Genomic DNA, 72,089 nt, shown 5'->3' with positions numbered 1-72,089 from the left:
CAAAACCTGACAATATTTAATGTGGTAAAAACATTAACTGGTTTTTGAGGAACCATATATTTTATTGAGGAATTATTATAATAGAAGAAAAGAGACCTCAGTAAAGGTTTGGTCTCAGTTCCTAGTACAACAAAAACAAGTGGGAATTTATGGCTATGGAGCAGGCTGTAGTTTCTGTGGGTGGAAAATTATTAAAAAGAGACCTCAAAGGTGGGGGAGAATTCTTGCTAAACTGACCTAATAGGATTCTTGCTGCAGGCAGGCAAGAACATATCAAGGATGGAGAAGAGGAATTAGATCAGATATCAGGCATAATCAGATATCAAGGCTGGAAGAGTCTCCCTAAACTCTTAGCAGTATTCTTGCTAAAACTGTGCTCTGCAGGTTCAGTAGAGAAGAGGGCCAAGGTTGAAGCTTATTTGGAAAGTGGGATAAGAAGAGTCTGACTAAATTTTGGTCAAGGGAAGAGTCTTTGTCAATTCAAAGATGGAAAAATTATTTGATTAACCAGTAAACTCATGAGCACGCAAAATATAACCATTTACCACCACAATTATTCTATTTACATCTTCTTAAAGGAAGTAAATATTTTTCTTAAAGTAGGAAAAATGAAAACATTTACTAAGATGATTTGAACACTATAAAGGTGTGAATAAAGTGACACAAACACATCACACACACACACACACACACACACACACACACATAACACATTCTCCATGACTACTGCCCTCAGCATTAGAAACAGTAATGGCTTCCTGCTGTAGCTAGTCCTGGATACTTAACCATTCCTTGTTGGTCTTCTATAATACCACTTGCACTGTTGGAAATTAAATTTCCTCATTTATTCCATTTGAATATGGTACTTTTTCTTGGTGTGACCCTGAAATATTTGTGCACAGAAAAGCCCCAGGAAAGAGCACCTCAAAATGATTTCTGGGATTAGCTGGCTCACATATTTAAGGAGTACCTGTATAACTTCCTTATCGCAGGAATACTGGACTCTGATCATAGAAGCGTTCTTCTACAAGTTCATGGAAAATGCTTCTTATGAAAAAAACTATACATGGGCTTCAAATTCTTTTTGCACCAAAATAAATTCATACTAACTTGTGATAACATGTCTAAAAGGAATCTAGTTTGAGGTACTAGGAAGGACAAGACATCAGTTTGAAAAGAGCCCGTATCCGAGCAACATGATTTCTTCTAAAATTGAAGCAAGAACAAACATCAAATTTATGGTAAAGCTTGGGCAGAAAAATGATGAAATCATTGATGCTTTACAGAAAGTTTGTGGAGACAATTCCCTGAAGAAATTATCAGTTTAAAACTGTATAACTCATTTTAGAAAGGGATGACTATGTTCTATGTTGGAAGACAGTTTGCAGGAGCAGAGCATTCACATCAATTTTTGAAGAAAAAAATTAATCTTGTTATACCCTAATTGAAAAGGACCACTGATTAACAGCACAAACAATAGCCAACTCCATAGACATTTCAATTGGTTTAACTTACACAATTCTGACTGAAAAAGGTGAGGAAACTTTTTACTCGACAGCTGCCAAAACTGTTGCATCCAGATCAACAGCAGAGAAGAGCAGAGCTTTCAGTGGAAATTTAAAACAAGTGGGAAGAATATCCTGAAGCATTTCTTTGAAGAATTATAATAGGACATGAAGCATGGCTTTACCAGTATGATCCTGAAAACAAAGCACAATCAAAGCAGTGGCTACCAAGAAGTGTAAGTGGTCCAGTCAAAACAAAAGTGGACCAGTAAGAGCAAAGATAATGGCCACAGTTTTTTTGGGATTCTCAAGGAATTTTTCTTTTTGACTTTCTAAAGGGCCAAAGAACAGTAACATTTGCTTATTATGAGAGTGTTTTGAGAAAGTTAGCCAAAGCTTTAGCAGAAAAACACCCAGGAAAGCTTTACTAGAGAGTTCTTCTCCACCAAAACAAAGCTCCTCCTGCTTATTTCTCTCATCAAACAAAGGCAATTTTGTGAGAGTTTGATGGGAAATCATTAGGCATCTACACTGAAGTCCTGATTTGGCTTCTTCTAACTTCTTTTTGTTTCCTAATCTTAAAAAAATCCTTACATGAAACTACTACTTCTTCTTTTCACAATGTAAAAAAGCTTCATTGACATGGTTCAATTTCATAGGACCCTCAGTTCTGTAGAGATGGACTAAATGGCTCATATCATTGCTTACAAAAGTGTCTTGTACTTGATGGAGCTTATGGTGAGAAAGTTTATATTTTTATCTTTTAATTCCGTTTTTTTCCCACAAACTTTTGGAAGTCCTCCTTGTATGTAGAATAAATGTAGACTATTATTATTCAAGTTTTCACTTGTGTTTGTATAGAATGAAATGTAGGTCAAGGCAAGGAACTGTAATCTCCATTACAACTAAATGTCACTGCCACTTGATCTCCCAATACCTTACCCTTTTTGCTGGTGGAACTACTCCTTCATCCAAGTCTGAATAAACCAGCCTTTCCTTGCAGTAAAAAAAAAAAAAAAAAAAAAAAGACATTTATTTTTGGTTGGCTTTATCTGGACCAGTTGCCCTTAGGACTATAACAAGAATTAGGTCCCACTACAACTTATATAGAGAAGTACAAAGCCTGCTCTGAAAATACAAAGTTTAAACTAAAAGAGTTATAGTATTTTCTAAGTATTTGCTGGGGTCTGAGGAAAAGGCATATGAGTAAATTCAATGGTTAGGCTGAAAAAGACTAACGAGACAAAAATCAGATATCAATATGGTATGTTACATGGGATTTAGGCATTAATAATTGATTTGAGTGCCTGGATAAGTGCTAACAGCCTGCTAGGTTGGTTAATGCAATCCTGTACTCAGTGAAGATGTTCCAGTATAAATGTCCATCAAAGGTCATCCATTTTTGAGGAGGCACTTAAATATCATACGGATTAGAAATCTTCCAGCAAACCTGAGGCATGTGATTAAAGTTAAGTTGTTATCAGCTTAAAATAGACTAGTATAACTTGATGGTAAACACAAAGCAGAACCTATAGTTGATTTGCAAAAGATACAGAGAGTGGAATCAAAACATACCACTACAAAAAACATCAAATCACAAAGGCAGGCAGCAAGGGACAAATAAAAGGAACAAAGGCTCCACAAATAGCCATAAAACCATTAAGTAACTGTCAATAGTAAATTCTTATTTATCAATAATTACTTTAGATGTAAATAGTCAAAGTTTGGCAATAAAAAGACAGAATGACTAATATTAAACCAATTCAGTAAAGTTGCATGTATAAAATCAACATACAAAAATTGGTAGCATTTCTATACACTAACAGCAGATTCAATGCAATTTCTATCAACATTTCAATGGCATTTTAAACGGAAATTTTAAAAAATTCTCAATTTTGTATGGAACCACAAAAGACCCCAAATAGCCAAAGCAATCTTGAGAAAGAAAAATAAAGTTGGAGGCATCACACTACCTGATTTCAAATTATGTTGCAAAGTTATATTAATCAAAACTGTATCATATTGACATAAAACAGATATATAGATCAATGGAATAGAATAGAAAGCCAAGAGATAAACCCCAGCATATATATCTAATTTTTAACATGGGCACTGAGAAGACACAATGGGGGAATGAAAGTCTTTTCAATACATGGCACAGGAAAACTGGATATCTACATGCAAAATAATGAAACTGGACTCTTTATACTTTTTCAACATAGCTAAAGCAGAACTATGATTCTCAGAATTCCCCTCCATGTATGTTTCCATGTCAGGGCTTACCGCAAGAAAAGTTTGTGTAAGATTTGGAAGGTGGAAGTGAAGCAGTAGTTACTTTTGATATGAGGTTGGTGTGGGGAAGGTACTGCTGCAGCTCACACATATTGTTATTGGTATGCTGGTTCACCTTGTGATGTGGAACAGCAACTCTGCCTGCAGTTCCTCTACTTCCCACTGGATCTCTCCCTTTAGATCCTCTGAGTCCTGAACCAGGTGCAAGTACATCAGAGTTGGAAGCACTGAAAGAGACACAGTTCTAATTTGTCCTTGGCCGCCTCTACTTTGTGTCCATTTTCCCTTCCATAGTACTGGCTCTACTGGCTTTAGGCCCAGCATGAGATTCAACGGCAACAGACGTACGTAGATTGCTTGATGGCTTCCACAATTGTGTAAGGTCTAATGCCTATAATAAATTTCTTGTTCTGTATCATTTATAGTGGTTCTACTTTTCTGATCAACCCCTGAGTGATACACTCTCAACAGATCACAACAACACAATCATTATTGGGCATATAGAATACCTTATTGATCACCATGATATTGACACAACATTGCATATGACCAGGGGATACATTTTACAGCAAATGAAGTGTAAGAATAAGCTTACACACATTGAACTCACTAGTCTACTGACATGCACCATCAATTACAAGCATCTGATTTGATAAATTGGTGGAATGGCCTGCTTCTGCTAAGATGTGGTTACAATGCTAGTTGGGAACCACATTTCATGATGATGAGGTGCTCTTCAACAGGATGCAGGAGAAGCCTATGAGAAGCTACTAAAGCAGGCTGTACTACTGTTCACAGCTCCTGTTGGGTCATGCTCTTCTGCAGCCTTGGCTTTGATTTGTGATTCTTGAAACCCCTCCCTCATTAGACCCCCATAGCCCTAGGGATTGTAAGAACTCACTGCCCTTACTAGCCCTGGGTTCCTTTACCATTTCTTCCTGGTTCTTATAACCCTGCCCAAATTCTTGTATATAATTCTTTCAATCAATTATTGTCAATCACCCATTTTAGTGTGATATATTTTCTTATCTTGACCTTGATTAATTTTCTACAATAGCTGTAAAACTGTAAAAGAAAGTAGAGTCATATGGATTTACAGAAGTAAATGCACATAATTGTCAACCATAAAAAAGGTCTGGAAGAATACATACTACATGATAGTTACTCTTAGAGAGGAGGGCAGGAGCCTTGGATTTAGGGTCATTATTAAAAGGTCTTTGTCTTTGTTTGTGATGGTCTAGTTTTTAAAATGAGAACAAATTCATGTACTCTCTATGCAATTAAAAATTGTTAAAAATTAAAAATATCAGTTGAAGATCTTTGCTGATATCAAGTCATTCTGTAATACTTCAAACTGGATTTCAAATTTTCAGAGTATCATTTGCTTATAATTAAGATTTAAGGAAATCTAATATATTAGATATATATTTTTTTCCAACTAAAACAAAACAGATAATTACATTGTTTGAAATTTCGGTTTCAGACTGCTCTGGGGGTTAAGGATAAGGTACCTCTGAGCTGCCTGATTATATGCCTGTTCTATAAAACATATTCTTTTGGACTTCATGGACACTTGTAAGGGAGCCTGTGGGTCATAGATATAAATGACTTTTGGAGAAATGATCAAGTGGTTTCCTTTTCCCTGCTTTGCTGCTCTGAAGAGAGTCTCTCTTGGGAGGCAGTTTCAACCCAGAAGTTAGTCTTAAGAATTCAGTTATTTGCATGTTTTTTCAAACTAATTTTTAACTTCTTAGCTCTAAAATTCATGATCATCGAACCATTCTACCATTATTTATGTTCCCCTTTTAGTCATTGCCTATGGTTCTATTTTGAAACTATTTTTTCTTTCTTTCTTTCTTTTTTTTTTACATTTTTGCTTTGGCCTAATTTTATTCTTTAGATGTTAGTTTTATTCAGTTAAACCAATATTTATAGAGTTCCTAATATGTTCCAGAAAATGTAAAAGACATTATAGATATAGAGAAAAATAAGGCACATCCTGACTCTTGAGGAACTTCCATTCTGCAGGACATAGAGAAATAGTTTCAATGTCACCAGGTAAGTGTAGTGATAGAGTTATGCATATGATGGTAGGGGAGGACAAAGAGGAGCAGAGGGCACAGCAGTGGTTTTCAACAGTTGTACATCAGAGTTACCTAAGACACTTTTAAAAATTAATGAGATTCTTGGCCAGCCTCCCAGAGAGTCTGATTCAATTGGTTTAGTTGGATACATTGTTACTATTATTATTTTACAGTTGAGACTCTATTTTCCTTTCTATTTTTCTTCTTTTTATAAAAAAAGTAAATCGTTAAATTTTTTAAATTTTTAACTTTTAAAAATGAAATTATAGATGCATAATTGAACATATTTATGGGGTACATGTGGTACAGTGATACAAGCATATAATGTGTAATGATCAAATCGGAGTAGTCAAGATATCCATCTCCTTAAATATTTATCATTTATTTGTGGTAGGAACATTCTAATTCCACTCTTCTAATTATTTTGAAATTTATAACAAATTATTAGTCACCCTATTGTGCTACCAAAAACTAGATCTTAATCCTTCCATGTAACTGTATTTTTGTACTCATTAACCATCCTCGCTTTCTCTCCTGCATACCATTACCATTCTCAGCTTAGAGTAATCATCATTCCACTCTCTAGCTTCATGAGATCTACTCTTTAAGCTTCCATCTATGAATGAGAACCTGTGATGTTTGTCTTTTTGCACCTGGCTTATTTCACTTAACATAATGTCCTCCGGGTCCATTCGTGTTGTTTCAAAGGACAGGATTTTACTTTTTTTGTGGCCAAATAAAATTCCATTGTGTATATGTAACACATTTTCTTTATTTATCCATTGATGGGCACTTAGGTTGATTCTACATCTTGGCCATTGTGAGTAGTGCTGCAATAAACATGGGAGTGCAGATTATCTTCAATATGTGGCTTTCTTTTCTTGTAAATAGACACCCAGCAGTGGGACTGCTGGATCATATAGTAATTTTACTTTTAGTTTTTTGAGAAACCTCTATATTATTATCCATCATGATTGTACTAATTTACAATCCCACTAACAGTGTATGAGGGTTCCCCTTTCTCCATATCTTTACCGGCATCCATTATTGCTTGTCTTTTGGATAAGAGCCATTTTAACTGGGGTGAGAGTATATCTCATTGTAGTTTTAATTTACATTTCTCTGATAATTAGTAATGTTGAGCATTTTTCATATACTTGTTTCCCATTTATGTCTTCTGAGAAATGTCTATTGAAATATTTTACCCATTTTTAATCAGATATTTTTTGCGATTGAATTATTTGAGCTCCCTATATATTATGGTTATTAATCACTTGTCAGATGGGTAGTTTGCAAATATTTTCTCTGATTCTGTGGATTATCTCTGCACTTTGTTGACTTTTTCCTGTACTGTGCAGAAGTTTTTTAGCTTGATGTGATCTCATTTGTCCAGCTTTGGTTGCCTGTGCTTTTGAGGTCTTGCACAACAAATCTTTGTCTAGATCAACGTCCTGAAATGTTTCCCCAATGTATCTTCTAGTGGTTTCACAGTTGCAGGTGTACACACTATTTTTAAAAACTCTCTGATTATCGTATCACTCTGCACTTCAAATTCCTTAGTGCTAAACCACCACAGTTTCTCAAACATGCCAAATCTCATTCTGCATGCTGTTAGTTCTTCCCAAAATTAACCTCTCCTCCCCTCATTCCTCCCTCTAACTCTTAAGCCTCTACTCAAATGCTACTTTCCCTGGGAAGTCTGCCTAGATTCTCACAGGTAAATTTAGGGATTCTTTCCTTTGCATTCCCACCCAATGCACTGAACATGCCTTTAGTAGCGCTATTATCCATATTGGATTAAAACTCTTTGTTTGCATGTACGTGTCTCCTGAGCTACAAGCTCCTTGGGGAGGGAATGGTACATGGGTCATAGTTAAGAATGGAAAGAATGAATAAAGTCCATGTCTAGGTCCCAGCTTTCAAGGAACTTACAATTTAATGGACTTAAAAAAATGGCTTTTAAGATCACACCACTGCGCTCCAGCCTGGATGACAGCGAGACTCCGTCTAAAAAAGAAAAAAAAAAAAGTTTTTGTTTTCATTTTGGAGGTTGTACATTGTGTGCCCCTTTTTTAAAATGTGAAAGAGATTCAAGTAATTTCTCTTGCCTATTCTGAATCATGTGTGCTTAAGCTGATTGAAATTTATAGTGAAATCCACATAATTTTGATTAAATGTGTTCATACTCCCTAGGCATTTGACATTATTTTGTTTTTTAATTTTAATTTTTGTGGCTATATAGTATGTGTATATTATATTTATGAGTTACATGAGATATTCTGATACAGGCATGAAACGCATAATAATCACATCAGGGCAAATGGGGTATCTGTCCTCTCAAGCATTTATTTATCCTTTGAGTTACAAACAATTCAATTAAACTCTTTTAGTTATTTTTAAACGTAAAATTAAATTATTTTTTACTACAATCACCATGCTGTGCTAGCAAATACTAGGTCTTATTCATGCTTTCTAACTATTTTTTGTACCCATTAACCATGTCCACTTTCCCTCAAATCCCCACTACCCTTCACAGCCTCTGGTAACCATCCTTCTACTTTCTATGTCCATGAGTCTAGTTGTTTAGATTTTTGGCTTTCACAAATACATGAGAACATGTGAAGTTTGTCTTTCTGTGCCTGGCTTATTTCACTTAATATATGACCTCCAGTTCCAGCCATGTTGTTGCAAATGACAGGGTCTCATTCTTTTTCATGACTGAATAATACCCCATTGTGTATATGTATCACATTTCCTTTATCCATTCATCTACTAAAAGACATTTAGGTTGCTTCCAAATCTTGGCTACTGTGAATGGTGCTGCAATAAACATGGGAATGCAGATATCTTTTTGATATACTATCTCTTTCATTTTTGGGTATATACCCAGCAGTGGAAATATATGGTAGCTGGATCATATTTTAGCTCTATTTTTAGTTTTCTGAGGAACCTCCAAACTGTTCTCCATAGTGGTTGTACTAATTTACATTTCCACCAACAATGTGTCAGGGTTCCCTTTTCTCCACATCTTCGTCAGCATTCGTCAATTTCCTGACTTTCAGATAAAAGCAATTTTAAATGGGGTGAGATGATACCTCATTATAGTTTTGATTTGCTTTTCTCTGACAATCAGTGATGATGAGCAGCTTTTCATATATCAGTTTGCCATTCATATGTCTTCTTTTGAGAAATGTCTATTGAGATGTTGTAGCCATTTTTTAAATTGGATTATTAGATTTACTTTTTGTCTTCTATAGAGTTTTTGAGTTCTTTATATGTTCTGGTTATTAATCTCTTGTCAGATGAGTAGTTTGCAAGTATTTTCTCCAATTCTGAGTTGTCTCTTTACTTTGTTGACTGTTTCCTTCACTATGCAGAAGGCTTTTAGGTTGATATGATCCCATTTGTCCATTTTTGCTTTGGTTGTCTGTGCTTTTAAGGTCTTGCTCAAGAAATCTTTACCTACTTCAATGTCCTGGAGAGCTTATCCATTTTTTTTTTTTTAGCAGTTTCACAGTTTGAGGTCTTAGATTTAAGTTTTTAGTTCATTTGATTTAATTTTTGTATATGGTGAGATATAGGGGTTTACCATCATTTTTCTGCATATGAATATCCAATTTTCGCAGCACCACTTATTGAAGAAACTGTCCCATTGCCAATGTATTCTTGGCACCTTTGTCAAAAATGAGTTCACTGTAGATGTATAAATTTATTTTTGGGTTCTCTATTCTGTTCCACTGGTCTATGTGTCTGTTTTTATGCCAGTACTGTGCGGTTTGGGTTACTATAGCTCTGTAGCATAATTTGAAGTCAGGTAATGTGATTCCTCCAGTTTTGTTCTTTTTGCTTAGGATAACATTGACTATTCTGGGTCTTTTGTAGTTCCATATACATTTTAAGATTTTTTTTTTCTATTTCTGTGAAGAATGTCACTGGTATTTTGATCTGGATTGCACTGAATCTGTAGATTGCTTTTGGTAGTATAAACATTTTAACAATATTCTTCCAATCCATAAACATGAAAAATATTTATTTTTGGGGTCCTCTTGCATTTCTTGCATCAATGTTTTCTAGTTTTAATTGTAGAGATCTTTCATTTATTTGGTTAATACCTAAGTATTTTATTTGTAGCTACTATAAATGAGATTACATTCTGCATTTATTCTTCAGATTGTTCACTGTTAGCATGTAGAAATACTACTGATTTTTGGAGGTTAATTTTGTATCCTACACCTTTATTAAATTTGTTTATCAGTCCTAATAGTTTTGTGGTGGAGTCTTTAGCTTTTTCCTAATAGAAGATCATATCATCTGAAAACAAGCATAATTTGACTTACTCCTTTCTGACATGGATGGCCTTTCTTTCTTTCTCTTGTCTGACTGCTCTGTCTAGGACTTCCAGTACTATTAATATGTCAAATAAAGTGGTGAACATGAGCATCCTTGTCATGTTCCAGACCTTAGAGAAAAAATGTTCAGTTTTTCCCCATTCAGTATGATACTATCTGTGGGCCAGTCATATATGGCTTTTATTATGTTGAGGTATGTTCCTTGTATACCCAGTTTTTATCATGAAGGGACATTGAACTGTACCAAATGCTTTTTCAGTATCAAATGAAATAATCATGATTTTGTCCTTCATTCTGTTGGTATGGTGTATTATATTGATTTGCATATGTTAAACCATCCTTGCATCCCAGGGATAAATCACTTGATCATGATGAATCATCTTTTTCATGTGTTGTTGAATTTGGTTTGCTAGTATTTTTAAAGGATTTTGCATCAATATTCATCAGCAATATTGGGCTATAGTTTTCTCTTCTTCCTGGGTCTTTCTCTAGCTTTGGCATCAGGGTAATACTGGCCTTGAAGAAGGAATTTGGAAGTATTCCCTCTTTCTCCATTTTTAAAACAATGATTTGCGTAGGATTGGTATTAGTTATTCTTTAAATGTTTGGTAGATTTTGAAAGTGAAGCCATTGGGTCCCAGGCGTTTTTAGTCCATTTAAATTTAATGTTATTATTGATAAGTAAGGATTTACTGCTGCCCTTTTACAATTTGTGTTCTGGTTGTTTTGTGGCCTTCCTTGTTTCCATCTTCCTTTTGGTGAAGGTCATTTTCTCTGGTGGTGTGATTTAATTTCTTGCTTTTAATTTTTTGTGTCTCTGTTGTATGTTTTCTGATATGAGATTTCCATCAGACAGTAAACCCTATCTTATAACCCATTATTTTAAGTTGATAACAACTTAATACTGCTTGTATAAACAAACACACAAACTAAAATGCAAAAAGAAAACTAATAAAACTCTGACTTTCATCCTCCCAGTTTTCAACTTTTTGTTGTTGCTATTTATATATCTCTCTCTTTAAAGTAAACACAGGGTTTTGCCATGTTGGCCAGGTTGGACTTGAACTCCTGGCCTCAAGTGATCCATCTGCTTTGTCCTCTGAAAGTGCTGGGATTACAGGTGTGAGCCACGGCACCTGGCCTGTTTCTGTTTATTTCTTATTGTACAGTCTATGTCTTGAAGAGTTGTTGTACTTATTATTTTTGATTGGTTCATCTTTTAGTCTTCCTACTTGAGTAGTTTACACACTACATAGTGTTATACTATTATGTGTTTCAGTAATATTTTAGATAATTTTAAAGCAATACTATTATCAGTGAATTTTGTACCTTCTGATGATTTTTTATTGCTCATTAACATCCTTTTCTTTCTGATTGAATGCTCCCTTTATCATTTCTTGTGGGACAGGTCTCAACTTTTGTATGTCTGGGAAAGTCTTTATTTCTCCTTCAAGTTTGAAAGGTAATTTCACCAGATGTACTATTCTAGGGTAAAAGTTTTTCTTTCAGCACTTTAAATATGTCATGCCACTTTCTCCTGGCCTGTAAGGTTTCCACTGAAAAGTCTGCTGCCAAACATATTGGATTTCCATTGTTTATTTTCTCTTTTCTCTTGTTGCTTTTAGGATCCTTTCTTTATCGTTCACCTCTGGGAGTTTACTTATTAAATGCCTTGAGGTAGTCAGACCTGAAGCTAGTACAACACTGGATCTCACTCAAGGTCTGCTATACCCACTCCCTGTCTATGGCCCATGTTCTTTAAAGGTCCTAGTGCTCTTCAGTCAGCTTGTGGTGAATGAGGCCTGGGACTCATCCTTCAGGGCAGTGGGCTCCCCTCTGGCCCAGAGTAAGTCCAGAAATGCCATCCCAGAGCCAAGGCCTGGAATTGAGGACCCCGAAAGTCTGCTTGGTGCTTTACCCCTCTGTGACTGAGCTGATAACTGAGGTGCAAGACAAAGTCCCCTTTACTTTTTCCTGTATTTTTCTTAAGCAGAAGAATCTCTCCCCATAGCCACCACAGCTGGGAATGTGCCAGTTCACACCTGAAGCCAGCACATCTCTGAGTCTCACCCAAGGCCAGCAGCGTACTACCGGGGTATTGCTGCTGCTGCTTCTGGGCCGAAGGGCTCTTTAATCAGTAGATTATGGATCCTGCTTGGACTGGGTTCTTCCCTTCAAGACAGTGGGTTCCTTTCTGGCCCAAGGTATGTCTAGAAATGTTGTTCGAGAGTTAGGGCCAGATGACCCTGACCATTGTGTCCTATCCTACTATGGCTGAACTGGTATTTAAGATGCAAGACAAAAGTCGTCTTTACTCTTCTCTCTCCTCTCATCAAACAGAAGGAAAAGGTCTCTTTTGGAGAGGTGTACTGTTCTGCCCGGGGTTGGGGAAGGGATAATGTAAGCACTCCCTTAGCTGCCCCAGCCGGTGTCTCAGAGGTCACGTGCCCCCCACCTCCTCAGTCAGCTGGCTCTGAGCCAAGCTCAGCACTAGGCCTTGCCTGGGAATTGCAGTCTTTGTGTCCTAGACTGCCTTTCAAGTTTATATGGGGCCCCACAGCCCTCCAGCCCTGGGTGGTGAGGCTGGCTCGAACTCATCCTCCCACCGCAGGGATGGGTGATTCCCTCTGGCTAGTGCTGGTTTAAACACGCCCTCCATGGTTAGTGTTAGCTGAGATCAGCTCTGTTCTGCTTTCTGTGGTGACGGGGCAGCACCGAGTTAAATTGTGATGCAAAGCCTCACAATTGCTGTGCTATCCCTCTTTCAAGTATACAGATTCTTTCCACCACACAATGCTGTCGGTGGTAGGGGGAGCAGTGGCATCACAACTCAAGACTGAATTCAAGACATTTTCTATCCTCTTCAGTGCCTCTTTTAGTGATATGAAGTCAACAACAGTCACTACGAGTGCTTACCTGATCTTTGGTTCCTATGAAGCTGCTCCTTTTGTGTAAATAGTTGTCAAACTTGGTGTTCTTGCTTGTGTGTGTGTGTGTGTGTGTGTGGAGGGGGTGGTGATCAGTGGAGACTTCTATTCAGCCATTTTGCTCCTCCCCCCTTCCTAATTTTAAACCACCAATGAGCAAGTCTGAATTAGCAGATAAAATCTCCAAGGGTGAGGCTCTTAAAATATCCAGTCTCAGTTTTGTTTCCTCTCCAGCGACTCATTACAAGACTTTTCTTTTGGTGGTTCTTACCAAGCCCATCAGGTTCCAGGGACAATTCCCCTGGCCACATGAACAAAGCTGGCAAATCCAGGTTTCTGCAACAGCATCCAGTCCGTATTCTTCAGTGCTGTTAATTAACTACCTTTTGTGATTCTCTCAACTTTTTATGTAATAGAAGTGGCAGAAGCTCAGTTACCTGATTCTTATTACCTGAAGATCATGTGGTCTAGGAACAGGTAAGTGGAAAGACGGAAAGTCAAGATAACAGCAGGAAAAAAATTTAAATTGATGTATGAAATTTAGTTTCAGCAAAAGAGTATAGTGGCAGAATCTCTGTTTGCATTTATCAAATAAGATTTTGGTTGTGGTTAGGTAGGTTATAATGTAGGGAAGAAGGAACAGATCACATTAGGGCATACATATGAGGCTACGGATCATGAAGAGAGGCAAATAACTGACTTTGACTTTTACCTGGTAGTAGAAATGTATCATGGGTATCCACAGTAAAAGGAAAGCTATGAAGGAGAGTTGGACTCAACACAATGCAGTGTCTTTAGCAGAGGCAAGAGATTTGGGAGTTCAAACGGTGACTTAGAAAATGATTTATTATTGAAAAATCTTATTAACCTCTGTTTGATAGGCATGAAGGGAAATTAATAACCTATAGAAGTTAAAAGTGAAGACTATTTGCTCTGTTTCATCTCTGTCTTTGCAGAAAAGTTAAAAAAAGAAGTCTACTAGAGACTCATGTTCTGTGGCATTTCTTGGGACCAAAATTAAATGACATACACAGAATTTGGAGAAGAATTGACTGGTAAACTGTCTTTCTGAGAGCCCACCTGCCCATATCTGCATGCCTTACTACACACTTAATATCATTTTCAACTGCAAAGAAGAAAAACTGTTACAATGGCATTAATGGGGGCACAAATTATTCTGCTATGATAGTATGTTTGTTGGACATTTAATTGTTTTTCTTTTTCCTCTCTAGTTTCGGCCATTACAATGTAAAATAGAGGTAGATGCATTTAAGGTAAAATAACAAATTTTGGGAATCCAGGAATCCGGGGACATGAAAATTGACCATAAGGGGAAAGATGAAAGGAAGGAGTCATTTAGTTTGATTACTTAATTCAAGCATGGTAATAATTTGTATGAGAGGATATAAAGGACACCCGTATTTTTACTTTTAAAGAGAAATAGACAAGTGAACATAGGCTTAAAACAAATAAGCAGAAAGTTCAGCTGGGAGCAGGGAAGAAGTTTTGGGCTGTTGAAATGATAAAGCATAAGAATGGCCAAAAACCAGAAATATTGAATTCTTAAGTAGTGTGTCTTAGATAATTTAGACATGCCACTGATGTGGACTGGACTGGACAGAAATTCTCCCTCAATGCTTTATTTCTATGATGTTATTAGTAGGATACTAATTTTCTCTATTTTATTCAACTATAAATTTTAACATGGCTAAGAATTTCCTCTGGGAGACTGACCAAATTCATATAAATATGCAAAGCGAATGATGTTGTTTGGAGAGCAAATATTAAAAAGTCATGGTTTGTAACTTTAATAGTCTTGAATTAATTTAAAAAAAAGCATGGTGGAAGAAAGTCCTGGAGAACCAAAGATTGAAAGTATTATTGTAGAACAAGCTCAGTTTTTTTGTTTGCTTTTTAGTTAATAATGCAGTATTTATTGTAAAATACAGAGAATTCTTACAATCTTACAAACCCATGCTCTCTCCTATCCTTTATAGTCTAGTTGTTATTTATGTTAGACAAACTTAGAAATGTGTTTTAAAGAGAAGCAAAGTTTATACGAAAATTAATAGGAAGCGCACAAAAATATAGTATTTTGCATTTATCTACAGGTTTATCATGTTTGGTGCCCTTCATTCTTTTCTGAGGATCCAAGTTTCCATCTGGTATCATTTTCCTTCAGCTTGGAGAGCTTCCTTTTGCATTTCTTTTTATTATTATTATTATACTTTATGTTCTAAGGTACATGTGCACAACAGGCAGGTTTGTTACATATGTGTACATGTGTCATGTTGGTGTGCTGCGCCCATTAACTCGTCATTTACATTAGGCATATCTCCTAATGCTATCCGTCCCCCTCCCCCACCCCATGACAGGGCCCGGTGTGTGATGGTCCCCTTCCTGTGTCCAAGTGTTCTTATTGTTCAGTTCCCACCTATGAGTGAGAACATGCGGTGTTTGGTTTTCTGTTCTTGCGATAGTTTGCTGAGAGTGATGGTTTTCAGTTGCACCCATGTCCCTGCAAAGGACATGAACTCATCCTTTGGTATGGCTGCATAGTATTCTATGGTGTATATGTGCCACAGTTTCTTAATCCAGTCTGTCATTGATGGACATTTGGGCTGGTTCCAAGTCTTTGCTATTTGGACTGGTTCCAAGTCTTTGCTATTGTGAATAGTGCCACAATAAACATACGTGTGCATGTGTCTTTATAGCAGCATGATTAGTTTACTGAGAGCAAAGAATGGCTCAGAGAGCACTGAACACCCTTCAGGGGCAGTGGGATACCTTTCTCTAGCCTTGTGTATTCCACCAGGAGCAACTTTTGCCTTTGAGACTCTGAAGACACAAGTTAAATACACTTTAATATCTTGTGATATACAATTATTTGCTTTACTTCCTTTCCATTTTTAGGCTATCTGGCTCATTTCTAAAATTCATTTTTTTCCTGTTTCCTTGTCCAATTTCTCCATCATTTGTATCACATTCAGGCTCATTACATTTGGACAATATCAGATATTGTAAACTTGTGTTTTTTTTTTCTCTTGAAACTCCATTTGCTTAAACACCTGCTGCTGCTTCCAGAAAGAGATCAGAAAAAATAATATATACAAAACTATGAAAGACTTGTTATTTCTTATTATCTGTACCCTTGGGACATTAGTGCATATTTCTCAGATTTATTGCTTGTGCATCTAGAAAAATTCTGATTTTATCTATCACATCATGGGATACATTAGGTATATAGCCAAGGTTTTATTTAAAGATGATGAATTCTTTCATTTTTTGTAAAGTGTTTTCACTATAGACTTCCAGTGTCCCTAGCAATAACTAGTTTGCAATTGTTTAGAGACCTTTCTTCTTTTGAGTTGCATTTAAGCTTTCCTTCTGACTGTCTATTCATCTATTAATCTTGCATCGTTCTTACCTCCCTCCATCCATCCTCCCATCCAGCTACTCATCCACTTACTCATCCACTGCCACACCAAACACTAATTAGAGCCACACCATATTATGGGAATGATGGTGAGGAATAAATTGATATAAAAACTGAATTTTACATAGAGAAGCTCATAGTTTAATGCAGGGGTTTTCTACTTTGGCACCATTGACATTTGGGGCTGGTCAGTTTTTGCTGTGGGGTCTATCCTGTGCAATGTAGGATATTTAGTAGTATCCTTGGTTTATACACACTGGATGCCAGTAGTATTCTTCCCCCCATTATCCCCCACTGGGAAAACTAAAAATGTTTTCAGACGTTGCTAAATGTCCCCTGGGAGGTAAAATGCCCTGGGTGAGAACCACTGGATTAATGAGAGAGACTAAAAATGACATAATTTCTCTGTATTGTGGTATGTCCTACAAGAAATATGCACATTGGAGATATATTCTGGATATATTACATCTGTACTCCCCACCTCTGATCGTTACTAACATACTTCTGTAAAGTATTTCTTAATCATGAAAGAACTTATATTTGAGGAAATTATTCATGGTTTAATTATTTTGCTCTACAGCAACTTTAGTTATTCCATGTGATAGCTTTCATGTAAATTCGTCTAAATAGCTAAACATACTTCATTGCTGTTTTTCATCCATGCAGTCTCTGTTGAAGTAACTTTCAGAGGATATTTAATAGAAATGCTCTTCATAAAAAGTTTTTATTAAATGCCAAATTATTGAAAATGTGCCAGTATATAGAACAGGATGAGAACTGGAATTCGTGATCAACTCAGTAAAATGATTTTTTCTTTTCTGTTTGGCTGTATTTCTGGTTTTTTAAACATATATTTTATCACATTTAATTGAAGTTGACTACTTCTATATTAGTAGTGTTTCAAGCCAGACTTTTAAGGGTATATGTCTCACACAAAAATGGTTAGCAATAGTTAAATGATACTACATTAAATTTAACTGGATATGATATTATTATCCTGAAGAGATTTTCCTGGCTACAAGTAGAACCTCATCTTTCTATTAATCTAGTATTTTTCTGTTTATTTGCATCTTAGATGTTTTTTGTGCTGATGGCTTCATCCTATCTTATAGAGAAGTCGATGTGTTAGCTCTTAAAAAGTCCTGATAATGTGGAGATTAAGTGACCAAAGAAAAGATTATCCTTGCTTTCTTGGTTTCAGAAACAGCCTTACTTAGGAAAACAGGTTCAAAGAGTTCAGTATAATTAGTCTGAAAACCAAAACAGTTATTTGAAAGGAGAAATGGCCAATTTAAATTCTCATTTAGAGAATATGGCAGAATAAATAGAGAATATTTGGTTCTTTTCACTTAAAAATTCCTACTTGGTTATAACAACATTTTCAGCCTATATAATTACTTGTGGTATTGAGTTTTATAGCTTTCTATTTGCTTTGTAACAGGTTATAGTTGACCCTTAGTATCTGTGGGGAATTTATTCCAGGACCGCCACTCCCCCCTGCCCCGGCCCTTGGATGACAAAATCCTTGGATGCACAAGTTCCTCACATAAAATGGCATAGTATTTACATATAACCTAAATATATTCTTCTTCATACTTTAATCTCTAGGTTACTTATAATATCTAATACAATGTAAATGCTATGCATGTAGTTGTTATACTGTATTGTTTTCTTCTTTTTTTTTAAAAATAAATTGTGGTTACATAGTAGGTACATATTTTTACTTTTTGTTATTTTTTTATTTTACTTTATTTTTCCCAAATATGATTGATCTGAAGCTGATTAAATCTGAAAATGCAGAACTTGTGGATATGAAGAAATTACACCTTTTATTTGCCTCAGACTCTCTTCTTAAAGCTCCAAATGTTTCCTTATTCTAGAATCCTTATTAGATTTGGTGACTAAATATATGTTTACCAGCATTGTTTGTGTTTTTACAGATTTGAGATCTTATGTATTTTTATATGAAAACTCTCTAATAAGATGCAGTGTTTTAAAGTCTCCAAAAGGTCAGGGTTATCTATAGCCTGGAAATTTCACCATGTATCATCTCAGTGTCTCCAGAATCTACTACCTTTCATTGACTCTACTTCTACCACCCTGATCTAAGCCAACATTATCTCTTGGATTTTTGCTGGTGATAAAAAATGTGTTTCTAGTTAATCTCTCTGCTTCTATCCTTGAGACTCTGAAGCATATTCACAATGCAACAGAGTAGCCATTTGATAATGTAAGCTAGATTTTGTTGTTTCTCTATTCAAAATCTAGTTGCTTGTTATCTCATTCAGAGTAATGACCAAAGTACTTACAATGGCTCATAAGGACCTACATGATCTGTGCACCTGTTACCTCTCAAACCTCATCTACTCCACCCTCCTTGCACACTCAGGTTCAGTCTTTTGGACCTCCTTGTAGTTCTTTGCACATGCCTAATGAGTTAACACCTCAGAGCTTTTGCTCTTGCTGTTATTTCTGCCTGAAACACTCTTTCCCCAAACACGCTCATGACTTGTTGATTCATCTTCTTAGATTTCTGCTCAGTCAACTCATCAGCAAGAATGTTATTGTCAATCCTGTTTTATAATGGCACTCCCCTTAGTGCCTTATACTTCTTCCTTGCTTACTTGTTATCTACAGTGAAATTATTATCTGACACCCTGTATATCTTTATTTATTTATTTGATTGACTCTTTCTGTCAAAATGTAAATCTATGAGGACAGGGATTTTTACCTATTTTGTTCTTGGCTGTATTCCTAGTGCTTAGTTCCTGGCTCATAATACAAGAAATTATTAGGTAAGAACTACTTCAGCCTAATCATTTATTTATTCAAAAACTTTTAAAATCACCTAGTATTTGCAAGACATTGTATGGGCAAACTATGGAAATAAAAAATTAAAGGAGTGATGATTTATATCCTTGAGCAGTTTATAATCATACAGGGGAATAGACATGTGACCAAGAGGTATAGAAACTAAATTGGGGTATATTGGTGGGTCCTAAGGAAGGCTTGATAAATGAGGTGCTATTTGATCTAGATATTAAAGAATAAATAATATTTTGAGAAGTGTAAAATAGGGGAAGAAAATTTCTGGATTGAACAAAGAAATCTGAGTCACAAGATCTTAAAAGTCTATGTCACAGAATAGCCCTCTTTGTCTGTCTAGTATACATCATTACTTACTACTCCTCCAGGGAGTGGGTGGTGAATATTGATTTTACTGACATAGCAGTTTAACATCAAATGCTCTTTCTTTGTGATTTCCTCAGGTAAACACGGGTACCAATCTACCAGACTATTTTACTGTCCCTTAAATTAGCAAGCTCATGTGGCAGCTAAGTTACTGTCACATGTAACTGCAGCAGTAGTGGCCAAAATAATGTTATTTGTTATTCATGAGGTGCTCAGGTAATATTTGACTTTCATGGTTATATACTTTTTCATAGAGGCTATTAATAGAATACTATTAATTAGAATTTTCTCATTTTTTTTTCTCTTTAGGTAAATGAGAGTGAACTTATCAAATGAACAGGGACAAGCGCTCTATGGTGTCTGAATTTGTGTTGCTGGGACTCTCCAGTTCTTGGGAGAATCAGATTTTTCTTTTTTGCTTTTCTTGTCTTTTCTATGTGTCCGGTGTGATGGCAAATCTCATTGTAGTGGTCACTGTAACCTCTGACCCTTACTTGCACTCCCCCTTGTATATATTGCTGGCCAACCTCTCCGTCATTGATCTGATATTTTGCTCCATTGCGGCACCCAAGATGATCTGTGATATTTTCAGGAAACAGAAAGTCATTTCCTTTGGGGGCTGTGTAGCTCAGATCTTCTTTAGCCATGCTGTTGGGGTCACTGAGATGGTGCTGCTCATAGCCATGGTCTTTGACAGATAGGTTGCCATATGTAAGCCCCTTCACTACCTGACCATCATGAATCCAAGAATGTGCATTTTGATTCTAGTGGCTGCCTGGGCCATTGTTCTCATTCACTCATTGGTCCAATTGGCTTTTGTAGTAAACTTGCCCTTCTGTGGTCCTAATGTGTTGGACAGCTTTTACTGTGACATACCTCAGCTCATCAAACTTGCTTGCACAAATACCTATAAACTGGAGTTCATGGTTACTGCTAATAGTGGGTTCATTTCCTTGAGTGCTTTCTTCTTGCTCATCCTCCCTTACATCTTCATTCTGGTCACTCTTCAGAAACACTCCTCAGGAGGCTCATCCAAGGCTCTCTCTACTCTGTCAGCTCATATTACTGTTGTGGTTTTATTCTTTGGTCCACTGATTTTTTTCTATGTATGGCCCTCTCCTCCAATATATCTGGATAAATTTCCAGCCATATTTGATGCAATTTTCACTCCTTTTCTGAACCCACTCATCTACACATTCAGGAACAGGGAAATGAAGATTGCGATAAGGAGAGTGTTCGGTCAATTTATGGGTTTTAGAAAAACTACGTAAGTGGCTTTATTAAAACACAGAATTTCCAAGTGACTATTGAAAGTCCACAGTAGGCAGTCCTCATAAGAAGAGACTTTCTGCTGTGCATCACTATGAGTTCTCACAGACCTTCATTGCCCATATGGAGGGTCTATTTTGTTCCCACTGAAGAGTGAGTGACATTTGTCCTCGAAGAGAAAGAGACTTTATACATAATATATAGAAATCAAACATTATATTCACTCCTAAGTTTTAGTCCCCAAAGAATCATATCATTAATAATATTCACATGGATTAAATAATGATGTAAATAAGTTTGTTTCTCAGAAAAACTGTATTGCTGTTTTCAAGCTGTCCTGCCCTCTAATTGGAATATTTGTTAACATCATGCTTTATTATCTGTGTACATCTCATATCTCCATTTTTATTTGTTCTGCCTTGTAATCTCAGCCTTCTGGTTATTTGTTCTGCCTTGTTATCTCAGTTTTTTGGTTATAAGCAAACAGTAGTGAACATCTTTAGGATTTGTGGTCATGTACACATTTTAAGCCACAGATCTTGCTTTTGTGCTTTGTTCCATAAGTTGAAGAATGTTTTTTACTTTATTTTCAGTCAGGTAGATCAGGTGTTGGCAAACTTGTTCTGTAAAGGGCCAGATTAGAAATAGTTTTTGCTCCGTGGGCTATGTGGCCTCTGTTGTAACCACTTAATTCTGTTGTAACACGGAAATAACCATAAACAACATATAGATGAATAGGCATGGCTGAGTTCCAATAAAACTTCTCAAAAACAAGGGGCAGGCCAGATTTGATCCAATGGCTATAGTTTGCCAACTCTAGAAGTAAATTTTGTCCAATGAGTTCCAGTAAAACTTTACAAAAACAGGAGGCAGGCCAGATTTGACCCAATGGCTATAGTTTGCCAACTCCAGAAGTAAATTTTGTCCAACATACAGATTTGCCTACTTCCTCAAATATCACAGTGTTTGTCTTACAACAAGAGTATAAAATGAAAGACAGTATAGTACAGCACAAAATTTGTGTTTAAAATATATAAATTCTGGTCCCAATAGCATCGACTCACTTACTGTGTAATCTTACCTAAATTGTTGAACACTTCCAAAATTCGAAGGTGGCAAATAGAACTCACAAGTTTATGATGACGATTAAATAAGAACATATTTGAAAAGGCTTTATCAATTTAAAAGCTAGCCTGGTTTTCTTTCCTGGACTATAACCATTTGCTTGCACACTATCAACTTAGAAATAAAATTGATTTTATCTTCTAATTTATTCATCACACATTAAAGTTACCTTCCATATTATATGCTTTCTGTCCTGTACACTCACAAAAGTATCTTGTGATGTATCTCCATGATCTTGTCTTTTCATTGCATTCTGGTGTGTACTTTCACTGATTTATGTCACCTGTAGAACTGAAGATTTAATAGTTTACTATCTTCTGTAGGTCATTGGTTAAAAAAAAAAAGGCTAACATTTACAGAGTACATACTATATGTTAGGCACTCATAATTAACTCATTTAATCCTCACAGTAGTCCTTGAGATAGACACATTTATCATCCTCATTGTACAATTTGAGAGATGGAGAAACAGATGGGTCAAGTAACTTGTTTAATGTAAGTGGTAGATTTAGGTTTAAACCAGACAGTAAGGCTCCAGAGGCTGACTTCTTAATTGTTGTGTGATTTTTCTTCTCATGAAATTGGTTTAATATGGATCTCTGGGGAATTTTAGCTGATATCTCTTCATATAAGGTCAATTTTTCTATACCTTTCTCTGTTGCCTGTATTTATGTCAATTCCATGTGGATGGTAAAATAATTTTAAATTAAATGAATTATGAGCCCACCATGGAATTATATACATACAGTTTAGCTATTACATAATAATGTTTAATATCAGAGTTGCTAAAGATAGATTAATAAGTAAAAAGAGAGGTAATAAAACAAGATTTGAAATTTTATTTATTTTTTAAATAATTTGTGTATGTACACCAAAATGTTAATAGTGATATTTCTCTGGGGTAAGGATATAGGTGGTTTTTACTCTTGTCTCATACTTACCTATAAATTTTATTTTTGCATTATATTTTTATTGAAAAATAAAAAATTTTATATGTTGTGTATAACATGTTTTAAAATGTGTATACAAGTATGGAATGCTAAATTGAGCTAATTAACATGAGTTACTTCATATACTTAACTTTTTATGTGGTGAGAACACAATATCTATACTAGTGATTTACAAGAATATAATATAGTGTTAACTATAGTCACCATGTTGTGCAAAAGATCTCTTGAACTTACTCCTTTTAACTGAAATTTGTATTCTATGACCAATTTCTACCCAAGCTCCCCTCAAAACTCCTCACACCTCATGTTAAGCACAATTCTACTCTCCACTTTTACAAGTTCAACTTTCTTAGATTCCACATGTAAGTGAGGTCATGCTATATTTTACTTTCTGTGCCTGGCATCTTTTACTTAATATTATGCCCTCCAGGTGCATCCATATTGTCACAAATTACTATAAATTTCCTTTTGATGTTGAAGGCTTAATAGTATTGTTTTATTGTGTATATAGTCACAGTTTCTTTATCCCTTCATCCACTGATAGATACTAAGGTTGATTTTGTATCTTGGCTATTATGAATAATGCTGCAATGAATACAGGGGAGCAGATATCTTTTTGAGAGATTGATTTTTCTCCCCTTGGATATATGCCCAGAAGTGGGATTGCTGGAGCATATGGTCGTTTTATAAGTTTTTCATAAATCCATATGGCTATAGTAATTTATACTTCCATTAACTATGTATTTCTTTTCTCCACATACTCCCCAATACTTGTTATTTTTTGTCTTTTTGGTAACAGCCAGTCTAACAGATGTAAGGTGAAATCTCATTATGGTTGTAATTTGCATTTCCTTGATGATTAGTGATACTGAAGATTTTTTGATTAGTGATACTGAAGATTTTTTGATATACTTGTTGGCCATTTGTATGTTTTCATTCAAGAAATGTCTATTCAGGTCCTTTGCCTATTTTTTCATTGGGTTGTTTCCTTGCTATTGAGTTGCATGAGTTCCTTATATATTTTGGATGTTAATCCCTTATCAGACATATGGTTTGCACATATTTTCTCTCATTTTGTGGGTTGTCTCTTCACTCCTTTGATTGTCATAGAGCTTTCCCCCCTGTTTTATTCTAGTAGTTTTATAGTTTTGGATCTGATGCTTAAGTCTTTAATACATTTTGAGTGAATGTTTGTATCTGGTGTGAGATGAGGGTCTAATTTCATTCTTTACATGTGGATATCCAGCTAGTTGTCTCAAGACCATTTATTGAAGAAACTATCCTTTATTCATTGTGTGTTCTTGGCATCTTTGTCAAAAATCAATTGACAATAAATGCATGGATTTATTTCTGGTCTCTTTATGCTCTTCTATTGGTCTATGTGTCTTTTATGCCAGTTTTGTGCTGTTGTGATTACTATAGCTTTGTAGTATATTTTGAAGTTATTATATGCCTTTAGATTTGTTCTTTTTGCTCAAGATTGCTTTGGCTATTTGGAATCTTTTGTGGTTCCACATGAATTTTAGAATTGTGTTCTCTATTTCTGTTAAAAAAATGTCATTGGAATTTTGATAGGGATTACACTGAATTTGTTGATCACTTTGGGTAGTATGAACATCTTAACAATAGTGAATTCTTCCAGTCCATTGACACAGGATATTTTGTCACTTATTTATGTCTTCTTCAATTTCTTTTATTAATGTTTTATACTTCTCAGTGTACAGATTTTTCACTTCCTTAATTAAATTTTTTCCTAGGCATTTTGTTTTCTGTATCAATTGTAAAAGGGATCTTTTCTTGACTTCTTTTTCACACAGTTCAGTAGTATATAGAAACATTACTGAATTTTGTATGTTAATTTTATATTTTCAGACAATTGAATTTGTTAATCAGTTCTAATAGTTTTTTGGTGGAGTCTTTAGAATTTACTATGTATAACATCATGCCATCGCAAACAAATAATATAACTTCTTTTCCAATTTGAATGCCTTTTATTTCATTTTATTGCATAATTGCTCTGGCTAGAAATTCCAGTATTATATTGAACAGAAGAGATGAGATCAGTCTTGTTCCTGATCTCAGAGAAAAAACTTTCAGCTTTTCACCATTAAGAATGATGGTAGCGGTTGGTTTGTCATATATTGCCTTTATTATGTTGAAGTACTTTTCTCTACCTAGATTGTTGTCAGTTTTGTCATGAAATTATGTGAATATTGTCAAATGCTTTTGCTGCATCTATTTAGATGATCCTATGGTTTTTGTTTTTTATTCCGTTAATGTGGCATATCACATTTTTTGATTTGAGTGTGTTGACCATCCTTGGATTGCAGGGGTAGGTCCAACTTCATCATGATGAATAATTTTCCTAATGTGGTATTGAATTAGGTTTGCTGGTATTGTTTTTGAGGATTTTCACAGCTATATTCATTAGGGATATTGTAATTTTCCTTTCTTGTAATGCTCTTGTTTGGATTTGGTATTGGGGTAATGTTGGGTTTATGAAATGAGTTTGGAAGCATTCTATCCTCTTGAATTTTTTGGATGAGTCTGAGAGGGATTGGGATTAATTATATTGATTGATTGATTGATTGATTGATTGAGACAGAGGCTTGCTCTATCACCCAGGCTGGAGTGCAGTGGCGCGATCTCAGCTGACTGCAACCTCCTCCTCCCAGGTTCAAGCGATTCTCCTGCCTCAGCCTCCCAAGTAGCTGGGACAACCGGCTGATTTTTGTATTTTAAGTAGAGATGGGGTTTCACCATGTTGGCCAGGCTGTCTCAAAATCCTGACCTCAAGTGAGCCGCCCACTTTGGCCTCCAAAATTGCTGGGATTATAGGCATGAGCCACTGTGCCCAGCACATTAATTCTAGCCCATTAATTCTTTCTTAAATGTTTGGTAGAATTTACTAGAGGAGCTTTCTTGTCTTGCCCTAAGATTTTCTTTGATGGGAGACATTTTTTGTTTGTTACTGATTCAATGTTCTAAATGGTTTTTATTCTGTTTAGATTTTCTATTTTTTTGTGATTTAACCTTGACAGGATGTACATACCATTTACTTCTTTTGATTATCCAATTTGTTGGTGTATAATTGTTTATAGTGGTCAGTTTTGTTTATCTTTTTAAAACACCAGCTCTTAGTTTTTATAGATATGTTCTATATGTTTTTCCTATCTTTATTTTATTTCTGCTCTGATCTTTATTATTTTCTTCTTTGTACTAACTTTAGACCTAGTTTGTTCTTCTTTGTCTGGTTCCTTGATACGTAATGTTAGATTGTTTAGCTGACATCTTTCCTCTTTTTTCATGTAGGCATTTATTGCTACAAAATTCACTCTTAGAACTGCTTTTGATGCTTTCCATATGTTTTGGTATGTTGTGTTTCCAGTTTAATTCTCTCTCTCTATATATATTTTTATTTAAGTTCTATGGTACATGTGCACGACGTGCAGGTTTGTTACATATCTATACATGTGCCATATTGGTGTTCTGCACCCATTAACTTGTCATTTACATTAGGTATATATCCTAATGCTATCCCTCCCCGCTCCTCCTCCCCACAATAGGACCTGGTGTGTGATGTTCCCCTTCCTGTATCCAAGTGATCTCATTGTTCAATTCCCACCTATAAGTGAGAACATGCGGTGTTTGGTTTTCTATTCTTGTGATAGTTTGCTGAGAATGATGGTTTCCAGTTGTGGACATTTGGGTTGATTCCAAGTCTTTGCTATTGTGAATAGTGCTGCAATAAACATATGTGTGCATATGTCTTGATAGCAGCATGACTTATAATCATTGGGGTATATCCCCAGTAATGGGATGGCTGGGTCAAATAGTATTTCTAGTTCTAGATCTTTGAGGAATCACCACACTGTTTTCCACAATGGTTGAACTAGTTTACAGTCCCACCAACAGTGTAAAAGTGTTCCTATTTCTCCACATCCTCTCCAGCACCTGTTGTTTCCTGATTTTTTAATGATTGCCATTCTAACTGGTGTGAGATGGTATCTCATTGTGGTTTTGATTTGCATTTCTCTGATGGCCAGTGATGATGAGCATTGTTTCATGTGTCTGTTGGCTGTATGCATGTCTTCTTTTGAGAAGTTCCTGTTCATATCCTTTGCCCACTTTTTGATAGGGTTGTTTGTTTTTTTCTTGTAAATTTGTTTGAGTTCTTTATAGCTTCTGGATATTAGCCCTTTGTCAGATGAGTAGATTGCAAAAATTTTCTCCCATTCTGTAGGTTGCCTGTTCACTCTGATGGTAGTTTCTTTTGCTGTGCAGAAGCTCTTTAGTTTAATTAGATCCCATTTGTCAATTTTGGCTTTTGTTGCCATTGCTTTTGGTGTTTTAGACACAAAGACCTTGCTCATGCCTATGTCCTGTATGATATTACCTAGGTTTTCTTCTAGGGTTTTTATGGTATTAGGTCTAACATTTAAGTCTCTAATCCATCTTGAATTAATTTTCATATAAGGAGTAAGGAAAGGATCCAGTTTCAGCTTTCTACTTATGGCTAGCCAATTTTCTTAGCACCATTTATTAAATAGGGAATCCTTTCCCCATTTCTTGTTTTTGTCAGGTTTGTCAAAGATCAGATGGCTGTAGATGTGTGGTATTATTTCTGAGGGCTCTGTTCAGTTCCACTGGTCTATATCTCTGTTTTGGTACCAGTACCATGCTGTTTTGGTTACTGTAGCATTGTGGTATAGTTTGAAGTCAGGTAGCATGATGCCTCCAACTTTGTTCTTTTGGCTTAGGATTGTCTTGGCAATGCGGGCTCTTTTTTGGTTCCATATGAACTTTAAAGCAGTTTTTTCCAATTCTGTGAAGAAAGTGATTGGTAGCTTAATGAGGATGGCATTGAATCTATAAATTACCTTGGGCAGTATGACCATTTTCACAATATTGATTCGTCCTATCCATGAGCATGGTATGTTCTTCCATTTGTTTGTGTCCTCTTTGATTTCACTGAGCAGTGGTTTGTAGTTCTCCTTGAAGAGGTCCTTTACATCCCTTGTAAGTTGGATTCCTTGGTACTTTATTCTCTTTGAAGCTATTGTGATGGGAGTTCATTCGTGATTTGGCTCTCTGTTTGTCTGTTACTGGTGTATAAGAATGCTTGTGATTTTTGCACATTGATTTTGTATCCTGAGACTTTGCTGAAGTTGCTTATCAGCTTAAGGAGATTTTGGGCTGAGACGATGGGGTTTTCTAAATATACAATCATGTCATTTGCAAACAGGGACAATTTGACTTCTTCTTTTCCTAACTGAATACTCTTTATTTCTTTCTCTTGCCTGATTGCGCTAGCCAGAACTTTCAACACTATGTTGAATAGGAGTGGTGAGAGAGGGCATCCCTGTCTTGTGCCAGTTTTCAAAGGGAATGCTTCCAAGTTTTGCCCCTTCAGTATGATATTGGCTGTGGGTTTGTCATAAATAGCTCTTATTATTTTGAGATACATTCCATCAGTACTGAATTTATTGAGAGTGTTTAGCATGAAGGGCTGTTGAATTTTGTCAAAGGCCTTTTCTGCATCTATTGAGATAATCATGTGGTTTTTGTCTTTGGTTCTGTTTATCTGCTGGATTATGTTTATTGATTTGCATATGTTGAACCAGCCTTGCATCCCAGGGATGAAGCCCACTTGATCATGGTGGATAAGGTTTTTGATGTGCTGCTGGATTCGGTTTGCCAGTATTTTATTGAGGATTTTTGCATCAATGTTCATCGGGGTATTGGTCTAAAAGTCTCTTTTTTTGTTGTGTCTCTGTCAGGCTTTATATCAGGATGATGTTGGCCTCATAAAATGAGTTAGGGAGGATTCCTTGTTTTTCTGTTGATTGGAATAGTTTCAGAAGGAATGGTACCAACTCCTCCTTGTACCTCTGATAGAATTCGGCTGTGAATCTGTCTGGTCCTGGACTTTTTTGGTTAGTAGGCTATTAATTATTGCCTCGATTTCAGAGCCTGCTATTGGTCTATTCAGGGATTCAGCTTCTTCCTGGTTTAGTCTTGGGAGAGTGTAAGTGTCCAGGAAATTACCCATTTCTTCTAGGTTTTCTAGTTTATTTGCGTAGAGGTGTTTACAGTATTCTCTGATGGTAGTTTGTATTTCTGTGGGGTCAGTGGTGATACCCCCTTTATCATTTTTTATTGCATCTATTTGATCCTTCTCTCTTTTCTTCTTTATTAGTCTTGCTATCAGTCTATCAATTTTGTTGATCTTTTCGAAAAACCAGCTCCTGGATTCATTGATTTTTTGGAGGGTTTTTTTGTGTCTCTATCTCCTTCAGTTCTGCTCTGATCTTAGTTATTTCTTGCCTTCTATTAGTTTTGAATGTGTGTGCTATTGCTTCTCTAGTTCTTTTAATTGTGATGTTAGGGTGTCAATTTTAGATCTTTCCTGCTTTCTCTTGTGGGCATTTAGTGCTAGAAATTTCCCTCTACACACTGCTTTAAATGTGTCCCAGAGATTCTGGTATGTTGTATCTTTGTTCTCATTGGTTTCAAAGAACATCTTTATTTCTGCCTTCATTTCATTATGTACCCAGTAGTCATTCAGGAGCAGGTTGTTCAGTTTCCATGTAGTTGAGTGGTTTTGATTGAGTTTCTTAGTCCTGAGTTCTAGTTTGATTGCACTGTGGTCTGAGAGACAGTTTGTTATAATTTCTGTTCTTGTACATTTGCTGAGGAGTGCTTTACTTCCAACTATGTGGTCAATTTTGGAATAAGTGCGATGTGGTACTGAGAAGAATGTATATTCTGTTGATTTGGGATGGAGAGTTCTGTAGATGTCTATTGGGTCCACTTGGTGCAGAGTTGAGTTCAATTCCTGGATATCCTTGTTAACGTTCTGTCTCGTTGATCTGTATAATGCTGACAGTGGGGTGTTAAAATCTCCCATTATTATTGTATAGGAGTCTAAGTCTCTTTGCAAGTCTCTAAGGATTTGCTTCACGAATCTGGGTGCTCCTGTATTGGTTGCCTATATATTTAGGATAGTTAGCTTTTCCTGTTGAATTGATCCCTTTACCATTATGTAATGGCCTTCTTTGTCTCTTTTGATCTTTGATGGTTTAAAGTCTGTTTTATCAGAGACTAGGATTGCAGCCCCTGCTTTTTTTTTGTTCTCCATTTGCTTGGTAGATCTTCCTCCATTCCTTTATTTTGAGCCTATGTGTGTCTCTGCATGTGAGATGGGTCTCCTGAATACAGCAAACTGATGGGTCTTGACTCTTTATCCAATCTGCCAGTCTGTGTCTTTTAATAGGACCATTTAATCCATTTACATTTAAGGTTAATATTGTTATGTGTGAACTTGATCCTGTCATTGTGATATTAGCTGGTTATTTTGCTTGCTAGTTGATGCAGTTTCTTCCTAGCATCGATGGACTTTACATTTTGGCATGTTTTTGCAATGGCTAGTACCAGTTGTTCCTTTCCATGTTTAGTGCTTCCTTCAGTATCTCTTGTAGGGCAGGACTGGTGGTGACAAGATCTCTAAGCATTTGCTTGTCTGTAAAGGATTTTATTTCTCCTTCACTTATGAAACTTAGTTTGGCTGGATATGAAATTCTGGGTTGAAAATTCTTTTCCTTAAGAATGTTGAATATTGGCCCCCCACTCTCTTCTGGCTTGGAGAGTTTCTGCCGAGAGATCTGCTGTTAGTCTGATGGGTTTCCGTTTGTGTGTAACCAGACGTTTCTCTCTGGTTGCCCTTAACATTTTTTCCTTCATTTCAACTTTGGCGAATTTGACAATTATGTGTCTTGGAGTTGCTCTTCTGGAGGAGTATCTTTGTGGCATTCTCTGTATTTCCTGAATTTGAATGTTGGCCTGCCTTACTAGGTTGGTGAAGTTCTCCTGGATGATATCCTGCAGAGTGTTTTTCAACTTGGTTCCATTTTCCCTGTCACTTTCAGGCACACCAATCAGACACAGGACAATCAATGTGGTCTTCTAAATGCAACCAGACCTGGTTTATGTCAACTGATTTATGACCAAAAGGGGGAACTTATGAGACAGCATAGCAAATGTAAGAAGCCATATTTGCTGTTTATGATTGTCAGCATAATGTCACAAATTCCTTGACTCTGTGATGAAGTGCAGCTCTCCAAAAATGCTTTGAAGACAAAACAGGATAGAGATGTTCCCCATATCTCTCATCTGAGCCTCTATATTCCTTAAAATATAAATGATCCTAATCCTTACACTTTTCTACACAAAAGATAATTTCTGACAGGGTTAGTGAGTATGCCCCTGTAATTTGTAACCAGATATACTCTACACCCCAACATTGATGTGATTCTTCTTTAATGTCGCTTCTGAGCGAGTCCAATATGATTCTACACTTACTGGATCTTCATAGCTTGTATATAAGCTGTGGGCTAAAAACCTGTACCAGAGCAGTCTGACAGAACCTTTCTGAAAGACTTCTCCTAGGCTGTAATCCTCAGTCTCTTGTTCTCAGTAAGACCCCTAAATAAATCTAACTTTAATTTCTTAAAAGCTTAATTTTTTTCTTTAGTTGACACCAAAAATCTCACCAGTCAGATCCACAAACTTTTTAGGTATTTTTCCTATTTTTGATATCATTCTAGGCAAGCGTTTTCTTTCTTTTTTTTTTTTTTTTTTTGAGACGGAGTCTTGCTCTGCCACCTGGGCTGGAGTGCAGTGGCCGGATCTCAGCTCACTGCAAGCTCCGCCTCCCGGGTTCACACCATTCTCCTGTCTCAGCCTCCCGAGTAGCTGGGACTACAGGCGCCTGCCTCGTCGCCCGGCTAGTTTTTTGTATTTTGTAGTAGAGACAGGGTTTCACCGTATTAGCCAGCATGGTCTCGATCTCCTGACCTCGTGATCCGCCCGTCTCGGCCTCCCAAAGTGCTGGGATTACAGGCTTGAGCCACCGTGCCCGGCCTAGGCAAGCGTTTTCTAACTCTCCCATCAGAATATGACTTTGGTGCCTTTTCCTCAGCCTCCACTGATGATTTCTTCTCATTATCCTTAAAGCCCTTTCCAGTAGACTTCTTAAGCTCTTTCAAGTTTTCAATCTCCTTAAGGCTCATTCAGTTCATTACTGTCAGTTTCCAGAATGCTTTTCCAGGCTTTGGTATCATTTTCCTTGAAGTCTGTTCACCTTTCACTAACGGTCTTTGTGAAATCATTCTGGCTTCTATCCATTGTCTGATTCCAAAGCCAAATGCCACATAGTTTACATTTATATTCTATTAGAGTGACATCTTATTCCAGGTACCACAAACAACCTCAAAACTTAGCAGCTTAAAACAACGAACTGAAAAACCTGTGGACTTGTATTAGCACAAGCAGGGCTTAGCTCCGTGATTCTGCTCCATGTGGTGTTGACTGTAGCCATCTGTGGTATTCACTTGGCAGCTGGGTAGTCTGGAGAGTTGAAGGTGGCTTCACCAATGTACCTGTTTTATTAGTTGATTGAATGAAATGTTGTGGTAAGGTGGGCCTCTCTTGCTCTCTGTGTAGTTTGAGAGCCTGTCTACATGATCTATTCAGCAGTGATATGGTTTGGTTGTGTCCCCACTGAAATCTCATCTTGAATTGTAGCTCCCATAATTTCTGTGTCTTGTGGGAGGGATCCAGTGGGAGATAATTGAATCATAGGAGTATTTTCCCCCATACTGTTCTCATGGTAGTGAATAAGTCTTACAAGATCTGATGATTTTATAAGGGGTTTCCCCTTTCACTTAGCTCTCATTCTCTCTTGTCTGCCATCATGTAAGATGTGCCTTTTGCCTTCTACCATGATTGTGAGGCCTCCCTATCCACCTGGAACTGTGAGTCTGTTAAATGTCTTTTTCTTCATAAATTACTCAGTCTCAGGTATGTATCAGCAGCATGGAAACAGACTAATGCAGTACATTGGTACTGGTAGAGTGGGGTGCTGTTTTAAAGATACCCAAAAAATGTGGAAGTGACTTTGGAACTGGGTAACAGGCAGCGGTTGAAACACTTTGGAGGGCTCAGAAAACAACAGAAAAGTGTGGGAAAGTTTGGAACTTCCTAGAGACTTGTTGAATGGCTTTGACTAAAATGTTGATAATGATATAGACAATGAAATCCAGGCTGAGACAGTCTCAGATGGAGATGAGGAACTCGTTGGGAACTGGAGTAAAGGTATCTCTTGCTATGTTTAAGCAAAGAGACTGGCAGCTTTTTGTACCTGCCCTAGAGATCTGTGGAACTTTGAACTTAAGGGAGATGAGTTAGGGTATCTGGCAGAAGAAACTTCTAAGTAGCAAAGCATTCAAGAGGTGACTTGTGTGTGTTAAAAGCTCTCAGTTTTAATAGGAAAACAGAGCATAAAAGTTCAGAAATTTTGCAGCATGACAGTGTGGTAGAAAAAAAGAAAAATCCATTTTCTGAGGAAAAATTCAAGCTGGCTGCAGAAATTTGCATAAATAACAATGAGCCAAATATTAATTGCTATGTCTTCAGGGCATGTCAGAGATCTTTGTGGCAGCCCCTTCCATCACACACCCAGAAGCCTAGGAGGAAAAAATGTTTTCATAGGCTGGGCCCAGGGCCCCCCTGCTGTTTGCCTGTGTACAGTCTAGGGATTTAGTGCCCTGCGTCCCAGCTGCTCCAGCCATGGCTAAAAGGGGCCAAGGTACAGCTCAGGCCATGGCTTCAGAGGGTGCAAGCCTCAAGCCTTGGCAGCTTCCATGTGGTGCTGAGCCTGTGGATTCACAGAAGTCTAGAATTGAGGTATGGGAACCTCCACCTAGATTTCAGAGAATGTATGGAAATGCCTGGATCTCCAGGTAGAAGTTTGCTGCAGGAGTGGGGTCCTCATGGAGAACCTCTGCTAAGGCAGTGTGGAATGTAAATGTGGGGTTGAAGTCCCCAACACAGAGTCCTCACTGGGGTACTGCCTAGTAGACCTATGAGAAGAGGGCTGCTGTCCTCCAGACCCCGGAATGGTAGATCCACTGACAGCTTACACTGTGTGCCTGGAAAAGCTGCATACAATGCCAGCCTATGAAAGCAACTGGGAAGGAGGCTCTTCCCTGCAAAACCACAGGGGTGGAGCTGGCCAAGACCATGGGAACCCACTGCTTGCATCAATATGACCTGGATGTGAGACATAGAGTCAAAGGAGATCATTTTGGAGTTTTAAGATTTGACTGCCCCACTGGATTTCAGACTTGCATGGAGCCTTTAGTCCCTTTGTTTTGGCTAAATTTTACCATTTGGAATGGCTGTATTTACCCAATGCCTGTACTCCTATTGTATCTAGAAAATAACTAAATTGCTTTTGATTTTGCAGGCTTATAGGTGGAAGTGACTTGCTTTATCTCAGGTGAGACTTTGGACTGTCAACTTTTGAGTTAATGTTGAAGTGAGTTAAGACTCTTGGGGACTACTGGGAAGGCACAATTGGTTTTGAAACGTGAGGACATGAGATTTGGGAGGGGCCAGAGGCAGAATGATATGGTTTGGCTGTGTCCTTACCCAAATCTCATCTTGAATTGTAGCTCCCATAATTCCCATGTGTTGTGGAGGGACCTGGTGGGAGACAATTGAATGATGGGGTGGTTTCTCCCATACTGTTCTTGTGGTAGTGAATAAGTCTCATGAGAGCTGATGGTTTTATAAGGGGTTTCCCCTTTCACTTGGCTTTCATTCTCTCTTGTCTGCTCCATGTAATGCATACTTTTCACCTTCTGCCATGATTATGAGGCCTCCCCATCCACGTGGAACTGTGATTCCATAAAACTCTTTTTATTCATAAATTACCCTGTCTCGGATATGTCTTTACCAGCAGCATGAAAATGGACTAATGCAAGCAGAATAAGCAGAATTCTTCAATACTGACTCAGTACTCCACACGTGTTGGTTCCAAGATGGAGAAATGGAAGCTTCAAGGATTTTAACATCTGAACATCAAAACAGAAAGTTTTACTTTCACTGTATTCTATTGGTCAAAGCAGTCAAAGAGTCTACCCAGATTCAAGGAGAAAGAACATATACCCATGTTTTCAACGGGATGGTGCCACAAAATTTCTAGTCATCTTAATTCACCACAGATAGAAATATGAAGAGCTCATTTGTTATGTTATTTATGAATGCAGACTCAAGATATTTGTTGGTTTATATAGCAGTGGGAAAATAAGAACATTTTTTAATTCAACTTTTAGCCCTGACATGTAAAATGAGATCATTACATGGTAAGGATGAGGGAGAAAGGAAAGGTCAGAAAAAGTAGAAGAGTAATGGATTCAGAAAGTATAGGATGATTGCCAGTGTGGTTGTGTTTTATCTAGCCACAGCTGTGTGATATCAAGATGTAGTAGGCAGAGAGTTGGATTTATCAGGATTGTTGTTTGGAAAAGTGAGTACTTTTCCAGATCATTATGAGGGAGCAAGGTATTGATCATGGAATATAAGCTGGGAAAAGAGGTAAGGTAAGAAGGATATCAGTAAAATGAATGGCAGCATAAATATGATAGAACCATTGGATTGGTGGCTCTGGAGGAGTTGAATAATTATTAGACTTGAAGCATTAGATGGTGCATTAGTGAGTGCATCTCCAGCTAAGTCTACCGTCAAGTCCTGGTGATTTATTATCTCAAATATATGACACATTTATCTACTTATCTCATTTCCAAAACTCCCATACCTAGTTTAAGTAATCAAATTTCTTGCCTTGGCAAGCATGTTGCTTTATAATTGACTCACCTGTATCCAATCTGAATTCCTTAAAATCCATTCTATACGTTGTAACCATAGTGATATTTACAAATGTGAAGTCTGGTCAAATCATTCTTCTGCTTAATAGTCTTTGATTTCTTATTCTCTACTTCCACTACTTATTTCAGCATTATCCTGCACAGTGCTTACCCTCACTTCCTCATAATGTGGTTTCAGGCACACCTTCCAAGGTCCCACTCTGGCCTCACCGGGAGCAGAATTCCCTCTGCAGGAAAACCTTTGTTCTCCATTCAACAGTTAACTTCTGTTTACCCTTTAGATCTCAGCTCCAGTGTTACTTTCTTAGGGGAAACTTCTCTGACTCACATCAAATCCCTCTCTTACAGTAATTTTCACTTTATTTCAGAGTAATTTTTGTGGTTGCAATTTTACATTTGTGTGATTGTTTGATTAATCTCTGTCTCCTCCGCAAAAACTCTTAAGATGCAGGAACTATATCTTACTAGCATTCAGCTCAATACCTGGCACATAGGTGTTCAAAAAATACTAATAGGGTAAATAAATGAATTAATTTTGTGCTTTTGTTTTAATATTTTCATTGTATTAATATTTCTCTGTATATTATATTTTATATGTACATATTTTTAATAATTTTGAAGATTTATAGTTTTTTTTTAGTTATTTGCTGTATGTGTTATATTTAATTCTTTAATTTTTGTGTTATTTCCAAGGGTACTCTCCATTGACTCTTTTAATATATTTCCACTTTGCCCCTTTAACCCGATTTCCTCTCCTGCCTTCATCATTCAACTTTATTTGATTTTGTTATATTTAATTTTTCTAATAATGACCTTTATCTTTTAAAATGGTATTTAATCATCCATAACATAATTTGTTGATTTTCTCCCACTGTGAAAGTTGAATGGACCAGAATATATTTCTACTATCTTTCTCTTCTTATTTTTGTTATGAATATAATTAATTTTTATACAGTTATGGTTTGTAACATCTGCATTCTGTTCTTTAACCACAATCCCCAGAACATTTTGATATTAGGCTTCAGAATGCTCACTTGTATCATGTTATCTCTATTCATTTCTGGTGGATTAGTGGAGTTTATACTTTAATAGTTTTCTTTTTTAAGTTTTTCTGATAGAGATGAGGGTCTTGCTGTGTTGCCCAGGCTGGTCTTGAACTCCTGGGCTCAAGAGACTCTCCTGCCTTGGCCTTTCAAAGTGTTGGGATTATAGGTGTTAGCCACTGTACCTGGCCTCTAATAGTTTTCTTTATTAAAGCGTCATGGGGACTCTTTTTTGTTTTAATTTTTGTGGGTTGTTTATTCTGTGTTTGTGAAGTCTGGTAAATTCAGTTGTTGCATCTGCCTTGATATGGGCATGCTATAACACATTTTTTTCTTGGTAAAGATAAGTCCTTTAACCATTAGATTCAATGTTTTTTTCATTTCAGAAAAGTTTTATTTTATCTTTGAACTTTTTAACCAAGTATCATGAGATCTTTCATGCTAATTTTTCATTTGTTGGACCTGACTTTAATGTTACACTTCACCTTCTTGGGTTTTGTATTTCATTTTGCTCAGGATATTTAAGCCTGTCATTTATATTCTTATCTGTGTTTTTAGCAGCATTGTTCTCTCCATTTCCCACTTTTTTTCCTGTTTTTATTGATCTTCATTTCTATCATGGTTGTCTTTGTTCATTACACTCTGAATTTTGCCAGATTATTTTTTATCACTTTATATTTTCTATTATTTATTTTCAATTCTGTCTTCTAAATATCATTTCAGAGAGAATACATTTTAGAGAAGGCATATTTTTAAAAAACTTAGAATGTTTGATCATATTTTTTGCTGCTTCATGGTATAATTTATCTGTATGTTCTTTACCTTATATAATTTTCCCTTTTTCTTCTAGTATTTTTATAAAGGTTATGTTTTATTTTTGTAATACAATTATTGTAAATAATTATATAATATTATTAATCTTTGAATATTCTAGATATTTGTGAAAGAATATTGCACAGGAGGAGCTGGGGTAGTAGGTATCATAGAAGGCAGATGAGTTTTGGAATGTTGTCTCCAAAACACCTCTCATCTGTTAGAATGACTCCTGGGCTGTAGGGTTAACTACTGGCTTAGAGTGGATTCCATAGTTGTTAATTTCGTCATGAGTCTTGTGACTTATCCTTTCCTTTCATACTAGAATGAAAATTGCCATCTGTCTGGCTTCTTCCCCATCTTCTTGCCTTCTTTCATTACACCACACACATGTCCTAATTATTCCAAAGGTGATAAATTTGTATGTTTCCCTTTAAATTCCTTTCTCTCTGTCACTCATGGAGGGTTCACATGATGCAATATTTCTGTTCCAAGTAAAGATCACAGGTTTTGATCCTCAATCCTCAGTATACATATCTCTTTTAGGGATTTCTGGGCTTCTTGACTAGCTCAAGATATTTAGAGGCATGCACTTTATCTTGGTGTTCAGTCTTGACTGGTTTAAACTTTTGATGTCCAGAAGGTTTTCTTCATATGTTGTGGTGTGGAATTGTAAATATTTTCTAGCTTTTGTAAGGTTGTGGCTCATATTTATATTTCTCCTGGTTTAAAAGAAGAGAGAGAAAGAAGTATCTCAAGTTGAGACTCTTAGATTGGAAATTTGAATTTATTTACACAAGTGAGATTCATCTAGAGTTTTATTTTTTCTCCTGTAATTGCTTGAAATTTGGATTCAAGATTATATGTGTTTTGTGAATATGTTGGGTAACATTGTGACTTTTCTATAATTTAGGGAAGTTTGATGTAAGAGAAAGGGAAATATTTTTTGAGAGAATCCTAAATTCATATATGGCCTAACCTTTTAATATCTATGTAATTTTAGATAATAAATAATTTGTTTGAGATTATGTGGCACTAACAACACCTGCTTCACAGTGTAATTGTGAGGATTTAATAGAATTTGTATAGTGAGTATTAGTTTTGATGTTACTTTAAACCTCTTTGCCTTGTACATTCTCTTTATCTTTTCCATGGAATATTATATGATTTTATGTCCATATATTAGTTTCATACTTTCAATTACATTTTATGTTTAAATTGAATATTACGGTAATCATTATGTAAATGATTAAAAATTTAAAGGGACAACATTTAATGTTGCTCTGGAATTAGCCTTTAGTCACAAAATAAAGATTTAAAGTATCCCTAGACAATGGCAAAAGGCCTTTTTTTGTCATAAGAAAATCAAATATGCCTTATTTCACCCAGTTAACAATTTCTGTGCTTGGCTACCCTGGGAAAACCAAAATGACCATAGGTGATGATTCCCCAGGCCATGTGATCTCAGTCTGGCATTCTCGGATCTCTAAGGCATCACTTTGGCCAGTACCCTCTGGGGCTGTAATTAGCAGCCCTCTTCCTGTTTTATACAGCTATGTGTGTATGTCTGCAGTGATTTCGTACTGCATCTGGTTAATCTTGTGGGAACTGTCTGCAGTGATTTCGTACTGCATCTGGTTAATCTTGTGAGAACTGTCTGCAGTGATCCCGTACTGCATCTGGTTAATCTTGTGAGAACTGTCTGCAGTGATCCCGTACTGCATCTGGTTAATCTTGTGAGAACTGTACCTATCTGAATTTTTAATGATGCTGTTTTCTTAGTTCCCTTGGCAAAGCAGGTAGGTGAGGGATAGAAATAAAATCTATACTCAGTAAATCAGTGAGCCAAGGTCTATGACTGGCAATGAGTGAATTACATTCTCCTCAATTGGGTGCAATGTCAGCCTTCTGTGTGACCATTTGCTGTTGCCACTAGAGAAGGAGGATGCAGCAGGAATCAGGCCCTGTAAAGAAAAGTCGCTGTGTATAGGCAGCTAAGAATATAGGCAGGGAAAGTGAACATCTCAGCTCCCAAAGAATGAGAATAAAGCTGTAAAAGACTGTCAGGGAAGAATCAGAGTTAATCTTATGACTATTCATCCTTCTTCCCAGATCATCCCAACTGTTTAGCCCTACTTTTCTTTCGCTTTGGGTCTCATTTTTCCTTCCTCTGTGGCCTGTGCCTTATGGTCAGCTCGGACATCCGTCAGTCTATCCAATGCCTAGAAACCTTTCACCCCTTGTTACCTTCTGTGTCACCCAGCATTCCCCTTCTCAGCCCTTTTCATTCTCATCGTGGAATCCTTTGGGTTTGATTTCAAGGTGTCCAGCACCATTCATGTCACGTCAGAGTGGCATGGAAGATTTCTGAAAATTTTGTCATCTAACCTCTAGTGGAGACTTTTAATTAATTCAACTTTTGACAACTCTATTACATTCATTATATTATCCATTCATTCATTCATTAATACATTTGACATTTACAATGTGTACCAACAAGGTGCCAGGTCAGAACTGCCCACTTACAATGTAGAACATTTCTGTGAATTTTGTTTCAATTTTCTTGTATTTCTTCTCCTTTATTCTACCATCCCACTTTATCTTCTGCCATAGAAGTTCTCTTCTCTCTCTTTGTTCTCTCTTCTCCTCCTTTATTCTTGATACCTGCTTCTATTTTGGCTCCTTGAGGCCAGCACTGGTTGTCCTCCTACCTCTGTGATGTTCTGTCTAGTTTATTGGGTCTTTTTCCTACCTTACATAATCAGTGTGGATAGTTTCTATAGTTAGGTCTTTGCTTTTTAACCATTTTTTTTCCTGTGTATTATTTCCTTCATGGACCTTATGTACTCTCATGCATCCATCTATTATTTTTATATGGATTACTATACAATTACATGTTGTATTTGTATAGTAATATACAAATATATCCTGTCTTATGTTTTCACCTGAGCATCTCAATATCTAATACTCTTATTTGCTTAAAATGCACATGACTATTTTCTCCACCCTGTCATATTTTATGTTCAACTTTCTAATCTCTACAAATTGACCTACCATTGTCCTATTTATTCGTGCTGAAATCTTGATATTTTCTTTGAGTTCATGCTCCTGCATATTCACTCCAGCTATAATAAGTCACCAATCCTTTGTTTTTTTTTTTTTTTTTTTTTTTTTGAGACAGAGTCTCGCTCTGTTGCCCAGGCTGGAGTGCAGTGGCCAGATCTCAGCTCACTGCAAGCTCCGCCTCCTGGGTTTACACCATTCTCCTGCCTCAGCCTCCCCAGTAGCTGGGACTACATTAGCTGGGACTACAGGCGCCCGCCACCTCGCCTGGCTAGTTTTTTTGTATTTTTTAGTAGAGACGGGGTTTCACCGTGTTAGCCAGGATGGTCTCGATCTCCTGACCTCGTGATCCGCCCGTCTCGGCCTCCCAAAGTGCTGGGATTACAGGCTTGAGCCACCGTGCCCGGCCTTCTTTATGCTTTAAAAAGGTTAATGGAGATGTTTGCATATGCATATCAAGGCACAGCACTTTTCCTTAAACTTTTGTCACAGAGATCTTTATTCATATTTCTTTCTGCTGACCTTCTCCCTACTATGATCCTATTGTCCTGCTACTTCCTTTTTTCCGAGATGGAAAAGATAATGATCAATAAATACTAAGGGAACTCAGAGACCGGTGCCGGCGTGGGTCCTCTGTATGCTGAGCGCCGGTCCCCTGGGCCCACTGTTTCTTTCTCTGTACTTTGTCTCTGTGTCTCATTTCTTTTCTCAAGTCTCTCGTTCCACATAATGAGAAACGCCCACAGGTGTCGGGGTCAGGCCACCCCTTCAGTTTTGTAGTTTTTGGTGAACAGGTTTTGTGTATGCACTTTATATTTATCTCTAAGTTTCATATTTCTAATGATCTTTTAAATGATGTTGGTTTTTATTTCAATTTACAATTGTTTATTCTTAGCTTATGCACACATAATCTTTGTTTGACATTGTATCCTGTAAACTTGCAAAACTTATTAGTTCTATCAGTTTTTTATAGATTATGTAGGATTTTCTTTATAGATGATTATGTTGTCAGTGAATAAAGAAATTTACTTTTAAAATTCAAGTATGAATTTATTATATTCGTTTCGTTGAATGCTGAGTAGAATTAGTTATAGCAGACATCTTTGACTTGTTCCTGTTATAATATATTCAATATTTCATCATTAAGTATAATGATAGCTGTAATTTTTTCGTAGCTACTCTTTAACAGGCTGAGAAAGTTTTCTTTATTCAATTTGCTGAAAATTTCTTTTATCTTTAGTCAGGAATGGATCTTGGATTTTGTAAAATTTTTTTTGTTTTAGAATCAGGGTAATGCTGGCTCTTTAGAATGAGTTGGGAAGCATATGCTCTTCTTAAATTTTCTGCCATAATTTTGTAGAATTCATATAATTTTTTTCTTTAAAAAGGGAAGTACTTACGTTTTTTTTCCCAGTAAGCTACCCTTAAGTAAATCTAAAGGACAGTGGGAAACTTTGATATGCATTGGTGGACCCCTGGTGGAGATTTCTGGTTCTTGATTATTTTAACACTGGGGATAGAATCTGGTGGAATAATGTCAATGCTACCATGATTAAGAGATGTGTAAGAAATGCTTTATGTAAGAGAGAAAATAGTCTTTATGAGAATCTGCCTGATGGAAAGAAGTTGGTGAGACAATAACAATATAAATTAGTGACAAAATTTGAATTGACAAATAATAATTGTATATATTTATGGGGTACAATGTAATGTTTTGATACATGTTTAAATTGTGGAATGATTAGGTTGATCTCATTGACATACATATCTTTTTTGTGGTGAAAACATTTAAAATCTACTCTGTTCATTTTGAAACATACGATACCTTGTTGTTTATTACAGTCACCATTTTGTGCAATAGTTCACTGAAACTTTGTCTAACTGAAACTTTGAACCCTTTTATCAACATCTACCTTTTCCATATCTATCCCCAACTCCTAGCCTCTAATAATCACTGTTCCATTCTCTATTTCTATGAATTTAACTTTTTTAGATTCCACATATCAGTGAGATCATGTGATATTTGTCTTTTCATGCCTGGCTTATTTCACTTAGCATGATGTCTTCTGGGTTCATTCATGTTGTCACAAATATCAGGTTTTCCTTCCTATTAAGACTGAGTAGTATTCCATTGTCTATATACACTACATTTTCTTCATCCATTTGTCTGTTGATAGACACCTGTGCTAATTGCATATTTGGATATTGTGAATAATGCTGCAATGAACATGAGCCTGGAGATACCTCTTCAGCATACTGACTTCAATTCCTTTGGAAATATACAAAGAAGTGGGATTGCTGGATCATATAGTAATTCTATTTTTAGTTTTATGAGTAACTTTAATCTGTTTTTCATAATAGTATTAATTTACATTTTCACCAACAGTGTATGGGGGTACCCTTTTCTCTGTATCTTCTTCAACACTTGTTATCTTTTATCGTTTTGATAGTAGCCATTCTAACAGGTATGAAGTAGCATCTCACTGTCATTTTAATTTGCATTTCCCTGATAATTAGCATGACGAACTTTTTTATGTTAGCCATTTGTGTGTATTTTTTTGAGAAATGTCTACTTAGGGCCTTGCCTATTTTTTGACTTGGTTATTTGTTTTCTTGGTATTGAATTGAGTTCCTTATACATTTGGAGATTAGCCTTTCATCAGATGTATGCTTTGTAAATATTTTCTCACAACTTGTAGGTTGTCTCTTCACCATATTGTTTCCTTTGCTCTGCAGAAGCTTTTTAGTTTGATGCAATCCCATATATTTTTGCTTTTGTTGCCTGTGATTTGGGGATTATATCCACAAAATCTTTGACCAAACCAACATTGTGGAACTTTCCCCCTATGTTTTCTTCTAGTAGTTTTACAGTTTTATGTTTAAACCTTTAATCCATTTTGAATTGATTTTTGTGTATGGTATGAGATAGAGGTACACACCATACACATTCATGTTCTTCTGCATGTGCATATCTAGTTTTCTTAACACCATTTATTGAAACAACAGTCTATTCTTCATTACATGTTCTGGGAACTTTGTTAAAAATCTATTGGCCATAAATGCATGGGTTTGTTTCTGGGCTCCTATTCTGTTCCCCTGGTCAATGTGTCTGTTTTTGTGCAAGTATCACATTGTTTCGATTAATATGATTTTGTGATACATATTTTTTTGGAGCAGGGGGAATCAATTTTTATTTGGGTTTCTCACAGTGGTAAGAGAACAACCACAGCACAGGAAATGCATCTCTAAGATTGCCCAGAAAACTGACGAGCTGAATCCTATTGCTTAAAAATACACATATGCACAATAACTGACAAATGGTGATGTGCCTCACACAGGAATGTGTTTGCATTTGCAATAATACTGTGTACAGATTTCACTTTGTTCAACATAGATTTTGGTTTTGTGGAATTCAAATGCAGATGCTCATTCACTTCACAGCCTTGGATTTGTCTGTTTTGGAGAGATATCTACCTCCACGAGTTATATCTACATGAAAACCACAGACAATGAAGGTATTTCTTCACTGACTTATTTATTCTTTTGACTGTAGCACCAAACCCTTGATGACATCCTTCCTTTTAATTCATGTGGAAACCAGACTTAATCAAATCTCACTGGTCCCCTCACTATTCCTTCAAATTCCCTATTTCTATCTCTTCCTGAGGGGGGTAACCTCCTCTAGCAGGGGTCAGACTGTGACTTGGGAATCAAGCCTAGGTCTGCAGTTTGCATTTTGATCGTCTTGTAAAATCTGGTAGGACACTGCAGTGAATCCAACAGTTAACACTCACAGCAGTTCCCTGCTCTAACTTGGGAAAGAGACTTCAAAGGGTCAGGATTCATCCATTTGATCAGTTAACTGAGAAGGATTCATTTTGGTAAAACTTGTTCAGCTTTGAGACACCTCAGTGAGTTGTTTGAGATTTTTTTTTTAAATTATACTTTAAGTTCTAGGGTGCATGTGCAGAACGTCCAGGATTGTTACACAGGTATACACGTGCCATGGTAGTTTACTGCACACATCAACACGTCATCTACATTAGGTATTTCACCCAATGCTAACCATCCTCCAGCCCCTACCCCTAGACAGGCCTCAGTGTGTGTTGTTCCCCTCCCTGTGTCCATGTGTTCTCACTGTTCAGTTCCCATTTATGAGTGAGAACATTGGGTATTTGGTTTTCTGTTCTTGGATTAGTTTGCTGAGAATGATGATTTCCAGCTTCATGCCTGTCCCTGCAAAGGACATGAACTCATCCTTCTTTATGACTGCATAGTATTCCATGGTGTATATGTGCCACATTTTCTTTATCCAGTCTATTATTGATGAGCGTTTTGGTTGGTTCCAAGTCTTTGCTATTGTGAATGGTGCTGCAATAAACATACATGCGCATGTGTCTTTATGGTAGAATGATTTATAATCCTTTGGGGGTATACCCAGTAATGAGATTGCTGGTTCAAATCATATTTCTAGTTCTAGATCCTTGAGGAATCACCACACTGTCTTCCACAATGGTTGAACTAATTTACACTCCCACCAACAGTGTAAAAGTGTTCTTAATTCTTCACATCCTTTCCAGCATCTGTTGTTTCCTGACTTTTTAATGATCACCATTCTAACTGGTGTGAGATGGTATCTCATTGTGGTATTGATATGCATTTCTCTAATGACCAGTGATGATGAACTTTTCTTTCATATGTTTGTTGGCTGCATAAATGTCTTCTTTAGAGAAGTGTCAGTTCATATCCTTCACCTACTGATGGGTTTGTTTGTTATTTTCTTGTAAATTTGTTTAAGTTCTTTGTAGATTCTGGATATTAGACCTTTGTCAGATGGATAGATTGTAAAAATTTTCACCATTCCATAGGCTGCCTGTTCACTCTGATGATAATTTCTTTTGCTGCGCAGGAGCTCTTTAGTTTAATTAGATCCCATTTGTCTATTTTGACTTTTGTTGTAATTGTTTTTGGTGTTTTAGTCATTAAGTCTTTGCCCATGCCTATGGACTGAATGGTATTGCCTAGGTTTTCTTCTAGGGTTTTTTATGGTGTTAGGTCTTACGTTTAAGTCTTTAATCCATCTTGAGTTAATTTTTGTATAAGGTGTAAGGAAGTGATCCAGTTTCAGTTTTGTGCATATGGCTAGCCAGTTTTCCCAACACCATTTATTAAATAGGGAATCCTTTTCTCATTGCTTGTTTTTGTCAGGTTTGTCAAATATTAGATGGTTGTAGATGTGTGGTGTTATTTCTGAGGCCTCATTTCTGTTCCATATCTGTTTTGGTACCAGTACCATGTTGTTTTGGTTACTGTAGCCTTATAGTATAGTTTGAAGTCAGGTAGTGTGACGCCTCCAGCTTTGTTCTATTTGCTTAGGATTGTACTGGCTCCGTGGGCTCATTTTTGGTTCCGTATGAATTTTAAAGTAGTTTTTTCCAATTATGTGAACAAAGTCAATCGTAGCTTGATGGGGATAGCATTGAGTCTATAAAAACTTTGGGCAGTATGTCCATTTTCATGATATTGATTCTTCCTATCCATGAGCAGGGAATGTTTTTCCATTTGTTTGTGTCTTCTCTTATTTCCTCGAGCAGTGGTTTGTAGTTCTCCTTGAAGAGGTCCTTCACATCCCTTGTAAGTTAGATTCCTCGGTATTTTATTCTCTTAGTAGGAGTGTTAATGAGAGCTCACTCATGATTTGTTTCTCTGTTTGTCTGTTTTTGGCTTATAGGAATGCTTCATTTTTGCACATTGATTTTGTATCCTGAGACTTTTCTGAAGTTGCTTATTAGCTTAAGGAGGTTTTGGACTGAGATAATGGGGTTTTCTAAACATATAATCATGTTATCTGCAAACAGACAATTTCTTTCTCTTGCCTGATTGCCCTGGCCAGAACTTCCAATACTATGTTGAGTAGGAGTGGTGAGAGAGGGCATCCTTGTCTTGTGCCAGTTTTCAAAGGGAATGCTTCCAGTTTTCCCCCATTCAGTATTGGCTGTGGGTTTTTCATAAATAGATCTGCTTATTTTGAGATACGTTCCATCAATACCTAGTTTATTGAGAGTTTTTAGCATGAAGGGCTGTTGGATTTTGTCAATGGCCTTTTCTGCATCTATTGAGATAATCATGTGGTTTTTGTCATTGGTTCTATTTATATGATGAATTACATTTATTGACTTTCTTATGTTGAACTAGCCTTGCATCCCAGGGATGAAGCTGACTTGATCGTGGTGGATAAGGTTTTGATGTGCTGCTGGATTTAGTTTGCCAGTATTTTATTGAGGATTTTTGCATCGATGTTCATCAGGGATATTGGCCTGAAATTTTCTTTCTTTCTTTCTTTCTTTTTTTTTTTGTGTCTCTGCCAAGTTTTGGTATCAGGATGATGCTGGCCTCATAAAATGAGTTAGGGAGGATTCTCTCCTTTTCTGTTGTTTGGAATAGTTTCAGAAGGAATGCTACCAGCTCCTCTTTGTACCTCTGGTAGAATTCGGCTGTGAATCCATCTGGTCCTGGACTGGTTTTTGGTTGGCAGGCTATTACTTATTGCCTCAATTTCAGAGCCTGTTATTGGTCTATTCAGGGATTCAACGTCTTCCTGGTTTAGTCTTGGGAGGGTATATGTGTCCAGGAATTTATCCATTTCTTCTAGATTTTCTAGTTTATTTGCATAGAGTTGTTTGTAGTATTCTCTGATGGTAGTTTGTATTTCTGTGGGATCAGTGGTGATATCCCCTTTATCATTTTTTATTGCATCTATTTGATTCTTCTCCTTTTTCTTCTTTATTAGTCTGGCTAGTGGTCTATTTTGTTGATCTTTTCGAAAAACCAACTCCTGGATTCACTGATTTTTTTTGAAGGTTTTTTTGTGTCTCTATCTCCTTCAGTTCTGCTCTGATCTTAATTATTTATTGTCTTCTGCTAGCTTTTTGTATGCTCCTGCCTCTTTAGTTCTTTTAATTGAGATGTTAGGGTGTCGATTTTAGATCTTTTCTGCTTTCTCTTGTGGGCATTTACTGCTATAAATTTCCCCTCTACACACTGCTATAATTGTGTCCAGAGATTCTGGTACGTTATGTCTTTGTTCTCATTGGTTTCAAATAACTTATTTATTTCTGCCTTAATTTCTTTATTTACCCAGTAGTTATTCAGGAGCAAGTTGTTCAGTAGCCATGTAATTGTGTGGGCTTGAGTCAGTTTCTTAATCCTGAGTTCTAATTTAATTGCACTGTGGTCTGAGAGATTGTTATGATTTCCTTTTTTTTTTTTTCATTTGCTGAGGAGCGTTTTACTTCCAACTATATTGTCAATTTTAGAATAAGTACAATGTGGTGCTGTGAAGAATGTATATTCTGTTGATTTGGGGAGAGTTCTGTAGATGTCTATTGGCTCCACTTTGTCCAGAGCTGAGTTCAAGTCCTGGATATCCTTGTTAACTTTCTGTCTCGTTGATCTGTCTAATATTGACAGTGGAGTGTTAAAGTCTCCCACTTTTACTGTGGAGGGGTGGGGGTCTAAGTCTCTTTGTAAATCTCTAAGAGCTTACTTTATGCATCTGGGTGCTCCTGTATTGAGTGCTTATATATTTAGGATAATTAGCTCTTCTTGTTGCATTGATCCTTTTACCATTATGTAATGCCCTTCTTTGTCTCTTTTGATCTTTGTTGGTTTAAAGTCTGTTTTATCAGAGATTAGGATTGCAACCCCTGCTTTTTTTTTTTTTTGCTTTCAATTTGCTTCATAAATATTCCTCCATCCCTTTATTTTCAGTCTATGTGTGTCTTTGCATGTGAGATGGGTCTCCTGAATACAGAACACTGATGGGTCTTAACTCTTTAGCCAATTTACCAGTCTGTGTCTTTTAATTGGGGCATTCAGCCTGTTTCCATTTAAGGTTAATATTGTTATGTGTGAATTTGATCCTGTCATTACGATGCTAGCTGGTTATTTTGCTGTTGATGCAGTTTCTTCATAGTGTCAATGGTCTTTACAATTTGGTATGTTTTTGCAGTGGCTGGTACCAGTTGTTCCTTTCCATGTTTAGTGCTTCCTTCAGGAGCTCCTTTAAGGCAGGCCTAGTGGCGACAAATTCTTTCAGCATTTGCTTGTCTGTAAAGGATATTATTTCTCCTTCACTTATGAAGCTTAGTTTGGCTGGATATGAAATCCTGGGTTGAAAAATCTTTAAGAATGTTGAATTTTTTTTTTTTTTTTTGTAATATTGGCCCCCACTCTCTTCTGGCTTGTAGAGTTTCTGCCGAGAAATCTGCCATTAGTCTGATGGGCTTCCCTTTGTGTGTAACCCAACCTTTCTCTCTGACTGCCCTTAACATTTTTTCCTTCATTTTAACCTTGCTCAATCTGATGATTCTGTGTCTTGGGGTTGCTTTTCTTGAGGAGTATCTTTGTAGTGTTCTCTGTATTTCCTGAATTTGAATGTTGGCCTGCTTTGCTAGGTTGGGGAAGTTCTCCTGGATAATGTCCTGAAGAATGTTTTCTAACTTGGTTCCATTCTCCCTGTCACTTTCAGGTACAGCAATCAAAGGTAGATTTGGTCTTTTCACATAGTCCCATATTTCTTGGAGGCTTTGTTCATTTCTTTTCATTCTTTTTTCTCTAATCTTGTCTTTTGGATTTATTTCATTAAGTTGATCTTCAATCTCTGATATCTTTTCTTCCACTTGATCGATTCAGCACTTGATACTTGTGTATGCTGCATGAAGTTCTCCTGGTGTGTTTTTCATCTCCATCAGGTCATTTACGTTCTTCTCTAAACTGGTTATTCTAGTTAGCAATTCCTCTAACCTTTTTTCAAGGTTCTCAGCTTCCTTACATTGGGTTAGAACATGCTCCTTTAGATTGGAGGAGTTTGTCATTACCTACCTTCTGAAGCCTACTTCTGTCGATTCGTCAAACTCATTCTCCATCCAGTTTTGTTTTGTTCCCTTGCTAGCGAGGAGTTGTGATCCTTTGAAGGAGAAGAGGCATTCTGGTTTTTGGAATTCTCAACCTTTTTGCTCTGGTTTCTCTCCATCTGGATGGATTTATCTACCTTTGGTTTCTGATGTTGGTGATCTTCCGATGGGGTCTCTGAGTGGATGTCCTTTTTGTTGATGTTGATGCTATTCCTTTCTGTTTGTTAGTTTTTCTTCTAACAGTCAGGCCTGTCTGCTGCAGGTCTGTTGGTGTTTGCCCTTGCTATACTCCAGACCCTGTTTGCCTGGGTTTCGCCAGCAGAGGCTGGAGAACAGCAAAGATTGCTGCCTGTTTCTTCCACTGGAAACTTTGTCACAGAGGGGCACCCATCAGATGCCAGACAGCTCTCCTGTATGAGGTGCAGGTGGCACCTACTGGGAGTTGTCTCCCAGTCAGGATACACGCAGGTCAGGGACCCACTTGAGGAGGCAGTCTGACCATTATCAGAGCTTGAATACTATGCTGGGAGATCTGCTGCTCTCTTCAGGGACATCAGTCCTTTCAAGGATGCTTTAAGTCTGCTGAAGTTGTGCCCACAGCTGCCCGTTACTGAGGGTGCTTTGTCTCAGGGAGTTGGGGGTTTTATCTATAAGTCCCTGACTGGGGCTGCTGCCCTTTTTTCAGAGATGCCCTGTCCAGAGAGTAGGAATCTAGAGAGGCAGTCAGGCTGCTGTGGCCTTGCTGAGTTGCGGTGGGCTCCACCCAGTTCAAACTTTTTGGTGGCTTTGTTTACACTGTGAGGGTAAAATTGCCTACTCAAGCCTCAGCAAAGGTGGATGCCCCTGCCCCCATCAAGCTCGAGTGTCCCAGGTCGATCTCAGACTGCTGTGCGAGAATTTCAAGCCCAGTGGATCTTAGTTTGCTGGGCTCTATAGGGGTGGGAGCCAGACCACTTGGCTCCCTGGCTTCAGCCCCGTTTCCAGGAGAGTGAATGGTTCTGTCTTGCTGACCCCATTGCCCCCATGATCCAATCACTGCCAGTTGCCACTGTGGCATGAAAAGAAAAGAAAAAAAAAATCTCCTGCAGCTAGCTTGGTGTCTGCCCAAACAACTGCCTAGTTTTGTGCTTAAAACCTAGGGCCCTTGTGGCATAGGCATTGGAAGGAATCTCCTGGTCTGTAGATTGTGAAGACCATGAGAAAAGCACAGTTTCTGGGTGGAGTGCACTATTCCTCATGGTACAGTCCCTCAGGGCTTCCCTTGGCTAGGGAAGGTAATTCTCTCGACCCCTTGCACTTCCCGGGTGAGGCGACGCCCCATTCTGCTTTGGCTCACCCTCCATGGGTTGCACCCACTGTCCAACCAGTCCCAATGAGATGAACCAGGTACCTCAGTTGGAAATGCAGAAATCACCTGCATTCTGCATTGATCTCACTGGGAGCTGCAGACTGGAGCTGTTCCTATGTGGCCATCTTGCCAGCAAATTCTGAGATTTTTTTAAACAGTGCAAGGAAAGACATATGAGGGGTGCTGGCGTATTCTCTAGCCACATGCCAGCTTGCTTGCCCCTGTTGGATTCAGCAGAGGGAGACAGGCCTTGCCATACCTTTGGTGTCTGCCAAAGCTTTCTCCTGGCAATTCTTGGCAGTGCCGATATCTGGGCCACAGTTAGTCCAAGTTTATCACTGAAGATCCAATTAAACTTTTGTCTGAAATTCCACTTTTGCCTTTTGTCCTAAGGTGGGGGGTTGTGGATATCCCCAGGGGCTGATACCAAGGACCAGGAACAGCTGAGGGAGGCAGAAAGGTTCAGAGTACGTCTCTATTTACAGGGAACAGAACACAGGCCTCCAAGTGTCCATGGAGCAATGTTCAAATTGCGGTGATTACTCATCACTGTGAAACCTCGACTTTGAGCACAGTATCTCTGGCAAGCACAGGGGACCGCAGTCAACAATGCTGCTGAATAGACCTGAGTACATAGTAAGACATCTGTTTGGTAAACAGTAAATGCATACAATAAGTTACCTTGAGAGGAACCTCTGTGCTCCAGATGTGTGAGTTCATGTGAATAGAATGGCCACAATTCAAAGAATCTTCACAGGAAAACAGGGCTCAGAGCTCACCCACAATGAACAGACAGACAAAGGTCACCCAAACAGTCATTGTGTATAGGCTTCACTTTATTCAACATGGATTTAGTTTTGTGGAATCCAAATGAAGACATTCATTCACTTCACAACCTTGGATTTGTTTGGTTTTGGTGAGATATCTACCTCTGTGAGCATATCTGCATGAAAACCATAGACAATGAAGGTATTTCTTCCAAGGTGTCACTGTTAAACAATCAAAGATCCCACCCCCTTCTACACACACACACACACACAATGCTCATTCAGAATCAAAGACAAAATACTGTGTGAGCATGAGGCTATGGGGTTGCCCCTTTTCAGGACCCAGGGCTTCCTCAGTCCATTTCCTCATATGGAACAATAAGACATAAAGGCCTACAGAGATTGTACTTGGCGTGGAGGCTGACACTGGTCTCCTGTGGGCACAGACCAAATAGCAGAGATGCACAAAGCTGCACCTGTATCTATTGTATGACCTAGTGCCTCCTGCTCAGAGGTTCCAAAGATAGCCCCCACACCAGCCTTCACACAAAACATCTCCTTCTGGCTCAACTGCAGCCAGGCTCTTTAAAGCCCAACTTGGGAAAGAGCCACAAACATCCCTTTTCAAGAAGAGAATTCTTGCCTGCTGTAGTAATTCATTCTCACACTGCTATAAAGATGGTACCCAAGACTGGGTAACTTATGAAGGAAACAGGTTTAAGTGACTCACAGTTCTACATGTCTGGGAAGGCCTCAGGAAACTTAAAATCATGACGGAAGGGGAAGCAGGCATGCCTTACATGGTGGCAGGCGAGAGAGCATGTGTGTATTGTAACTCTCTCTTTGTGTTTCTGCGTAGCAGGAACTGTCACACACTTATAAAACCATCAGATCTCATGAGAACTCACTACTATGAGAACAGTATGGGGAACATCGCCCCCATGATCCAATCACCTCCCACCAGGTCCTGCCTTAGATACATGGGGATTACAGGGATTACAATTCGAGATGAGATTTGGGTGGGGACACAGTCAAACCATATCATTCAGCACTTAGCCCCTCTCAAATCTCATGTCCTCACATTTCAAAACCACTCATACCTTCCCAACAGTCCCCCAAAGTCTGCACTAATTCCAGCATTAACCCAAGAGTCCAAGTCCAAAGTCTCATGGGAGACAAGGCAAGTCCCTTCTGCCTAGGAGCCTGTAAAATCAAAAGCAAATTATTTCCTTCCAAGATATAATTGGGATACAGCATTGGATAAACGCTCCCATTCCAAATGGGAGAAATTGACCAAAATAAAGAGGATATAGGCCCCATGCAAGTCTGAAATCCAGCAGTACAGTCATTAAATATTAAAGCTCCAAAGTAAAACTTCTTTGACTCCAGGTCTCACATCCAGGGAACACTAATGCAAAGGGTGGGCTCCCATGTCCTTGGGAAGCCTTACTTCATTGGCTTTTCAGGGTACAGCCTGCCACCCCAGCTGCTTTCACAGCTAGCATTGAGTATCTGCAGCTTTCCCAGGCACACAGTGCAGGCTTTCAGTGGATCTACCTTTCTGGGGTCTGGAGGATGGTGGGCCACGTCCCACAGCTCCACTAGGGAGTGCCCCAGTGGCGACTCTCTATGGTGGCTCCAACCCCACATTTCCCCTTTCCACTGCCCTAGCAGAGGTTCTCCATGAGGGCTTCACACCTGCAGTAGACTTCTGCCTAAACATCCAGGCATTTTTATACATCCTTTGAAATCTAAGTGGAGGTTTCCAAACCTCAATTCTTGAATTCTGTGTACCTGCAGGCCCAACACCATGTGGAAACCTCTAAGGCTTCAGGCTTGCACCCTCTGAAGCAATGGCCCAAGCTGTACCTTGACCACTTTTAGACACTACTGGGGTTGGAGTAATTGGGATCAAGTCCCAAGGAGGCTGCACAGAGCAGGGGGGCCCTGGGCCCAGCCCATGAAACCATTTCTCCTATGTCTCAGGGCCTATGATGAGAGGGATTGCTGTCAAGATCTCTGACATGTCCTAGAGACATTTTCCCCATTGTCTTGGCTATTTATATTGGATCCTTGTTGCTTATGTAAATTCCTGCAGCTGCTTGAATTTCTCCCCAGAAAATAGATTTTTATTTTCTATTGCATTGTCAGGCTGCAAATTTTCCAAACTTATGCTCTGCTTTCCTTTCACACGTAAGTTCCAATTTCAGATAATCTCTTTCAAGGTCAAAGTTCCACAGATCTCTAGGGTGGCAGAAAAGTACTGCCAGTGTCTTTGCTGAAGGATAGCTAGAGTGGCCTTTGCTCCAGTTCCCAAGAAGTTCCTCATCTCCAACTGGGACCAACTTAACCTGGACTTCATTGTCCACATCATTTTGGTCAAAAGCATTCAACAAGTCATTAGGAAGTTCCAAACTTTCCCACATATTCCTGTCTTCTTTTGAGCCCCCCAAACTGTTCCAACCTCTGCCTGTTACCCAGTTCCAAAGCCGCTTCCACATTTTCAAGTATCTTTATAGCAGTACCCTACTCTTTGTGGTACCCATTTACTGTATTAGTCCATTCTCACATTGCTATAAGGATACCGCTGCCTGAGACTGGGTAATTTACAAAGGAAATAGGTTTAAATGACTCACATGGCTGTGGTGGGAGCCCTCAGGAAACTTACAATCATGGTTGAAGGGGAAGCAGGTATGTCTTACATGGTGGCAGGTGAAAAAGCATGTGTGTGTGTGTGTGTGTGTGTGTGTGTGTGTGTGTGTGTGCCTGTGTATGTAGGAGGAACTGTCAAACACTTATAAAACCGTAAGATCTTGTGAGCACTCACTATCATGAGAACACCATGGGGAAAACTGCCCCCACGATCCAATCACCTCCACTGGGTCCCACCCTTGACATGTGGGCGTTATGGGAATTACAATTTGAGATGAGATTTGGGTGGGGACACAGCCAAACCTGCCAACTGGTAAAGTTCTTTTTTCTAGCTGTCTTTTGTTATTTGTTTTTAAAAGAAAAACCAAAGAGAAGGCAGTATAATCCACACCTGAACCAGTCTGCAGCCAGCCAGAGCCTGCTGGGAAGGGACCTTTCAAGGATGCTTTAGGTTGTCCTGATGTACATGGTGCATAGATCTTTTCACCCGGAATTCGAGAGATCAGCATGCTCCCTACGAACCTACCACACAACTGCCCATCAGTTCTCATCCTCCCACAGGATTAGCCTAATTCTGGCTCTGCAGACACTGGCAGCCACAGATGACAAACCCTGAGCCTTAGTGGGCTTCTCTCTTTGAAGTGTACCTGGAGATGTAGGAAAATGCAGGAGAGGACTTAAGGGGGGGGAGGTGTCTGTATTATTTTCTGTGAAAGTCATTTAATTATTTTCTCGTGGTTTTCCCCTATCCTGGTTGCTTTGCCAAGTTCTTGGGAGCTAACAGGACCTCCTCTACCTGGAGGAACTGCTGCTCTGGGAGTTCGGAGAGTCCTGCTCAATGATTTGTGTTCACCAGCAGGCACACAGGTGACCATGTCAGATGGGGATGCCCAGGCTCTCAAGCCTGCTCCTCAGATAGGGTAGAGGACTTACACCTCATCTCTAGGGGACTGCAAATGGTAGCTGTCACAGAAGTCCAGAGGCCCATCCAGAGCATCATCTATGAATGTGCTGAACTCTGAGGTCATTGTGAAGCTGCCCCTGGCTGTACCCACACATTTCGATGCCTGAGTCCTCTGTGAAGTGGTGATGTCTCCCGGGTGTCTTGTCTTTGCTGTCAGAAGGTGTGCTGCCATGCTTAGAGCTGTCATCTCTCAGCAGCTCCTCCTCACACTCTGAATACTTATCCAGGAACGCCCCTGGGTTCAGCTTCCCAGGCTGACCACAGAGCCACTGGGTTCTACTCCTGGGGCTTTGGTGGCTGGCTGTTTCTCAGTCAGCTGGTAGGTCAGAGGGGTCAGGGTCAGTGATGCTTGGGGTCTTGTGCTGCTTCTGCTGGCTCCAGACTAGTGGTTGCTCTTCCAAGTGTCACCCACAGTGCCACATTGTGAAGGCAGCTGCTGCTGCTGCTCCTGTAGCTGGAAGGTACTGTATGGGAGGGGAGGAGGTGGAGGTTAGTTCACCACTTCCTCATAAGAAGGCAATAAATAGTTTGGTGAAATAAAATGGTAGCACTGAGTAATTGTGGGCTTCTGGATAGGCAGTCAGGTTGATTTCATGTTGCTACTGCTGGACTTGAGGGCTGTGCTTGGCTGTGGTGGCAGATGCAGCAGCAGCTCAGGATGATGGTGATGGTCCACACCAGCCAGAACCACCAATGTTCATAGCAGTAGTTATGACACTGAGACTGCTCACAGCAGTGTCCTGTTGTGTCACAAATGTAGCTTTGATTGTTGGTGCACACACAGGCTTCTTTATCCTGTGGGGGTTCAGGGGGCTTGGCAGTGCCTAGAGGAGCAAGAGCTCCATGCCACCTGGAAGGTTTCTCCTTTCCATAATCCTCCTGTTCCTCTGATACAGCATGGGCACCTCCCTCCACCCTTGCTGCACTTCTCCTCTACCCCCTTCTTCCTTTTGTTCTTTTCCTGAAATACATTTTGAAGTCAGATTGTGAGGCCTTCAGCTTTGTTCTTATTGCTCAAGAGTCTTTTGGCTATTCAGGGTCTTTTGTGGTTCCATGTAAATTTTCAAATTGTTTTTTCTATTTCTGTGAAGAATGACATTGGAATTTTGATAAATATTGCATTAAACCTATAAATCACTTTGGGCAGTAAGGACATTTTAAGAATATTAATTCTTCCTACCCATGAACATAAAATCTCTCTCCATGTATTTGTGTCATCTACCATTTTTTCATCAATGTTTTATAGTGTTCAGTATACAGATCTGTCACCTCCTTGGTTAAATGTACTCCTAAATACAATCCTAAATGTTCTCCTAAACAAACAATACTGTTTTTTTTATGCTATCATGAATGGGATTTATTTCTTTATTTTTGTCATATAGTTTGTTGTCAGTATAAAGAAACTACTGAGTTTTGTACACTGATTTTGAATTCCGCAATTTTATTGAATTCATTTATCATTTCTAATAGCTTTTTGGTGGAGTTTTTAGGGTTTCCTATATATAATATGTTATCAAACTGAGACGATTTTACTTCTTCCTTTTCAATTTGAATATCTTTTATTTCTTTATTTGGCTTAATTGCTCGGCTAGGACTTCCGGAAATAAGTTGAATAGAAGTGGCGAGAATAAATATCCTTGTCTTGTTATTGATCTTAGAGGAAGAGCTTCACTTTTTCGTTGTGGGGTATGATGTGAGCTGTGAGCTTGTTATATATGTCCTGTTTTGTGTTAAGGTACATGCCTTTTATGCCCAATTTGTTGAGAGGGTTTGTCATGAGAGGATTTTGAATTTTGTCAAATGCTTTTTCTGCATATATAGAGATAACTATGTTTTTTATCCTTTATTCTGGTAATGTGGTTTATCACATTTGATTTGTGTATGTTGAAACATCTGGAGGATAAATCTACTTTATCATGGTAAATGTTCTCCTAATGTGTTGTTAAATTCTGTTTACTAGTACTTTTTTTTTTGAGGACTTTTGTATCTGTGTTCATCAGGGATATTGGTTGGCCCATACTTTTCTTATCGTGTCCTTGTCTGCCTTTAAAAAAAATAATGCTGATCTTGTAAAATGAGTTTGGAAATATTCCTTCTCCTTCAAGATTTTGGAAGAATTTCAGAAGGAATGGTATTATTATTTTTTAAAATGTTAGAATTCAGCAATGAAATTTTCTGGTCCTGGGATGTTCATTGATGGGAGATGTTTTATTATTGATGTACTCTCTGTACTCAATATTGTTCTGTTCAGATTTTATCTTTCTTCTTGATTTTCTCTAGGTGAGTAGTATTTTTCTAGAAATTTATCTACTTTTTCTAGGTTATCCAATTTGTTGGCTTGTAATTGTTTATAGTGGCCTCTTGTGATCCTTTGTATTTTTGTGGTATTAGTTTGCAGTATTTCCTCTTTCATTTCTAATTTTATTGCTTTGAGTATTCGCTCGTTTTTCTAATCTAGCTAATGGTTTGTCAGTTTTGTTGATCTTTTCAAAGAACAAATTCTCAGTTTCATTGATCTGTTCTATTTTCTTTCTCAGTCTTTTTTGTATTCAAAGGACTCTGTATTTGTTAACTGGCTCAAGTCTGGAAATTTGTTGAGGTACTATGGGTCTCTATGGTTCTCATTTCTCTTCACTAGACATAGAAATGTTCTGATTACACAAATCAAGTAAGACTAATAAGCTTCCTAGGGATGAATTTCACTTGAGCATGGTGAATTTTTTTACTGTGTTTTTAAAAAAATAATATTTGCTAATATTTGACTGAGGATTTTTCCATCTATGTTCATCAGGAGTATTGGTCTGAAATTTATTTTTATTGTAGTGTCCTTGTCTGGTTTTGGTATCAGGGTAATGCTGGCTTTGAAAAATGAATTTGGAAGTATTCCTCTTCTTCCATTTTTTGGAAGCATTTGAGAAGGATTGGTGTTAGTTATTTAAATTTTTGTTAGAATTCAGCCACCAAGCCATTCAATCCTGGGTTTTTCTTTTATGAGAGACTTTTCATTGGTGATTTAATTTCCTTATTCATTATTTATTCTAAATTTTGAATTCTTCATGATTCAGTTTTGGTATATCAGTTTCTTCTAGGTATCTAATTTGCTGGTGAATAAGTGTTTATAGTAGTATGTTACGATTTTTAACTCTGTGGAAACGGTTGTAATGTCTCTTCTTTCATTTCTGAAGTTTTCTTTTTTCTTAGTCTATGTAAGAATTTATTCATTTTGTTTATCTTTTCAAAAAACCAATTCTTATTTTTATTGAAATTTTCAGTTTCTATTATATTTATTTCTGCTCTGATTTTTGCTATTTGTTTCCTTCTGCTAATTTTGGGCTTGGATTGTTCTCTCATTTTCTTGCTCCTTTAGGTATAATAATAGGTTGCTTATTTGATATCTGTTTTTCTTTTTTGATGCAGGCATTTATTGCTATAAATGTCCCTCTTATAACTTCTTTTATTGCATCCCATATGTTTTAGTATATTCTGTTTCCATTTTCATACTACCTGATTTTAGAATATATTTCAAAGCATGGTGTACAGTGCTTTTAAAAAGAGGCTATATATAGGTATATATGAAAACATAATACACACACACACATATATAATATGACATGCTTGTAAAGAAAAGAGAACATAAAGTTTCTGAAGAAAGAATTAGAAGAACAAGAGGATGCAAAGGGGTCTGTCAAAGATTCAGTGAAATGAGGGTTTTTGGATATTCACAGCTAATAGATTAATGCATTCGGAATGAGCAAAAAAATTGCTGGTAGTCAAACAGAGGGAGGGAAGTAGATTTTGAATGATTCAAAGCAGTAGTGTTTTGAAGATATACAGAATAACTAAAAAGAAAGACTCAGATGAAAAGCCTAGATTTAAAGCATTTGAATCAAGAGGTGGTAATCTAGGAATTAGGTTAATTTCAATAACCTAAAAATCCACAAAGTGGGAGTGTTTCACTAAAGCCAGTTGTTAGAGAAACATTAGACCCAACTTCCTTTTTCTCTGTCCCTTCTCCGCTTTCCTCTTTTCTCCTCCTCCTCTTCCTCCCTTTACTCTTCTTCTCTCTCTCTGCTTTTCTAATCATGAAAACAAACAAACAACAAACAAAAACTGTGAGCAAGAAAACAGAAAAAAGATTAGCAAAGACTGCAGTTGTTGAAAGTATCAGATACAGAAAATAAAGTAACTAAGTATGTTTAAAGTAAAACTAAAACATTAAAAATATCTAAATGGAATAGGAAACTCTAGATAATGGCCAAGAAGATTAAAAAAAAAATAGAATGCCCACAGAAAATAACATAATTGAAATTTAAACCCAAATGAATGGATTTAACAGAATATTAGTATGTTAGAAGCAGTTGAAGAGTGAATTAGTAAACTCTAATATAGATCAGAAAGGGCTATCCAAAATGAACACAGGAATAAAGAAGTGGAAAATAAGAAACATGTAGTTAGGAGACATGGAAGATAGGTGGGGTGTTATGCCCAGACCGTTTGTTCCCCGAAGAAGACCACCAGAGTCCAGAGTCAAAGCCAAGTGGCAAGGATCTTTAATGCAAGTTCGAACTTGGTCCCTCCGTTCTACAACATACAAGAGGGCCCCAAACAATGTGTGCGCTTGCTTTTTATAGCTCGAGGTAAACAGGACTTGTCAGGTTACAGAGGAACAAGGCATTTCTCTAGGCTACAGCATTACAATTGGTTTACATGTTAATGTTAAGTTATGTTTTTAGCAGCCTTCTTATTGGTTCCTGCGCTTTTACAAACGGTTGTAACCTTATTGGAGCTTCCCCAGGTGTTGTTTTTTCTAATGTGTTTGTGTCCTTACAATGTCTGGCGTCTATAGATAACCTTAATCGGTTAGGTCCGGGTCGATCTTTAACTAGGCTCAGGGCCCGCCCGGGCTGTCAGGGCGCCGCCCGGGCTGTTTGCCTGTGGACTTCATTTCTGCCTCTTAGTCTCTTCATTTGATCTCTTTCATTCCCCCCTTTCTCAGGTACCTCTGGAGCCAATCTTGGGTCTTATAAGTCTGATTCTGTTTCAGCGTTTACAGGTTGTATTGGGCTCTGAGGACCATGAGCTGTATGGTGTCAAACCTTTCCCTGACAAACCGCAAAATTCTGTTAATAACACAAGGTCCTACGGTAAGCAGAAATAGTAGACTTAGCAGGGGTCCAAGGAAGGGGGCTAACAGGGGAAACATAGAGGAATTTTACCATTGTCATCATGACACTGAGATTACAAACTTTACAAAGTAATAGAATATTACAAAGTAAGTGGGGGCAGGATGAGAGCACAGGATGGTGTTAACATTAAAATTGCTAATGAAATTTTGGGCACGCATAGTCATTGATAACATTTTATCAGGAAATAGGGTTTGAGAGCAGACAACCTGACTGACCAAAATTATTAGGTGGGAATTTCCTCATCCTAATAAGCCTGAGAGCACTACAGGAGGCCGGGGCTTATTTCATCCCTTCGGCTTCAACTGTAAAAGGCGGCACGCCTCCAAGGGGGTCGTTTATAGGCCTACCCTCAGAGCACATTCTCTTTCTCAGGGATATTCCTTGCTGAGAAAAAGAATTCAGCGATATTTCTCCTATTTGCATTCAAAAAGAGAAGAAATATGGCTCTGTTCCGTCCGTCCGGCTCATCGGCCGCCAGTTCAAGGTTACCTCCCTTGTTCCCTGAACATCACTGTTATCCTGTTCTTTTTTTCAAGATGCCCAGATTTCATATTGTTCAAACACACACGCTCTACAAACCATTTGTGCAGTTATCTCAATCATCACAGGGTCCTGAGGTGACATATATCCTCCTCAGCTTACAAAGAAGATGATGGGACTAAGAGATTAAAGTAAAGACATAGGAAATTACAAAAGTATTAAAGTAAAGACAGACATAAGAAATTACAAAATATTAATTTTGGAGAACTAATAAAATGTCCATGAAATCTTCATATTTTATGTTTTTCTGCCGTGACTTCAGCCAGTCCCTCCATTCAAGGTCTCTGACTTCCCGCAACATTCTCTCTCCCTTTTTCTCTACATAAATGTGCCATGGCGATGAAGGCTCGTTCGTTCTCTTGATTTCGGCATAGGATTCTTTGACTGGTCCAGCACACTAAAAACAAACCGATTAAACAGAGACACATAATTCCAAAATCTACTGCAACAGAGTTCTCAGTAGACTTAATCCAAGTCGTGTGGTTTAATCCATAAAGATTTTTTTTTTTTCCACTTGATCTAATGCCTCAGTTCCAGGCACAATATTTAAATGACTTTGAGAGGCTTCAAAATTTGTTGTTTTAATTTAGAAATGTCTGAAGTGAGATTATCTTCTCTTCCCTGTAGATGGCGTTTTACCATGTCCCAGTGATGTTTAGACTCATTATAAACTTGGGGTGTAATACAAAAATCTGAAGTATTCCAGTCACACTGTAACTGGAAACGATACCTAATGGAAATATTTATCATCAATTCTTTTTCCTCCGGTTAGACAGGGCAACAATCATCTGTGGGACCAGGTACCTACACACTATTATTAACATATATTTTAATAGGATTATCCATCCTTGTGACTGCCCGAATTAAGGGCGGGAAAGGCACATAAGCCCAGTAGGTATAATTAGCTGCAGCTGCTCCTGCAGGCATGGGGAGACTTACCACCGTTGATACAACCATTAAAGCTGCAAGCAGCATTTTTTTTTTTTTTTTTTTTGAGGTTTGTGTCACCTTTGCGCTGGCTAGGCTTTTTCTAGCTAACAGTGTCAGCTTCTTTAACTGTGCCCAGGTCGGCAGCTCTGCCTTCCTGGTGCGTGGTGACTTTATCTGTTTTTCTAATATCACCACTTGATTTATCCTGCGAGTCAATGGCGCTCGATGACGGTGTTTCTGTCTCCGTGGAGGCGCTTTTCTTTGCATCTCCGATGGGTTCATTGTAGAACTTCAAATGTTTAGTGGGTATCCAAATAGGAAGCTGATTTTCTCCTAGTGAAGCACAAGCAAAACTTCTTCCCCAGGTTATTACCTTCCCTATTTCCCATGTCCTATCTTTGTTGTAACAAAGTGAACAGCTGGTGTAACTGATTATCTATGCTGTATTTAATTAGAGCTGTCTTAACATCCTTTGTAGCCTGTACTACATATGCAGAATCTGATATAATATTAACAGGTTGATTAAAATCTTTTAACACTGTAATGACTGCAACCAACTCTGCTCTTTGAGCAGATTGATATTGAGTTTTGATTACTCGCTCTTTTGGCCCTCTGTAAGTCACTTTTTCATTGCTGGAACCATCAGTGAATACTGTCAGAACATTTTCTAAAGGTTTATGTCTGGTAATTTTAGGTAAAATCCAAGTAGTCAATTTTAAAAACTGGAAGATTTTTGTTTTTGGGTAATGATTATCAATAATTTTTACAAAATCTGCAAGGCCAACTTGCCATGCACCAGAATTGATAAAGGCTCGTTTAACTTGTTCCTTGGTTAAAGGAACAACTATTTTGTCTGGGTCTTTACCACACAATTTTATTATTTGTAATTTTGTCTGACTAATTAATGTAGCCATTTGATCCAAGTACAATGTAAAAGTTTTAATTGTACTGTGAGGAAGGAATGACCACTCTACAAGATCAGTATTTTGAAAATGATGCCTTTTGGAGAACGCGCAGTGGCGAAAATCAAAAGTTGGAGTGGGGCTAAAGAATATATTTTACTTATTTGCGCTGACCGAATTTTTTCTCTCTTCCACAATTTTATTTTCTTTTGTTGCCTCTGGGGCTAATATTTTTCTATTATATATTTGCATCCTTAAATAATGAAAAGGAGCAGAGGTTTGGATCTTATTAAATGCTATTGTTAGTCCTGCGGTGGCAACCTCTGCTTGCAGAAGTGTGTAACAGTCAATTAATTTGTCTCTTGTTTCTGCAGCACATAAAATATCATCAATATAGTGAATGATATAACAATCTGAAAATTTGTCTCTAACTGGTTGAAGGACTTGACCTACGAAAGTTTGACAAATAGTTGGACTATTAAGCATTCCCTGAGGTAAAACTTTTCACTGAAACCTGGTGGCTGGTTCTTTATTATTTATGGCTGGTATAGTAAAGGCAAATTTTTCACAATCCTGCTCTGCCAGAGGAATGGTAAAAAAGCAATCCTTAAGATCAATTATAATTAAAGGCCAGTCTTTTGGGATCATGGCTGGAGAGGGCAATCCAGGTTGGAGAGGCCCCATGGGTTGAATTACAGCGTTTACAGCTCTTAAGTCCATTAACATACGCCATTTGCCTGATTTTTTTTCTGAATTACAAATACAGGAGAATTCCAGGGTTGAGAATGAAGGCTCAATGTGTCCCTTTTCTAACTGTTCCTTTGCTAATAAGTGTAAAGCCTCCAATTTTTGCTTTGGTAGTGGCCACTGATTTACCCATACCGGTTTTTCTGTTTTCCAAGTTAATGGAATGGGTTTAGGAGGCTCTACAGTGGCCGCCCCTAAAAAGGATACCCCATTCCTTTTCTTTTTTGATTTTTCTTAGTCTCAATTGGGACTTTAATGCCATTTTCATTTTTTCCTAATCCCTTTCCTGGTATATATCCCATCTTAGTCATGACTTTTTTTGACTCATGGGGCTGTATAATGGAGCAGGCATAATGATTTCTGCACCCCATTGTTGTAACAAATTTTGACCCCATAGATTAACAGGAATTGAAGTAATCATTGGCTGAAGAGTACTTTCTTGATTATCTGGCCCTAAACAATGTAAAATCATTGTACTTTCATACACTTCTGAAGCTGTGCCTACACCGATAAGTCTTGTAACAGCCTTTTGTTTAGGCCAGTTTTTTTTTGGCCACTGATTTAAAGCAATGGCAGAGATATCTGCTCCTGTCTCTACCAACCCTTCAAACTGTTTTCCTTGAATAATGGCCTTACACACAGGTCTGCTCTCAGAGACCAGACTTGCCCAATATGCAGCCTTTCCTGCCAGATCAGTGCTTCCAAACCCTCCTGTTCTTTTTATTTCACTGTTTCCAACTTTAATATAAGGTAGGAGTAATAATTGAGCCATCCTGTCTCCTGGACTGGCACTCCAAGGAATTGAGGAACTAATAACCAATTGAATTTCGCCTTCATAGTCTGAATCAACCACACCAGTATGAATTTGAACTCCTTTTAGATTTAAACTTGATCTTCCTAAGATTAGTTCTACAGTCCCCTCAGGCAATGGGCCGTATACCCCTGTGGGGATTTTTTGTGGAGGCTCCCCTGGAAGCAGAGAGACTGCTTGTAAAGTACATAGATCTACTGCTGCACTGCCACTTGTGGCGGGGGATAATTGCTGTATTGTGATAACTGGCTTATTCCCTGAGACACTTGTGACAGTGGGGGTTGTTGTTCCTGAAAACCCTGAGGAACAAAGGGTTGAATTTTGAATGCCCCAGTTTGTTGCGGGGCCTGAGGCTGGCCCCTCCTCTCATTTCCTGACAGTGAAAGGAGGGGCAGGCGGTTCCTGGGTCTTGGGTTTTTCTCCCAGGCCCTAAGGCAGATAGCCCTGATTTGCTCAATGGCCTCATTTGGCATTATTGCTTGTTGGTCAACAGTGCTCCAATTTTGACCTATTCCTAATAGTTGATCTGCATCTATGTTAATTGGAGGATTGGCAGTCCTATTTCTTTGGACCTGCACTTGTGCCCCATCAATCCACCAAGTCTTAAATTGTAAAAATTGAGAGGGTGAAAGTGAGGATTTTGCCAGAATCTCCCAATCATAAGGAATGAGTCTATGTCCATGAGCAATGGAATCTAATAATGTTCTCATGTAAGGAGAGTTGGGTCCATACTGTTTTACTCCTTCTTTCATTTCTTTTATCATTTTTATAGAAAAGGACTGATATCTGGCTTCAGCTACGGGAGGCTCTCCCTCTTGGGCCCCTTCTCCAGGTGGTCTTGCTTCTAATATTACTAGGAATTGCCACGCCTCAATATCTCCCTGTTTTCTTGTCTCATCAATAATTTTATGTATTGCACTACCCTGTGTACTAGGCGGTGCTGTAGGATTAAGTCTCATGGTGGGCGGCTGAGGCTATGGCGCCCTGCCTTGTGGCACTGGAAATGTTCCTGGCTGTCCATACAGATTTTATGGGGGCTGCAGATACTGCAGTTCAGCTGGCGGCCAGTATTGATAGGCTACTGGTGGCTGGATCTTACTTTTTACCTGCTGATATTGTGGACACTGTATTTGGATTGGCATTGCCATGACAGAGACTCTATCTTTTTCTATTTGATCTTCTTTTGGAGTTTGTACTTGTTTAACCTGCATTTGAGGTTGTAAGGTTACAGGCATCTGAGCTGCTATAAGAGGAGTTGGCCATCGTGGTTTAGACTCTGATGGCTCTGCTAATTCTGGATCTTTTTCCTCTAATTTTAACGTTTCAGGATATATTACCTCCTGTAATTGATTATCATCAACATTTTGCGTTGACCGAGCCATTACCGGCTCTGCTACACATTTACAGTGTGAACTTTCTTTTCCTTTCCGGGATTCTATCCCTGCCTCTTTTTCACAATCTACTGCACAGCTTTTAGGGACATCGGAAACTGGAACACGATCTTCTTCTGTTTGCAACGGTTCTAAAGCTACTTTAATAATGACCCAATCATTCCATACTGTAAGTGGGATGATTTTACCTTCCCTACTTGCTTGTTTTAATTCTTTGCCAATTTTTTCCCAATCTTTTAGATCTAAAGTTCCCTGTTCTGGAAACCATGGACAAAACTGTTCTATTGTTTAAAAGAGCATAATTAGATTTTTGGTAGACACTTTAATTTCCCCTCTTTTTAAGAGAATTTTTATAAAGCTGCGATAAGAGGCATATTTACTTTTAGTCTGCCCCATCGTTACCTTAGGTTCTTCCGAGCACACAGGCTTACCGCAAGGCTGACTGTAGACACACTCGGGAGTCTCTTGTCGACTTGTCCTCAATGACCATGCTCCGGCATACCTTCACCTTAGAGAAAAGCTCCTACATTGGGCACCAGATGAAGGGGTGGCCTGCCCTTCCATACCTGTGGGTGTTTCTCGTTAGGTGGAACGAGAGACTTTAGAAAAGAAGTAAGACCCAGAGACAAAGTATAGAGAAAGAAAAGCGGGGCCCATGGGACCAGCGCTCAGCTTACAGAGGACGCACGCCGGCCCTTCAGAGTTACTTTCCCTTTTAGTGGCTCCGGGTGCGCTGGCCGCCTCCCGTCCGCCTGCTCCCTCCCGCAGCTCAGCCCAGGGGGCTGAGGCCTGCGGCCCGGAGAGGTATGGAGGGGGTTCTGTGGACAGTGGGTCCCCGCTATCAGGTAAACAGGTCCTGCAAGGGAAAGTGAGTTACGGAATATCAACAACAAGTTATGTCAGTCACAGGCGCACTCCAGAAATCTGGGTCAGAACAAGTTATGTCAGTCGCAGGCGCACTCCAGAAATCTGGGTCAGAATAAATTCAGACAAGAATCAGATGAGAGCCAGGGGACGTCTCCCACCGGTCTCCGCTGGCTGTCCTATAGCGCGTCCGCCAGGACTTATGCCAGCTTTCAGCTTCAGTTTCAGACCTCGCGAGCCTCAGATTCAGAACGGATTCAGACAGGCTAACAGCCTCAGATTCAGAACGGATTCAGACAGACAAACAGAGACGAGGCTCAGATTCAGAACGGACTCAGAGAGCCGCAGATTCAGAACAGACACAGACAGACAAACAGAGACGAGCCAGCTCACCTATCAGCAGATCGATCCTGGTAGATCCATTGACCAGGGGTCTGGTGGGCTTGGGGAATCACGGACGAGCCCCCAAATGTTATACCCAGACCGTTTATTCCCCGAAGAAGACCACCAAAGTCCAGAGTCAAAGCCAAGTGGCAAGGATCTTTAATGCAAGTTCGAACTTGGTCCCTCCGTTCTACAACATACAAGAGGGCCCCGAACAATGCGTGCACTTGCTTTTTATAGCTCGAGGTAAACAGGACTTGTCAGGTTACAGAGGAACAAGGCATTTCTCTAGGTTACAGCATTACAATTGGTTTACATTTTAAGTTATACTTTTAGCAGCCTTCTTATTGGTTCCTGCACTTTTACAAACGGTTGTAACCTTATCGGAGCTTCTCCAGGTGTTGTTTTTCTTCTAAAGTTGAGATATATGGAGGAATGTGTTTGTGTCGGGCCCAGGAAGTGGAGGCATATAGGGGGATGTGATGTGTCGGGCTCAAGGCTGTGATATATGGAGGAATATATTCTTTCAAAATAACATAATTGAAATTTAAACCCAAATGAATGGATTTAACAGAATATTAGTATGTTAGAAGCAGTTGAAGAGTGAATTAGTAAACTCTAATATAGATCAGAAAGGGCTATCCAAAATGAACACAGGAATAAAGAAGTGGAAAATGAGAAACATGTAGTTAGGAGACATGGAAGATAGAGGGGGAAACACTAAAAAATTTTAAAGAGTGTTTCAGAAGGAGAGGAAGGAGATAATGAATCAGTTTATATATTTTTTAAATTTTATTTTATGTTCTGGGATACTTGTGCAGAAAGTGCAGGTTTGATACATAGGTAGGCATGTGCCATGGTGGTTTGCTGCATCTATCAACCCATCACCTAGGTATGAGGCCCTGCATGCATTAGCTATTTGTCCTGATGGTCTCCTACTCCCTGTCCCCCCGAGAGGCCCTGGTGTGTGTTGTACCCCTCCATGTGTCCCTGTGTTTGTTCTCATTGTTCAACTCCATCTTACGAACGAGAACATGTGGTGTTTGGTTTTCTGTTCCTGTGTTAGTTTGCTGAGGATGATGGCTTCCAGCTTCATCCATGTCCCTGCAAAGAACATGATCTCATTTATTTTAACGTCTGCATTGTATTCCATGGTGAATATATATCACATTTTCTTTATCCAATCTATCATTGATGGGCATTTGGGTTGATTCCATGTCTTTTCTATCATAAATAGTGCTGCAATAAACATGTGTGCATGTATATATATACACTTTTTTTTTTTTCTTTTTGAGATGGAGTTTTGCTCTTGTTGCCCAGGCTGGAGTGCAATGATATTATCTTGGCTCACTTTTGCCTCAGTCTCCAAAGTAGCTGGGATTACAGGTGTGCAAAACCATGCCTGGCTAATTTTTGTATTTTTAGTAGAGATGGAGTTTCCCCATGTTGGCTAGGCTGGTCTCGAACTCCTGCCCTCAGGTGATCCACCTGCCTTGGCCTCCGAAAGTGCTGGGATTACAGGTGTGAGCCACTGCATCCAGCAGCCTGTATGTATCTTTATAATAGAATGATTTATATTCCTTTGGGTATATACCCAGTAAAGGGATTACTGGGTCAAATGATATTTCTGGTTCTAGATCTTTGAGGAATTGCCACACTGTCTTCCACAGTGAATGAACTAATTTACACTCCCACCAACAGTGTAGAAGCATTCCTATTTCTCCACAGCCTTACCAGCAACTGTTGTTTCTGGAGTTTTTAATAATCACAATGTCTACTTTTGAGAAGTGTCTCAGCAGCTCAGGCTGCTGATCTGGCCGGTCAAGTGGGTACTACAACCTATGTTTATAAATGGTGGGGTGGCTCAGGATGCTGGTCCAGGTAGACAGGTGATCCAATGCCTGAATTTCTGCCAGGGAGTGAAGCAGAGAAGGCCCTGCTGTATCACAATCTCAGGAGAACAGGCTGGGGCACCCAGCAATGACACCTGTAGACTGGTTGTAGGTCTCCAAGCTGGCACTGGCTGCAAGTTTCATCACCCAGGAGAAATTACAGCTGTAGCAGCTCTTCTCACCCCATGACTGTGATGGGGGAAAGCACAATTCCAGCACATACTGCTGAGATGTTTTACACAATATGGCTGTGAAGGTCCCTACCAAGCCCCGAAGCAGTTGCTCCAATCTTTGACCTGAGACTAAAATGCCTGTGCAGGCATTCTGCTGGGTCACAAAAAAATAAAATAAAATACAAATAAAAATAAAAAATAAATTTTGAAAAGCTGACTTTGCATGCATTCAGATTAAAAATGGCATCTTGCTCTTAGTTCCTGGTCTGGGAAAATGTCTGCAACTGTTCCCAGTGTCTTTGCTTCACAGCATCTCCAAGCCTCTCCCCATGTTGACTCCAGGCCTTGGGAGAAGCAAAATGCTCTCACTTGACTGGGGTTGCTCAGATTCACAGTGAAAATGTCAGTTACAGAGGGAGACTGTCTGTCTCACGTACTAGGACTTCACTCACTTTTATAAACTGGTTGCTGTCTTGTTGACTGTTTGCCCACATTCTCCTCCTTGGGATCTATGATGTCTTTCCTGATTCTGGTAGATTCCCATTTTCCTTCTTGACTTAGAGCTCACAGAGTTGATCTTTGTGCACTCTCTTGCTATTTCTAAGTGGCCGAGGTGCACTAAAAGCCTCTAATTTGCCATCTTGGAAAAAAAAACCCGGGAAGTTTGCCCTTGCAAATTGTTGTTTGTAGGGGTCTGTCCTGCAGACCCCAGCTGCACAAGGGATGATGCTGATTATTCAGTGAAAGAGCAGCTAGGGGGCTGGGCCGTGCACAGAAAGAGTTGTGGCAGCCACAAGCCCTGACTAGATGGCCCCTCCAAGCGTTTATTGAAAACACATTAAATGACAAAGGCTTTGAGTCAACACCACTGAAGGGTAATTAACCTGGTCACCCTCCCCCTAGAGAGCCATCCTGCCTCTGGGGAGGATCCTGCCTGATCAAAGATTAGTTTTAGGACAACATGAGTAACAAGTTATTTAGATAAACTCCCTTACATTCCTTCACACCTACTTTAAGCTATTTACACAAGGTGAGGATTAGGCTACCTTCAGTCAGATCTATTACTGAAGCTATGCAACACCCTCAGCCTTCCATGAAGGTTTGTGTCTATTTCTTATAACTATCTTTAAATATTTTTCCCACCAGCCTGACTGAACTCCTACAGTTGTTGTTATTTTTTGAAATTGAAATACTTCTAGGAAGACTGATTAAGAACAATATAGAGAAAAGACATATTTTTCAAACTCTTGATGAAAGAGAAAAATCCATATTAATATATGGCTAATAAAAAGATAACAAGAGATGTTATGGAAAACTTCATACAAGGGTGCCCACTCTCAGAACTTCTATTCAACATAGTACTGGATGTCCTAGCCAGAGCAATTAGGCAAGAGAAAGAAATAAAAGGCATGAGAAAATTGGAAAGGAAGAAGTTAAATTGTTTCTGTTTGCAGTTGACATGATCTTATATATAGAAAACACCAATAAGTCTGCCAAAAAATTTAGAATTCATAAATAAATGTAGTAAAGTTGCAGGATACAATGTGAACATACAAAACTCAGTAGCATTTCTACACATCAACAGCAAACTATACAAAAAAGAAATAAAAAAAAATCCTATTTACAAGAGCAACAAAAATTAAAATACTTAGATGTAAATTTAAACAAAGAGGTAAAAGATCTTTACACTGAAAACTATAAAACATTGATGAAAGCAATTGAAGAAGCCACAAATAAATGGAAAGATATTTCATGTTCATGGATTGGAAAAAGTAATATGCTTGAAATGTTCATATGATCCAAAGTGATGTACATATTGAATGCAATCTCTATCAAAATTCCTATGACATTTTCCCACAAAAATAGAAAAACAACTCTCAAATCTGTATGGAACCACAAAAAACTCTGAAAAGTCAAAGTAATCTTGATTAAAAAAAAAAACAAGGCAGGAGATATCACATTACCTAACTTCAAATTATACTACATAGCTATAGCAATCAAAACACCATGGTACTGGCATAAACGCAGACACATAGACTAATTAAATGGAATAAAGAGCTCATAAATCTACATATTGTAGTCAATTGACTTTCAACAAAGATTCCGGGAACGCACATGGGGAAAGAATACTTTTTTCAATAAATGGTGTTGAGAAAACTGAATGTCCACAAGATTCACAGTGGCCCCTTATTTCATACCATATAAAAATATCAACTTGAAATAAGTTAAAGACTTAAGAAAATGTGGCACATATACACCATGGAATACTATGCAGCCATCAAAAAGGATGAGTTTGCGTCCTTTGTAGGGACATGGATGCAGCTGGAAACCATCATTCTTAGCAAACTATCACAAGAAGAGAAAACCAAACACCGCATGTTCTCACTCATAGGTGGGAACTGAACAATGAGATCACTTGGACTCGGGAAGGGGAACATCACACACTGGGGCCTATCATGGGGAGGGGGGAGGAGGGAGGGATTGCATTGGGGAGTTATACATGATATAAACGTCATGCACATGTACCCTAGAACTTAAAGTATAATTAAAAAAAAAAAAAAAAAAAAAAAAAAAAAGACCTAGCACTATAGAACTCCTAGAAGAAAACAGGGGAATAACTCCAAGACATTTTGTCTGGGCAATAACATTTTATGATATGACTCTAAAGCACAGGCAAGAAAAGCAACAAAACACAAATGGAACAGCATCAACCTAAAAAGCTTCTGCACAGCAAAAGAAAGTCAACAGAGTGGAGTGATAACCTACAAAATGGGAGAAATTATCTGCAAACTACACATTTGATAAGAGGTTAATATCCAAAATATCTTAGGAACTCAAACAACTC

General features: G+C 38.2%; 2 pseudogenes; one reads left to right on the top strand and one right to left on the bottom strand.

The window, feature by feature from the left end:
- The first annotated feature begins 20,117 nt into the window (after positions 1-20,117).
- Positions 20,118-21,056, top strand: LOC117070107 (annotated as a pseudogene).
- A 34,196-nt stretch (positions 21,057-55,252) lies between these two features.
- LOC117071067 lies at positions 55,253-56,296 on the bottom strand (annotated as a pseudogene).
- Positions 56,297-72,089: the final 15,793 nt, after the last annotated feature.

Source organism: Trachypithecus francoisi, unplaced genomic scaffold (assembly GCF_009764315.1).
Source record: "Trachypithecus francoisi isolate TF-2019V2 unplaced genomic scaffold, Tfra_2.0 Lachesis_group3, whole genome shotgun sequence".
Classification (NCBI taxonomy): Eukaryota; Metazoa; Chordata; class Mammalia; order Primates; family Cercopithecidae; genus Trachypithecus; species Trachypithecus francoisi.
Note: the sequence above shows the minus strand (reverse complement) of the source record. Positions and strands in the feature narration are given on the sequence as shown.